Source organism: Bos javanicus, chromosome 8 (genome assembly GCF_032452875.1).
Source record: "Bos javanicus breed banteng chromosome 8, ARS-OSU_banteng_1.0, whole genome shotgun sequence".
NCBI lineage: Eukaryota > Metazoa > Chordata > Mammalia > Artiodactyla > Bovidae > Bos > Bos javanicus.
This window is the reverse complement of record NC_083875.1, coordinates 94,800,110-94,872,198: the sequence shown is the minus strand read 5'-3', so window position 1 is coordinate 94,872,198 and position 72,089 is coordinate 94,800,110. Positions and strand designations below refer to the sequence as shown.

General features: G+C 36.8%; 1 protein-coding gene and 3 pseudogenes across 1 annotated transcript; 2 read left to right on the top strand and 2 right to left on the bottom strand.

Annotated features, from left to right (window-relative positions):
• Window positions 1–3,489: 3,489 nt before the first annotated feature.
• On the bottom strand, window positions 3,490–4,347 carry LOC133253503 (olfactory receptor 13C9-like; annotated as a pseudogene).
• Window positions 4,348–20,089: 15,742 nt separating this feature from the next.
• On the top strand, window positions 20,090–21,065 carry LOC133253451 (olfactory receptor 13C2-like). Its single transcript, XM_061427063.1, has one exon. It carries the CDS (start codon window positions 20,090–20,092, stop codon window positions 21,044–21,046), a length of 957 nt encoding a protein of 318 aa, XP_061283047.1. The 3' UTR covers window positions 21,047–21,065.
• A 26,371-nt stretch (window positions 21,066–47,436) lies between these two features.
• Window positions 47,437–48,458, bottom strand: LOC133253502 (olfactory receptor 13C7-like; annotated as a pseudogene).
• Window positions 48,459–67,725: 19,267 nt separating this feature from the next.
• On the top strand, window positions 67,726–68,808 carry LOC133253450 (olfactory receptor 13C2-like; annotated as a pseudogene).
• Window positions 68,809–72,089: the final 3,281 nt, after the last annotated feature.

Below are 72,089 nucleotides of genomic sequence, written 5' to 3'. Positions count from 1 at the left end.
CCCCAGTGATCAATGCAAAGAAATAGAGGAAAACAACAGAATGGGAAAGACTAGAGATCACTTCAAGAAAATTAGAGATACCAAGGGAACATTTCATGCAAAGATGAGGTCAAAAGGACAGAAATGGTAGGGACCTAACAGAAGCAGAAGATATTAAGAAGAGGTGGCAAGAATACACAGAAGAACTGTACAAAAAAGATCTTCACGACCCAGATAATCATGATGGTGTGATCATTCACCTAGAGCCGGACATCCTGGAATGTCAAGTGAAGTGGGCCTTAGGAAGCATCACTATGAACAAAGCTAGTGGAGGTGATGGAATTCAGGTTGAGCTATTTCAAATCCTAAAAGATGATGCTGTGAAAGTGCTGCACTCAATATGCCAGCAAATTTGGAAAACTCAGCAGTGGCCACAGGACTGGAAAAGGTTGGTTTTCATTCTAATCCCAAAGAAAGGCAATGCCAAAGAATGCTCAAACTACCGCACAATTGCACTCATCTCACACGCTAGTGAAGTAATGCTTAAAATTCTCCAAGCCAGGCTTCAGCAATACGTGATTCGTCAACTTCCTGATGTTCAAGCTGGTTTTAGAATGCTGATGAACAGGGAGGCCTGGTGTGCTGTGCTTCATGGGGTCGCAAAGAGTCGGATGACTGAGTAACTGAACTGAACTGAACTGAAGTACGTTTGTCATAGCTTTTCTTCCAGGGAACAATCGTCATTTAATTTCATGGCTCCAGTCATCATCGACAGTGATTTTGGAGCCCAAAAAATAAAGTTTCTCATTGTTTCCATTTTCCCCCCGTCTATTTGCCATGAAGTGATGGGGCTGAATGCCATGATCTTAGTTTTTCGAATGTTGTGTTTTAAGCTAGTTTTGCACTCTCCTGTTTCATCCTCATCAAGAGGATCTCTAGTTCCTCTTTGCTTTCTGTCATTAGGCTGGTGTCATTTGCTTATCTGAGGTTATTCATATTTTTCCTGGCAATCTTGATTTCAGCTTGTGCTTCATCAAACTCAGCATTTCTCATGATGTACTCTGCATAGTAATTCAATAAGCAAGGTGAAAGTATCCAACCTGATGTACATCTTTCCCAATTTGGAACCAGTTCGTTGTTCCATGTCCGGTTCTAACTGTTCCTTCCTGACCTGCATACAGGTTCTCAAGAGGCAGGTAAGGCAGTCTGGTATTCCCACCTCTTTTAAGAATTTTCTACAATTTGGTGTTATCCACAAGGTCAAAGGCTTTAACGTAGTCAATAAAGCAGAAGTAGATGTTTTTTCTGGAATTCCCTTGCTTTTTCTAAGATCCAATAGATGTTGGCAAATTGATCTCTGGTTCCTCTGATGTTTCTAAATCAAGCTTTTACATCTAGAAGGTCTTGGTTCATGTACTGTTGAAGCCTAGCTTGAAGGATTTTGAGCATTATCTTGCTATTTAATATTATCTTGTTAACATGTGAAATGAGTGCAATTGTGTGGTAGTTTGAACATTTTGTGGTAGTTTGAACATTTGTGTAATCCATATTAATTTCTATATATATGCTTAGCCATATCTATATCTCTATTTTTTCTGTATGTATATTTCTCTATGTATATACTGAAAGCAGTGAGTTCACACTATCTTCTTACCCAGTATCTCATGGTTTATTCTTGTTTTTCCTCTTTCTGTATGTGTAACTCTGTCAGTGGTAAGCAGGCTCTCACTATACCTCATATGTTTACTTATCTCTTGTGTCATGTCCTGTATATAATTGAGCTCCCATTTCTTTTGATTCACTTTACCTCGATCTCCACAGTTCCCACACTAACATCCTTTTCTTCTTATAATATGATAATGATCACAAGTGGATTTTAATTTTAATACTTGTCCTCATAGCCGATAAATTTTAATATACAGAACTGCAAACAAAATGTGTGTGGTAAGTTTTCAGAAAATACATTTAAAAAAAAGTTATAGGTTATAAAAAAGAGATTAATTGTAGAAACATTGTCGTTAATTACTCCCACCTTTCAGAATACATGTACCTGAAAATTCTAATGTTATATGGATGAAGGATGCATCCTTATTGCCTTATTTTTAATTTTTACTTCTTTTCTATTGAAATAGAGTTGATTTACAATATTGTATTTGTTTCAGTTATACAGCATGGTGATTTACTATTTTTACAGATTGTACTCCATTTAAAGTATTAATAGACAATAATGGATATATTTCCTCTTCTGGAAAGGAAATCTTGTTGCTTCTTTATACATAATAGTTTGTGTCACTTCATTCCATACCTTGGCTCATCCTCCCCATTTCCCTCTCTTCACTGATGACCACTAGCTTGTTCTCTATATCTGTGACTCTGTTACTGTTTGTTAACATAAATTCATTTGTTCTATTTTTTAGAATTCATATAAAAGTAATAGCATAGAGTATTTGTCATTCTCTGACTCATTTCACTAAGTGTAATATATTCTAGGTATATCTATGTTGCTTTAGGTGGCAGAATTTCATTCTTTCTTTGTGGCTGAGTAATATTCTATTGGGGCTTCCCTGATGGTTCATTGGTAAAGATGCCCCTGCCAATTTAGGACACACAGATTCGATCTCTGGGTCAGGAAGATCCCTAGGAGAAGGAAATGGCAACCCACTCCAGTATTCTTGCCTGAGAAATCTCTTAGACAGAGAAGCCGGCAGGGGACAGTCTATGGGTTCCCAAAAGTTTTGGACATAGCAAGTAAACAACAATGATATTCACACACATATATATACACACACACATTACATCTTCTTTATCCATTCATCACCTGATGGACACTTATGTTGCTTCCATATCTTGGCAATTGTAAACAGTGCTATCACTGTGGGTAAATTTGGAAGGATTTTTCAGAAGATAAAACATTTAAACTTTCTTTAATTAGATGCCTGAGTTGTCACCATAGGAGAAATATGATAATGGGGATGAAGTAACATATACTATTGTCCTTAAGTGTGAAAGAACAGGATATATTTGGATAACTACATGGTGCATGCAGCATAGTGTAGCAAACTGTGTAGAAGAAACACAGCAAGGGAAAGAAGAAGGAATATACATATATATATATATATATATATATATATACTAGAAAAAGGAGGTTGGGGCTGATCAAGTCCTGAGTAAAACAAAAATGAGTAATAAAGAGAAAAAACATGAACTCAAGTAGTTCTCTCAAAAAGGGGAATGAAAAATACATATTTTTAATTGTCAAAAATTAAACCTGGATATTTCTGGAAAAGTTTAATTTCAATTTTTTTCTTGTTTCTGAAAGTTTGTTCTCACTTCATGGACTACATGTCCCTACATTTTTATGATATTTTCATAAATAATGAACTTAGATTATTACCCTGAAATTTCTTCCCAACTCTTAAATTCTGTGATTTTATGTATAGCCTTTATTTCCTTTGTTCTGCTTATACTGAAAACCTGCATCCAATATATGAGCTTATTTTGTGCATAAATTCAAAGATGCAAATTTCTCATTCTTTCCTCCAGAACCAGTCTAGCTGTCAATTTTCTCATAGTGCCATGCACTTCTGTATTCCTCAGGCTATAGATGATAGGATTGAGCAGCGGTGTGACGACTCCATAGAACAGGGCAATCAATTTATCAAAAGCAGCGTCTTTGGACTTTGGCTTCATATACATGAAGAGGATTGTCCCATAAAACACAGTCACCACCATTATGTGGGCTGAGCAGGTGGGAAAAGCCTTTTTTCTTCCTTCGGCTGAATTGATTCTTAGGACAGTGGAAAGGATGAAATATAGGAGATACAAACCAACAGTAATGGAACAAATAAAAATATTACATTGCCCACCATGATAGTAATCTCACTCAAGGATATATCTGTGCAAGATAGCTTGACAAAAGCCAATATTTCACAAACAAAATGATTGATGAGATTTTTTCCACAGAAGGGCAACTGTACTGCAAGAATTGTTTCTGTCAATGAGTTGAGAAAGCCCAGTCCCCAGAAGAGAGCTGCCATCTGAATACAAAGTGCCTTGCTCATGATGATAGGGCATCTCAGAGGGTTGCAGATGCCTATGGAACGGTCATATGCCATCACTGCTAGAAGTACACAGTCTGTCGACCCCTTAGTGTAAGAGACAGACATCTGAACAACACACCTAGTGAAGGAGATAGTTTTTTTTCTCTGATAGAAAGTGTATCAGCATTGAGGGGATAAAGGAGGATGTGTACCAAATGTCAAGGAAGGAAAGATGACAGAGGAAGAAGTACACAGGGGTGTGAAGGTGGGAATCCAGGAGAGTGAGGATGATCAAAGTGCTGTTCCCCAGGAGAATCACCAGGTACATGCTCCTTGGAAGAAAAGCTATTGCCAACCTAGACAGCATATTAAAGAGCAGAGATAGTACTTTGCCAACAAAGTTCTGTCTAGACAAAGCTATGGTTTTTCCAGAAGTCATGTATGGATATGAGAGTTGGACTATAAAGAAACCTGAATGCTGAAGAATTGATGCTTTTGAACTGTGGTGTTGGAAAGATTCTTGAGAGGCCCTTGGACAGCAAGGAGACCAAACCAGTGCACCCTAAAGGAAATCAGTTCTGAATATTCATTGGAAGGACTGATGCTGAAGCTGAAACTCCAATAGTTTGGCCACCTGATGCAAAGAACTGACTCATTTGAAAAGATCCTGATTCTGGGAAAGATTGAATGCAGGAGCAGAATTGATGAGATAGTTGAATGACATCATGAACTCAATAGGCATGAGTCTGAGCAAGCTCTGGGAGACGGTGAAGGACAGGGAAGCCTGGCGTGTTACCGTCTGTGGTGCTCCAAAGTGTTGGACATGATGAGAGACTGAACTGAACTGAACAAGATCAGAGTTGTGTGCTATAGAATGTAGAGAAAATGACTTTAATTTGAAAAAATCTAAAGAGCAGATATTAGTATATGATATTCTTCCCTATAACAACTAAGTAGAACTGAGTATAATTTTGAAAGCACTTCTTCATTCTCAAGATATTCTACCTAGATTAAAAAATATTCCTAGAGAAAAAAAGTTGATTGAATAGATGGGTTTTTACTTAGGGTTTTCAAAAAGTAGTTATGTTTCCAGTATAGGACTAGCTATTTCTGTGATAGTCATTTGCCAATGAGTTACACTGCTTTCTATGAAAACTCTATTTTACAATGGTGAGACAATGTATTCAAAATAATAGAATATTTATATATCTATTGATTATAGAAAGGAGATTTTTCTTGTTTAGTCTCCAAGTCTTATCTGATCTTTTGTGGCTTCAAAGACTATGGCCCAGCCAGCTCCTCTGTCCATAGAAAGGAGGATACTCACTTAATTCAGGCTGCACCCTACTTTGTATGCATACATTTCAAAAAGGGTAGCAAGTGTTGGGTAGGCCAGGCTATACCTTTACTTGGTATTAAGACTGGGGCTTAATTGACTGTAGGTACACATACCAAATGTCTTTGAGAATAAAATTCTGATAGCAGAGCTTCAGTCATCTGAGATCTGAATGTACTGCAGTTTCGGGAGGACAGATATGAATCAGGTCAAAAACCTTCTCTTTTTAGGAACATCTTATAAACCTGATTCCTATTTGGAAATTACTTATAGTAAATAAATGTAGTGTACATGAGGTATCCTAACAGCCCTTTGATAATTTCTGCAAAAAAAATTTTACTTGCAGATTTTTTAAAGAGAGAGCACCAATCTGCTTTAAGGTTTTGAAATGGAGGTGGAGAGGAAGGATAACAGATAATATAGAGGAGATGATTTTCATTACTCTTGCAATGCTAGAGTACCTTTTAAGAAATAGTTAACAAATACTCTATTGAATTGCATTGTGCATGAAAGGCTTTCCCCATTTAACTTTACTTCTCTAAAATGAATTTATAGAATCTGGGAACAAGGAAAGAAGATTTTAAAAGATTCTTGGTAATTTATAATACAATCACTTTCCATGGTATCTGTATATTGGAAGCGATCTTTTAAAACAGGTTTTCATTCTTGTCTAATGCGAGGAGAATTGTTAAATAATCATAGTACACTTATATTGGGTCATTATTCACCTTTTAATATGACATTTGTGATAAATTTCCACTAATCCCAAAATTACATTTAAATTATTTTAGAATGACTAAGTGATAATAAAAGAATTATAACATTATTTGAAAGATCAAAATCTAAACCAAGATGACCTAGACAGAATTGAAATACTGAAAAGAAATATCAAAACATTAATGGATATCTTTGATACTTTTTTCCTACTTTTCTGAATTACCCAAATTCTAATAAAAATGCAAAAGGAAAAGTATAATGAAAAAGAGAAAGACATTGAAGTAGGTGTCAAATTATATTAGGAAGATTAACTCAGAGTAAAATATGCTAAAACAATTTATACATTACAGTGGTTGTCCCATGTGTCTAGATACTAAACATTAAGGCTGAGGTGTACTGGTGCATCCTGTCTAGTTATCCATAGGAAGCTACTATTTCTGGTAGACATGGAGCATTTATGATCCCTCTTCTCTAAATCTTGCAGGTTAACAGTGTTATTTTTGGAGTGAACGAAGATAAAGAATTTGAGTTCTTAGTCATATTAATATAATCTCAAAAGAGATTTCCGATCCATGGTCCCTAGAATAGAATTGTCACTAGACGATGATATTCTTATTTGTTGAGGCTTTGACTTGACCTAAATCCTGGCTGTCCTCTAATCCTTCTCAACCAACTCCTGGTCTTTTAATCACTCTGTGGTTCCATGCTGTGAGGTTTCATTCAGGCACTGTTTTACTGTTGTAGCAAACCTAAAGAAAAGTCTGTGACTTTTTTATTCAAGACAGAAGTTAAGCTCTCTAATTTTCTAGAAAGATCCCTGACTTTCTAGAATATTTTTTCACTTTCATTGACTTGCTTACTTGAAGGTCTAATATTTAAAGTTCTAAGATTTTTCATTGAAAAGCAGATGCCATCTATACTCTAAATTCTCACTAGAGGATATAATTTTGTTATCCTCTCCAGTTCTTCTAAATATTAAGACAATTGATATTGTGAAAAAATAAGTAGAGTTACCAACTTTTATGCTGTAGATTTTATAAACTCTTATATTCAATTAACATACCACATGGAAAAGTGTATTATTTTAGCTCACAAAGAGAAGAGTAACTGACAACATGTGAGTCCTAGTCTGTATTTGGCACTTCCAATAATTTTTAACATTTATCTTTCAGAATAATTCAAGATTATTATCGATATTTTAACAGTGAAGAAATTAATTTGATATTTCAAAATTCAAGTACAATTTCAATGTCCTATAGTTGGTAAATACCAGAATTATTATTTGAACCCTTATCTTTATTTTTTAAATAGGTATTTAATTTACTTTATATGAGAAAAACTTTCAGACTACAATTTTTGTGCTGTTTTTCAAGGTAGAAAGTGTCCCAGTTATGCAGTTTTTTCCATACAAAATGAACGAGGAACCCCACATCAAAATGCAGTTTTAATTAATTTTAAATCTGTATCTTTATGGTCCCCAAAACCCTATTTTTATTGCTATGTCACAATGATTACATAAGTATGAATTTTTAAATAAAGCACAATTTAAAATGATGCACTCAAGTTTTTTCAAGGACCCATATGATAAAGACACACATAAATGTATCCTTGCCTCTGAAAACATTGAGGACATTCATCATCTTCCACTTATGAAGACATTATTCTAATAATGAAATCATATGAAAAATATTGAAAATTTCTCTCAGGTTTAGCATAGAGAATTAAGGTCTCAGTAGTGGAATTTGATTAATTATATAAATGAAAACTCAAAAACTTTTAATACTTTTTTTTTTTTCTGCTTTGGCTTTCTGAGGATCAGACTAACCCTCATGATTATTTCTTCCCTTTGTTACTTTTTTTTTTTTTTTGGTTTCTAATCCTGTTTTTATTACAAACATCTTTAATTACCTGTATCCTCAAGTTCTTATTGAACATAGTTTATGTGTGAATAATATATAAATCATGAAGCGTTCTTTCTCCAGATACTTGTTAATTAAAATTTTAGTGAACTCAATACTTCTCAATACTCAAATGCATAGCCACTGAAAGCAAAAGTGTTAGTTGCTCAGTCCTATCTGACTTTGCAGCCCCATGAACTGTAGCCCACCAAGCTCCTCTGTCCATGGGATTCTCCAGGCAAGAATACTGCAGGGATCATTTCCTTCTCTAAGAGATCTTCCCAACCTAGGGATCGAACCTGGGTCTCCTGCATTGCAGGCAGATTCTTTACCACCTGAGCCATCAGGGAAACCTAAGTCTATTATTTATGAGGCTCTTTTGCATTGCAAACTACTTTCTTTTCCTCAAAGTCTCTCCCATGGACAAATTTGAGATAAAAAAATTTAGTTGTATCCCGGTCTTGGAGATGATGCCTGGTGGGTTTTTATATATTTTTTTCCTTTCACATAAATAAATATATACATATTTTTAAAACCTCTGAGCAATGGTCACCTCCGCTCAATATTTGTATATTTATTGATGGGATGTTTTTCTTTTGAAAAATTTAAATAAAACTTCTTTCTTTATCTTACCTTCTGACTGGGTTTTAGTCATTCATACCATTCCATTGTATCAACTGAAAGAATTCTCATTTTTGAATTTCATTTGCATTTTATTAATAAGGCCAGAAGATGCTAAACTCAGTTGCTCCTTCCTAAAAAGAAATGGGAGAAAGAGCAGCCATGATTAGGCAATCTGTCTGTGCATGAATATTCTTAAGAGGCATGAAGGAAATGAAACATGTTAAAAAGATGTGATGCAACTCTAGCTTCACATGATTTGTCTTAAAGTTGACACTTACTCAAGAGACTCAGGTTCTTTTGGAAGCTAATTTAGTGCTCATTTTTATAAACTTCTTTAGTCCTTAAGGTTGTGAGTCAGAAAGTTAGAATTCTCTAGAGAAGTCCCCACTTCTGTTCATTCCCAAAACCCAATTAACCTGACTTAACAAAAACCTTCCCTAGCCATGTATTTCTTGGAATTTTCTTTGAACACATCTATTTGATGACTTCAGCAAAGTTCCCAAAACCCTTAAACTTTCCCAAAGAATTTGTTTTTCTTTTGCTTCCACAGATAATGCTAGATCAATGTTAATAAAATCCTAGTAAAAGAGGAAGTCATTCTACTTCTTTAAATTATTTTTATAATCCATATCCTTGTTAACTCAAAACTACATAGAAATAATTTTTCTTTATACCAGTATGGATAAAATTTAATTATCATATTGCATTTTAAATCAATAATTTTCTCTGACTTTGCAGTCTTTATAACCTTTCTCTCTAATATTTGAAGAATAATCTAGCCTTAATTTTAATACTGTTGGATATTTTAATTTTAATATTTTGAGATTTTGATATAATGATCATTGATATCTTTGTCATCTGCTTTCCTTCTACTAGAAATAACATAAGGTTAACGTCTAGTGATGTGGTTATAGAATGGAAAGATATCAATTGAGAGAATTCTTGATACGTTTGCAAAATTATTTTTCCAAGCTTAACATTTTACTGTGCTACTGCAGTATTAGCACAGACTATTTTTTGCATATTTTCTAGAACCAGAAATGGTATCTATTCTTTTCTATTTATATAAACCATTACGTTGTTTAACTTTTTATTCCTATGATTGCTCATGAAATTGAATATTATGTCTATGTTTATGTATTACTTATATTTACCTTTTTATTATCTTTGTCTCTTGGTATTTTGATAGTTATCCTCTTAAATTGTATGAACTCTTAATTAACACTTTTGTCTCTGTAAATACCTTTCCAATTTGTAGTTTTCCTTCTTATTTTTGACATGCAGTTTAAATTTTCATTAAGGTTTTCATTTTACCCCTGAAACATATGAATGAAATTTCACTTATGGTTTTATTTAGTTTTGTTTCATCCATATGAAAACTATGTTGTTTCCTCTAAAGTTGGGATGATGTTCATTTTACTTCTGTTCCCAGCCCAGTGATGGTTAGAGCACTGTATGAGGCTGCTCAGGTTATTTTGGGAGAATTCTTCTTATTAGAAAGCTCTTGACATTTAACTTTACATATATGCAACCCTCATTTTTCCTTGTGTAACAAGTATATATGCTCGTTTTTTCACGAGAGCTTTTCAGGTACTTCCAGATTGCTGTTTCTGATTCTTTCTTGTACCAGGCTACACTTTTGTTGTTCCTTCAGGCATTCTCCATGTGTATGTTAAAATATTTAAGAACATACATTGCCAAAGAGAATATTTTAGGATTGTGAGATTCTCTGTGATACAAAAGGACTTTGGCTCCGCAATATATTTCTGGTATTGATTTTGCTAATTCTACAGGAAGAGAGTGTTTTCTGTCATTTTGGAGGCACAAGAGTGAGATGGTTGAGAACATTAGATTCTGAAGTTAGCCCAGTTTTGTCAAGCACTACCTCTATGACCTCAGTGAGGTCACTGAAATTCTCTAAGCCTTGGTTTCCGTGTCTGTAAAATGAGGAACTTAAAAATACCTAATATTGTTCTGAGAATGAATGAGGCAATACATATGAAGAATTTAATGTAGTTATGAATGCATAGTAGTTATCAATAATGGTGTTTACTAATCTAATTACACTGGTGATTTAAGATACACAGCTTACCTTGCAGTTATAAAAAGAGATGGCTTTAGAATTGGATACTCTGAATTCCAATTTCCTGACTTGGCGGTTGGTGATCTTGGGGAAGATATTTAATTTGCAAATGAGTATTATACCTACCTTGTAGTGTTGGTATATGATATAGTACTTAACATTTCTTGGTATTTAATAGGCACTCCATAAAAGACAGTTAACGTTGTTATATTTGATTACTGGTCAGTTAGTATGAGCGGAGAAGGCGATGGCACCCCACTCCAGTATTCTTGCCTGGAAAATCCCATGGACGGAGGAGCCTGGTAGGCTGCAGTCCATGGGGTCGAGAAGAGTCAGACAGGACTGAGAGACTTCACTTTCACTTTTCACTTTCATGAATTGGAGAAGGAAATGGCAACCCACTCCAGTGTTCTTGCCTGGAGAATCCCAGGGATGGGGGAGCCTGGTGGGCTGCTGTCTATGGGGTCACACAGAGTCAGACACGACTGAAGTGACTTAGCAGCAGCAGCAGCAGCAACAGCATACCTCAATAGCACACCAAGTCATCATTTTTTGTTGCAGCATTAGGTAAGTGTAAGTTTCCTAATGGGAGGGACTGGCAATGGGAAAAACTGGGTCTTGCCCTGTTGAGCAGGGCCTTACTCAGTAAAACTTTAATCCAATTATTTGCTGATGAGTGGCATTGCATTCCCTCCCTGTTAGTTATTTGGCCTAAGGCCAACTTCAAGGCCAGATTCCCTGGAGATTCCTGAGATGGGAATGTGAGTTCTTATTTCTGGAGCTGAACTTCACGAATAGAACATGCAAACACTCACAGTTGCATGCAAGTGAATAGGATTTATTTTAAAAGAGAATAAAGTACAAAGCTCTCAGCACAGACACTTAGTCAGTTCAGTTCAGTTGCTCAGTCATGTCCAACTCTTTGCAACCCCATAGAATGCAGCATGTTGGGCTTCCCTGTCCATCACCAACTCTTGGAACTTGTTCAAACTCATGTCCTTTGAGTCAGTGATGCCATCCAACCATCTCATCCTTTGCCATCCCCTTCTCCTCCTGCCCTCAATCTTTCCCAGCATCAGGGTCTTTTCCAAGGAATCAGTTCTTTACATCAGGTGGTCAAAGTGTTGGAGTTTCAGCTTCAGCCTCAGTCCCTCCAATGAATATTCATGACTGATTTGCTTTAGGATTGACTGTGGCTTGATCTCCTTGCATAGACAGCATAAACACTGAGAGGGGGTAAATAGTCCCCCAGAAAGACAGGACTTACCTGCACTGATCTGTGCATTTTTGGTTGTCTCCTGTCCTTAAAATATGTCATTTCTAACCAATCAGTTTAAAGATCACATTTTAACTTAACATCTTTATGGCCCTTGGATAGCAAGAAGATCAAACCAATCTATCTTAAAGGAAATTAGTCCTGAATATCCATTGGAAGGATGGATGCTGAAGCTGAAGCTCCAATACTTTGGCCACCTGATGCGAAGAACTGACTCATTGGAAAATACCCTGATGCTAGGAAAGATTGAAAGCATTAGGAGAAGGGGATGACAGAGAATGGGATCGTTGGATGGCATCACCAACTCAGTGGAGTTTGAGCAAGCTCCAGGAGTTGGTGATGGACAAGGAAGCCTGGCATACTGCAGTCCATGATGTGGCAAAGAGTCACTACTGAGCAACTGAACTGAATGGTTTATATTGATCCTTAGATTAAGTTGCCACCCTTTATCGTGCCCCCTGGCCGTTTAAAAGTAGACCAGATGTAAGGGCTAAAGATGAATGGATCACCAGTTGTTTTTCCCTCAAGCTTTTGGAACAGATGTTAATTACTGATCTTTCCTGGATCTGAGTCGATGGTAATTTATCAGACAAAGGACACATTTCAGGAATTCCGGACAAAAGGTATAGTTTTAGGTTAATGGGGCGAGATGTTTATTGAAAACAGGACCAAGGTCTCAGAGTCCTACCCTGACTACCTAGCAATTTCGACCTCATTCCCAGTCCCTTTGTTGGATCCTCAGGAGGGGAAGCCTGACGTGGGTTTCAGAACTTACACAACAGTAGGAGAACTTATTGGGTATTATTGTTCTCCAGTTTGTGGGTCACCCGCCTGGCAGTATGGGATTTGATTTTATCATGCTGCTACCATCTCGTTGCAGCTTTGTCTTTGTGCAGCTTCTTCTTGTCTTTGGATGTGGTGTATCTTTTTTGGTGGGTTCCAGAGTCCTCTTTTGATGGTTGTTGAACAACTAGTTTAATGTTGGTGTTCTCTCAGGAGGAGATAAGTGCACATCCTTCTATTCTGCCATCTTGAACCAGAAGTCTCAATTTATTTTCATCTTTGTTCTTTACATCTCTGTGTGTTTATTGCCTAAGGATATACTTTCTTTCCTTGCCTTACTTTCGCTTCCTTCCTTTTTTTCTTTCTTTAATTAAAAAAATTTTTTCTTTTACAGGATGTCTCAGTTTTAGAAATTTACAATATGTTTATTCAAAAAGTCAGCATTTAAATAAGCTAAATATATAAAATGAATGCCTATACAATCTATAGTTTCTAAAAAATGTATAAAGAAATTGTGTACTGTAATAACCATTTATACTTCAAATATGGTGTAGGTGTGTTTGTGTGTTAATTTGAGTATGTGTGTAAGAGAGAGCCAGGGGAGAGATAGACGGAGACAGAGAGAGAGAGACAGAGAGAGAATTCAACTGGGGAAACTTTGATAACATTGCACAAGACTCCTCCTGATTCTGTGTGAAGCAGAGTAATATGCTTCCTGTAATTAGGTCTTCAGGGCTTTATTTCTGGAGTCTCATAAGTTTTTACATATTTCATCTATGAAGCAATTGAAAATTTTGCACAGAGGTTTAGAAACATCCTTTAGAACATTTAAATTGTGTCCCAAAGCCTGAAGCATGTTCTTTAGGTATTTGTGGGTCTCCACAATGGGGTCGTATTTCAGCCTGGGCTTCAGGGGCAAGTTGTCCTATTCCTAAAATTTATTACTAAATATTAATTTTCTTTCTATTTTGAACTAGAGGAATCTAACAATTCTTTATTTGAACTAGAGGAATTTATCCTAATTATCATACCTGCAACCTGCATACTTCTATAGATGTCAACAAATGAGTGAATTTCCATGGCAAAATGATTACTCATCAGTAGCTGCCTCTTTAGAGGTTCATGAAATGAGGAATCATGAAAACTGGCTACATGTGAAAAAGAAAGATAAAAATATCTTTTGTTGTCCAACCTAGAAAGAGGGTCAGAACCTGGTTTGAAGGTAAGTTATTGTAAAGACAAGAACCAAATCTTATCAACTACAAGCAAAAGTTAGACTGATGGGTTAAATGTGTCAAGTTTGAAATTCAGATGCTTTTCTCACTGAAGAGAGACTAAATATTGGAAATGGAATTTAAGTGTCTAGTCATTGAGAGGTAGTAGTGAAAAATAAAGACTTTTGAGATCACAAGAGCAGTTTAACATGCAAAGGCTTTGAGTAAGGAACAGAATGGAATTTGCCCAGTAGTTATGAATTCCTTTGTGTCAGTGTGTAGCTTTTTAGAGTAGCACACAGTATTTGAACACTCTGTTATAATTTTTAGCTAATTAAGGCTCACTACACAGTAGAGAAGGCAATGGCGCCCCACTCCAGTACTCTTGCCTGGAAAATCCCATAGATGGAGGAGCCTGGTAGGCTGCAGTCCATGGGGTTGCTAAGAGTTGACTGAGCGACTTCACTTTAACTTTTCACTTTCATGCATTGGAGAAGGACATGGCAACCCACTCCAGTGTTCTTGCCTGGAGAATCCCAGGGACGGGGAGCCTGATGGGCTGCCATCTATGGGGTCGCATAGAGTCGGACACAACTGAGCCAATTCACTCACTCTCTCACACAGTAGAGAGGGAACTCTGTGTTCTGTAGCATGAAATTCATAACAAAGAAGTCTTTCCTGGTCCCCTAGCAGCAACTCTGATTCCTTTGGCTCAATCAACTGAGAGCAAGATGAACTACATGCCAGATACTGTGCTAGGGACTCTTTGTGCAGAGAAAACATGTGAAGTGGAAAACTATGACCAATTTGGTTAAAGAAACATCGTATGTGAAATAGATGATTTACCGAAGCAGTGAATAGCCAGAAAGAGACCTGACTGAGCATTATACTAGTGTGTTTGCATACACTCTTGGTGACTATTTTTAATATTTGTTTTTCTCTTATTAGGTTATAACTGTAAAAATGAGTGAATTTTCTATTTATTTTTTTATGTTATAGGCTTGCTAAAAATGTTAACACAGTCTCAGTAAAAAAAAAAAAAAAAATCAGCCATGTTTTTAACAGAAGGAACATACTAATGCTTCCCTAAAATCCTATTTTTAATGGAGTGAATTGAACCTTATGAGTGATTTTTCCTATTTGCCACTCAATTTGTTGACATCCAAAGGATGTGTGATAAAGGACTGGAGTGTTATATACTGTGATAAAGTGTATTAGGATTTTATGGTAAGATGAACATAATACCCTTTGCCAGAACACTGTGTGTGACGTGATTAAACTTTTCGGCTGTATATACCTGGCCATGGAAAAGACAATGACTGGTTCAAAGATGTAAAAAGACTCTAACAAAAGGAAGAACCATGATAGAGTGGCATAAAGGAAACTACTAATAGTGGAAACCATTACTGTGGTAATCGTATAATATATACTATCTCATTTAATCTTATCAACAAATATATGGTACAGGTGCTGTCTTTATCTTCTTGCTACAGCTGGGGAAGGTGATGATCAGAAATATGCCCAGGCCACCCTGCTTAGTAAGGGGCAGAGATACCATTTAAACTAAGCCTACCTCCAAGGCCTGTGTTCCTAAAAATATCATGTAATATGTTTGGTAGAATATCATGTAGCATGGAGGCAGCTCATGGAACAAAGGTTTTTGTAGAGATGATTTTTATAGGTGTAGGTATAACCTCCATTATTAAATGAACTTCACGTGTATCTACTGCCCTTTGGGGTCTCAAGTAGTTTACACAGTAACGTAGAAAATCTGAAAAATTCTAACAAAATGCAAATTTTATAAAAAGCTACAAAATGTTAAAAGCTGGGGATAGGAGATGAGTTTAGAATGGAGAAATGAAGTTGAGTTTGGAGTGATTCTGAGGTGACTAATTATGTCCAGAAATTGGGAAGGTAGACCTGAGATTCAGAGCAAAGTACCTTTTAAAGAGAGGTGAACAAAGAATTCTGAAGAGGGACGGCTCTTTGGACTTGTGGATGAAACAAGAATAATAGCTAACATTTTTCAGCTGTAATTTTGTTCCAGGAGTCTTACTAGCTCCTAAAGATAGTGGCACATTTAATGGAAAGGAAATGACTGGGGTAGAAGTATAGATTCTAAACCAGATCAGAGGATAGCTTTCAGTTTGATGGAAGGACAGGAGATCCATATGGGCCTGAAAATCCTAATGATACTACTGGAAATATCTTGAATATTAAACTATGACTATATTTAAAGGACTTGTTAGTCTTTAGCAATTCCCATTTAAGGTGTGATACTGAATAAGAACAGTTTTTAACTGTATGTAGTTGTGTCCCATGGCAATGGATGGTTTGATGTAGTGTGTCATCAGAAAAGTGAAAGGAGAAAGGTTATACATCTCAAAGACAAGAACTCTTTAGCTTAAATGTAATTTATTTTATGGTAGGTATTATAGTCACAAGGATCAAAATGTTTAAAAGGTACTGAACAACATACAGTAAACAGCCTCCTTTCCATTTCTGTTAATGAACTATTCATTTCCTTTCCTAGAGATACCAAGCTATTCCTGTTTATTTTTCTATAGGTATTCTACATAGGAGCAAAAAAATGTTGGTATGTGTGTGTGTGCACGTGTGTGTTTGTGTGTACAGACACATATAGTGACTCAGACGGTAAAGAGTCTCCCTGTAGTGCAGGAGACCTGGGTTCAATCCCTGGGTGGAGAAGGTCCCCTGGAGAAGAGAATGGCAACCCACTCCAGTATTCTTGTCTGGAAAATCCCATGGACAGAGGAGTCTGGCAGGCTCCAATCCATGGGGTCGCAAAGAGTCAGACACAACTGAGCTACTAACACACACATATATTTAAAATATTTATACACAAATGTTACTGTGCCTTATATACTGTTCTGAACATTCCTATGTCTGTCTAGTAATTAAACCACGTCCTGCTGCTGCTGCTGCTAAGTCGCTTCAGTCCTGTCCGACTCTGTGCGACCCCATAGACGGCAGCCCACCAGGCTCCCCCATCCCTGGGATTCTCCAGGCAAGAACACTGGAGTGGGTTGCCATTTCCTTCTCCAATGCATGAAAGTGAAAAGTGAAAGTGAAGTCGCTCAGTCGTGCCCGACTCTTTGCGACCCCATGGACTGCAGCCTACCAGGCTCCTCCTTCCACGGGATTTTCCAGGCAAGAGTACTGGAGTGGGTTGCCATCGCCTCCTCCGAACCATGTCCTGCTGCTGCTGCTGCTGCTAAGTCGCTTCGGTCGTGTCTGATTCTGTGCGACCCCATAGACGGCAGCCCGCCAGGCTCCCCCGTCCCTGGGATTCTCCAGGCAAGAATACGGGACTCTTCGGCAACTCCGTGGACCATAGCCCACCAGGCTCCTCTGTCCTTGGGATTTCCCAGGCAAGAATATTGGAGTGGGGTGCCATTTCTTTCTCCAGGGGTTCTTGTCGACGAGCACTGAGCCACCGGGAAGTCAGTTCTGATATTAGTTTTCCACTTAATAGTTCTTGACAATCTTTCCATATCAATGCACAAAAAGTCTCTTAAACTTTTTAACAGCAGACCGGTATTTCATTATTTCTATGTCCCCTTCTCATAGCAATTTAATTTACTTCCACATCTGCTATTACAAATGGTACTTTAATGAATCAGTTTTTAAATAAATTACTTTACATATGCACAGGCATAATTGTGTGGTAATTACCTAGTGGTAAATTCTGTAGTCAAAGGTTATACGCATGCCTTTATGATTCTGTTTAACACTGCCAATTTGTCCTCCACAGAGGATGCACCAATTTATGTGTTCACTGAGAATGTATAAGAATGCCTGTCTCCCTACCTTTAGAAGGCAAGGTCATTAGAAATGAAACCATGGCTCGTCCCTGTAAGACATCAGTGCAGTGCTACCTAGAGAATAAGTCACAGTGAGCGATATTATTTCTCTGAGCAGAAGTTCTTTAGGAATTTGGTCACTAAGTTTCTTAAACATTCCTTTCAACATATATGGGACTTCCCTGGTGGCTCAGACAATAAAGCGCCTGCCTACAATGCGGTGTCCCTGGGTTCAATACTTGGGTCGGGAAGATCTCCTGGAGAAGGAAATGGCAACCCACTCCAGTATTCTTGCCTGTAAAATACCATGGACGGAGAAGCCTGGTGGACTACAGTCCACAGGGTTGCAGAGAGTCAGACAAGACTGAGCGACTTCACTTTCACTTTCTTTTATATAGATATATGTATGTATGTATGTGTGTGTGTGTGTATATATATATATATATATATATATATATCTCACCCAAAGAGAATTCATATTTTTTGTTGACATTTGCAACATGGATCAAATAAATAGAACCAAAAATATATAACTTTAGATATACAGGTCACATTTTTTATCATAAAAAATGAATTAGATATAATAAAATGGAATAAAAATATCTGATCACTAGATATACATATCTAGATAACATTTGGATTAAAGACAGAAGGAGAAAAAAATTATCTGGAAACCATTAACAAGAACCTTTTATAGCAAAATCTAAGTCTATAGTAAAACAAAGTTTTAAAATGTTTTTAAAAGTTTAAAAAAGTTTTAAATGACTCAGAACTAGGAAGAGGATAAAGATAAAATATTAAGAAATATTTTTTCTTATTTCATGAAATTATAAAATGCCAAATAAGCCTAAAGAAATTTACAAACACAAAAACATACATTAGTGAAACAAAATTGAAAGGACAAATCTCTCCAAAAACATTATAATTTTTTTTTTTTTGGAGAAAACTTGTAATATGGGAAGACCTCTTGTGAAACTCATGAAAAGAAAAATCAATTAAAAATAGCAGTGAAAAAGTAGATAGAACTACTCATAAAGGAAGACTACAGAATCATGAAGAATTATACACTAATAGATATATTTTTGTCACAGAATGAATAATTTCCCTTCAAAATATAAAGAATTAAAGTGCTCTCAAATCACCATATTAAACCTATTTAGGTCTGATATTTCTTTTGAAATACTAGTCTTGTCTATTAGATTACAAGATATTCTAGACTGTGAGTCAAGTTCTCTGCAAATGAACAATTAAGTTTGAACTCCACAGCCATATGGCTTGGATTCAAGTTCTGGCTCAACCACTTATTTAGCTATGACCTTGACCTTGACCTTAAGCAAATTACTTATTTTCTTCCTTTTTTATAATGAAAATGACAATGCTAATAATAGGAATAATTGCCTAATAGGGTTGCTTCTCAGACTAAATGAGGTAATGTACAAATAAAATAATTAGTAGAGTAAGAAATATTAGTCATTTGGTCCTTGGCTGTATTCATTTATTCAACAAATATTTCTGAACCTCTTATCTCTGTGTCTGTTATATTGTAGGTATTGGTATTGTAGAAGTAAACAAGAAAAAGTCCCTGCCTTAATGAATTTTTCATGCTAATGGACAAGTCAGATAATAATCATAGCAGTGTAACATGGAAAAGTGACAAGATCATTAATCTATTGTGTGGGGCTTTGTTGTTGTTTAGTCACTAAGGTATGTCCAACTCTTTGTGACTCCATGGACTGTAGCCCACCAGGCTCTTCTGTCCATGCGATTTTCCAGGCAAGAACATTGGAGTGAGTTGCCCTTTCCTTCTTAAGTGGTGGTTTGTAGCCAATAAAAATAGTTTATTTTTCAGTTACACATAATGCAATACTCGAATTTATTTTAAACTCTAGTTAACTTGTGGTAACAAACATGACCAAAAGCTCAGGCTTCAGCAAGAAAGACTTGGGTTTGAATCTTACCTCAACTCTGAATTTACATTTAATTAAGTTTACTTAATATTTTTGCTTTGATTTATTTATTGTAAAATGTGGATGATGATACCTCTATCCCAGAACCTTGATGAGATTCAATAAATTACATGGCATATTGCTTGTAGCTTGAAATACATTCTTTTCTCTTCCCTTCCCCCTCTGTATTCTATTTGGTCCACTTTATTTCTTTTCTTCTTTCTTCGATCTATTCCTTTTTATATTTTCTTTTCTTCCTATGAGTATATGGTACTTCTACATTGGTACATAGTTGAATATAACCATAGTAGAATACATATTTTATCTTAACATATTCTAATGTATTACAGGTGAAAAAGAAACCGTACGATGGAATGGGAAAACCAAACCATTCTGGTGGAATTTTTTCTGAAGGGGCTTTCTGGTTATCCAAGGCTCGAGTTACTCTTTTATGTGTTTGTCTTAATAATGTATGTGGTCATCCTTCTGGGAAATGGCACCCTTATTCTCATTAGCATCTTAGACTCCCACCTTCACTCCCCTATGTACTTCTTCCTGGGGAACCTCTCCTTCCTGGACATCTGCTACACCACTGTCTCCATTCCCCCCGTGCTCGTGAGCTTCCTTTCAGAAAAAAAGACCATCTCCTTCTCTGGCTGTGCTGTGCAGATGTTCCTTGGCTTGGCCATGGGAACAACAGAGTGTGTGCTCCTGGGCATGATGGCCTTTGACCGGTATGTGGCTATTTGCAACCCTCTGAGATATTCTGTCATCATGAGCAAGGGTTCCTATGTGCCCATGGCAGCTGGCTCCTGGATCATAGGAATTGTCAACTCTGCAGTACAAACTGGGTGTGTAGTACAATTGCCCTTCTGCAGGAATAATGTCATCAATCACTTCACCTGTGAAATTCTGGCTGTCATGAAATTGGCCTGTGCTGATATCTCAGGTAACGAGTTCATCATGCTTGTGGCCACAACCTTATTCACAATGACACCATTATTGTTAATCATTATCTCTTACACGTTAATTATTATCAGCATCCTCAGAATTCGCTCTTCTGAGGGGAGAAGCAAAGTCTTCTCTACCTGCTCAGCCCACTTGACTGTGGTGATAATATTCTATGGAACCATTCTCTTCATGTACATGAAGCCCAAGTCTAAAGAGACACTTAATTCAGATGACATGGATGCTACTGACAAACTTGTATCTGTGTTCTATGGCGTGATGACTCCTATGATTAATCCTTTAATCTACAGTCTCAGGAACAAGGATGTGAAGGAAGCAGTAAAATATTTACTGAGAAGAAAAATTTTTAACAAGTAAATGGAAAAGGGACAGGTAACTTTTGTCATCACAATGTAGAAATCAGTTAATCAATTTTGTTGGTTAGTCGCTGAGTCTTCTCCAACTTTTTTGCAACCCAGTGGACTGTAGCCCACCATGCTCCTCTGTCTATAGGATTTCCTAGGCAAGAATATGAATGGGTTGCCATTTTCTTCTCCAAGGGATCTTCCTGATCCAGAGATCAAACCCTCATCTCCTGCATTGGCAGACGGATTCTTTACCACTGAGCCACCTGAGAAGCCCCTCATATCCAACTAGGAGGCATTAAATTATTCTTTTCTACTTTCAACATTATCTGCTTTGGCAGTGTTGTTTTTTTTTTTTTTTAATATATATACCTTCTGATACATGGGATCCAACTGTTTTGGTCTTACAACCAAATACCTGATATTTAAAGCTGTAAATATAAATAACTTCTGAGTCAAATTACCCACTGATAAAAATAGAGCTATATCTTTTTCTCTGTTCCATTGGCTCTCTATCCATGAAATATTTAATGTATTGCCAATCCAAAAGGAATCTGTTATTAAGAAATGTGAATCTATCTTTTAGATGGTTTATACATTTGATTTTTATCTGGGGTTTATATTTCTTTCCTCTGTTTGTAACCTTCAATCTGTAAAAGGAGCACCTTTGTCATTTTATTTCTTCCTTTTATTTAAAATATTTATTTATTTGGCTCTGTTGGATCTTAGTTGCAGCATGTGGGATATTGCAGAACATGAACTTTCTAGTTATGGCATGTGGACTGCAGAGCTCACGGTCTCAATAGTTGTAGCACTCAGGCTTACTGGGCTTGGTTGTCCCAGGTATGTGGGATTTTAGTTCCCCAACCAGAGATTGAACCCATGTCCCTTTTGCTGCAAGTCAGATTCCCACCCATTGGACCATAAAGGAAGTCCATATTTCTTCTTGATCTGAGTTGCACACTTCAGATTTTCATATTAGACTTTAATGTTTATTTTAATATTACATCTCTTTTCTCTGTAACTGCTATCATATTAGCCTCTGAATTTTAAATTTTATTTAGTTTTGATTATGTTTATTTTAGAATTAAAGAAAACTTTGAGGTACTAAATTACTTGGTTTTATTTCTCTTTGATTGCTTTAGCTTTCTAATGCTAACAAAAATCCCATAATACTTAATTGTTCATTTTTATTTAGATTTTAAAACATTCTTATTTTTCTATCTTATCCTTTAATTGTTTTTTAATCTTGTATTTATTTTCACTATAAGGAAGGCATACATGTCTCCCCTTATATTTCAAAAATGAGGCAGTGAGGAACATTATACAGACTGCTGCTGCTGTTGCTGCTAAGTCGCTTCAGTCATGTCCGACTCTGTGTGACCACATAGATGGCAGCCCACCAGGCTCCTCTGTCCATGGGATTCTCCAGGCGAGAACACTGGAGTGGGTTACCATTTCCTCCTCCAATGCGTGAAAGTGAAAAGTCAAAGTGAAGTCGCTCAATCGTGTCCAACTCTTAGCGACCCCATGGACTGCAGCCTACCAGGCTCCTCCGTCCTTGGGATTTTCTAGGCAAGAGTACTGGAGTGGGGTGCCATTGACTTCTCCAATTATACAGACTACCATAATACAAAGAGAGAAATTGACTCTATTTCTCTTGAGTCCTTTTTATTTCTATCTCTATCTCCTTGAAACATTGTTTTAACTCTATTAGTAATTTTTTGAGAATGTTCTTTAAGAAATGTGAGATAACCAATAGTTAATCACTCCCAGATCCTACATATAACTAAAAAAAGGGAAAAAAAAGACCTAACTGACTTCCTCTTGGAATGGTATGCTTTCTGAAACTGTACAGGGAATAAAATGAACTCCTGGGAGTTTCTTTTCTGAAAAGTTTATATATATATTATTTTTTGTGTTATTCTTTTACATTTACTTCTTTCATCATGATGGTCAATGAGAAGCTGCCCGCAAAGATTTTTTTTTGAAAAACGAGATCACAGTTTTTTCACTGATTTTCAGGTTTTCTCAATAGTTGAATTCAATGTTGGTCATTATGCACCCTCCCAGAAAGTGGAAACACCATATGGAAGATTGGTCTTTCTTTGGGGACAGAGACTAGCAATTTTTGAATTTTATTCGACTTTATTAGGACAGAAAAATGTGCCATTCAGAGGGAGATAGAATACAGAAGTGTGAGGGAATAGTTGTTTTTAGAAACTTCTGGTTGTGGCTAATCATTTCTTATTCCTGATCACTATCTAGGCTTCATTGCTAGTCATTTGAGCCTGTTCTTCAGTGTCATCAATGTTGATGTGGTTCTTTTTCCAGTTTGTTTTATGCCATGTGTGGATTATTTTACCTTTGTTCCCTGAGCTATAGCTGGCTCTGGACTTCTTTCTACTAAGTGAAAATTTGAGGAAGAGTTGACTCTGGAAACGACTCTGATGCTGGGAGGGATTGGGGGCAGGAGGAAAAGGGGATGACAGAGGATGAGATGGCTGGATGGCATCACTGACTCGATGGACATGAGTTTGAGTGAACTCCGGGAGTGGTGATGGACAGGGAGGCCTGGAGTGCTGAGATTCATGGGGTCGCAAAGAGTCGGACATGACTGAGCGACTGAACTGAACTAATAAGGAAATATCAGTGCAGAAAAGGAAACAAGAAAACCTTAATTAGACATCTCTTTCTTCCTAACCTCCACCATAAGGAAGATTTTTTATCATCTAACTCTCTTCTTTTCCCTGGTCTCCTATTATATTAATAGGATTCACTGTGCTTCAGATTAAATATCTTAAGTGTATTATCACCCCGAGTTCCAAGGGTATAAGATATTGTCAGAGATTGATTGTTTTCCTAGCTTGACTCCATGGACTTAGATCTGGTCCTTGGAAGTGATCAGGTGTAACCCAAAGTAGTTTCCATCAGCCATGGCACAAACTGTACTGTTTTAGGGTGCTGGTAGTGAAATATGATGCCAATATTTTGTGTGTGAAACATCCTGTGGTCTTGAAACATGATGACCCTAATGGAAACAACCTTGGAATGGTGGCCATATATTATGATTTGCTCAGAACTTATCTAATTAATACCAGCTGCTACAGTGTAATTAGTTATTACTCATTTCATGTCAAAAGTGTCCTAGTTAGGATCATCTAATTTATGGGACACTAAACAGTAGGGCCTATATGAGACAATGTAAGAATCAGTGTCAGACTTTATTTTTGGGGGCTCCAAAATCACTGCAGATGGTGACTGCAGGCATGATATTAAAGGATTCTTACTCCTTGGAACAAAAGTTATAACTAACCTAGATAGCATATTGAAAAGCAGAGACATACTTTGTCAAAAGGGTCCATCTAGTCAAGGCTATGGTTTTTCCAGTGGTCATGTATGGATGTGAGAGTTGGACTATGAAGAAAGCTGAGCACCCAAGAATTGATGCTTTTGCACTGTGGTGTTGGAGAAGACTCTTGAGAGTCCCTTGGACTGCAAGGAGATCCGGCCAGTTCATTCTGAAGGAGATCAGCTCTGGGATTTCTTTGGAAGGAATGATGCTGAAGCTGAAACTCCAGTACTTTGCCTACCTCATGCGAAGAGTTGATTCATTGGAAAAGACTCTGATGCTGGGAGGGATTGGGGGCAGGAGGAGAAGGGGACGACAGAGGATGAGGTGGCTGGATGGCATCACTGACTCGATGGATGTGAGTCTGAGTGAACTCCAGGAGTTGGCAATGGACAGGGAGGCCTGGCGTGCTGCGATTCATGGGGTTTCAAAGAGTTGGACACGACTGAGTGACTGATCTGATCTGATAGGGCTAAATATAATTATTTTTGTTGGCTTAGTGATATTTTTATTTCTTTCTAAAATTTTTAAAAATTGAAATATATTGATTAATATTGTTTCAAGTCTATAACAAAATAATTCAGTTATGTGTGTGTGTGTATTCTTTTTCAGATTCTTTTCCAAAGTAGGTTATGATAAGATATTGAATATATTTCCCCATGTTTATAGTAAGTCCTTGTTATTTATCTGTTTTGTATGTAGTATCAGCTAACTGGGTATCTATTAACCTCAGGCTTCTCTGGTGGCTCAGTGGTGAAGAATATGCCTGACAACGTAGGAGGCACAGCTTTTATCACTGGGTCAAGAAGATCCCCTAGAAAAGGAAATGGCAACTCACTTCAGTATTATTGCCAGGGAAATCCTACAGACAGAGGAGCCTGGGGGCGCTATATAGTCTATGGGGTTGCAAAAGAGTCAGACACAACTTAGTAACTAAACAACAGCAGCAATCAATTAGTCTCAAATTCTTAATTTATCCATCATCCTCCTTTCTTTTTTGTTAACGATAAGCTTGTTTTCTGTATCTGTGAGTTTATTTTGTAAATAAATTCATTTTTATCATTTTTTGTAGACTCCACAAATTGATGGTATCATCTATTTGTCTTTCTCTAATTTACTTGACTTAGTATAATTAAGTCTAGGTCCAGCCTAGCAATAATTGCCTAGAAATAAATAAGCTGCAAATGACATTGTTTTATCCTTTTTATACTTGAGTAACATTACACTGTATATGTATTCCACATCTTCTTTATTCATTCATCTGTCCGTGGACACTTAGGTTGCTTCCATGTCTTGCCTATTTTAAATATTGCTGTTATGAACATTGGGGTGCATGTATCTTTTTGAATTAGCATTTTCTCTGTATATATGCCCAGGAGTAGATTTCAGTATTCTATGGCAACTCTATTATTAGTTTTTTAAAGAACTTCCATACTGGTTTCCATTGTGGTTGTACCAATCTGCATCTTCACAAACAATGTAGGAGAGTTCACTTTTCTCCACACCTTCTCCAGCATTTATTATTTGTAGACATATTGATGATAGCCATTCTGATCAGTGTGAGGTGCTACTTCAGTGTAAATATAACTTAAACATTAAATTAGCATATTGGTAAGTATTCAAAATTATGTACATGTAATATACAAATGGATGTGAAGAGTTGGATATAAAGAAGGCTGAGCACTGAAGACTTGATGCTTTTGAACTATGGTATTAGATAAGACTCTTGAGAGTCCTTGGACTGCAAGGAGATCAAACCAATCAATCCTAAAGGAAATTAATCCTGAATATTCATTGGAAGGACTGATGCTGAGGCTGAAGCTCCAATACTTTGGCCACCCGATGCAAAGAGCCAACTTATTAGGAAAGACCCTGATGCGGGGAAAGATTGAAGGCAGAAGGAGAAGGGGATGACAATGGATGAGATGGTTGGTGGCAACACTGACTCAGTGGATGGCATTACTCAATCCTGTGCTGCAGTCCATGGGGTCGCAAAAGTTGAACACGACTGAGCAACTGAACAACAACTGATATAACAACAACAATAGGTGAATGTAATTACTTTACTAGATTTTTAGCTAGTTTATTATTAGCCTCTGTGTAATGCTGAGTTGTGTTCCCTCAAAACTCTAATGTTGAAGGCCTAGCCCCCCACCCCTACTCCCACACATACCTAGTACCTCAGAGTGCATCTATATTTGAAGATATGACCTTTTAAAAGGTGGTTAAATTGAAACAAGACTGTTATTGTAGGCTCTTGATTTGTGTCATTATAAGAAAAGAAAATTTGAATGCACATAGTGAGAAGGTGACGCTCTAGAAGCCAAGCAGAGACCTCAGAAGACTTTAAACCTGTTAACATCCTAATCTTGGTGCTAGCTTCCAAAACTATGACCTGATAAATTTCTGTTGTTTAAGCCACCCAGTCCCTGATGTTTTGTTATGGCAGTGTTAGCAAACTACTATGAACTCTTTTTTAACATAACTAAATGGAATAGAAATAATTACATATTCTCTAAATGTGTGGCTGTGTTTTAAATGTGTGGATATGTTTCTGTATGCATTTATGTATGTGTGTGTAATGTGAACATCTAAATACAGATATAAAATATCTGCAGAAATATATCCTGACTAGAGTAGAGTGGATGAGTTCCAGTCAAGAAAAAAATACCAGAGACTTTAGTGGCATGTTATTAGTCTTCAGATGCTGACATCTTTTTTTTTTTTTTTAAGTAAATTCACAAGAAGATAAAAGGTGTTTCAGTGAAACTACTAGTTGTTGCTGTTGTTGTTCAGTTGCCCACTAGTGTCTGACTCTTGTGACCCCATGGACTGCTGCACACCAGGCTCCCCAGCCCTTCACTATCCCTTGAGCTTGCTCAAACTCATGTCCATTGAGTTAGTGATGCCATCCAACCACCTCATCCTCTGTCATTCCCTCCTCCTCCTGCCTTCAATCTTTCCCAGCATCAGGGTCTTTTCTAATGAGTCTACTCTTCGCATCAGGTGGCCAAAGTATTGGAGCTTCAGCTTCAGCATCAGCCCTTCCAATGAATATTCAAAAACTATTAGTACTCTGTTTAATCCTGTTATTCCAGATACCTGGTTTAAATCCAATGGTATAAATGAACTCATTAGCACTTAGAAAAAAAAAAAAAAGGACATGAAATCTGTGCTATAGATGTTACAATAATGAAAGCCTATTAAATGGGTGTAAAATATTGAAATATGTGAAATATCTTATTATATAAACCACAATATACAAAGAATTAAAATGTATACTTAGAAATTTTCATAGCATTTGTAATCCCTCTCTGGACCAGATAGCTAAACATACAACACATATTTGGTTTTTGTCATGGAATCATTAATGATATCTGTAGATTTTTTTTAATGGCTTGGACTCAAGTTGAGGACTGGCCATTGGTAAAGAAGAAAGAGACAGAAGATGTACTGGGATTAATTTTAGGACATGTTAGCAAATTATAACAAAGATTTATCTAGTTTGTCCAAAGAGCAACAACCTCAGGTCATTAGATTGGAGTCAATGAACTGATCAATAATTATCTGATAATAATACTTGAAAGCAATGGTTTATGACTATTGGAGAAATAATAGAAAGGTGAAAGAATGGAGGTATCAGAAGTATATATAAATAAAAGCTAACCCAGTAATGAGGCTTAAGATAGTTATTAATTCCAACTTTTCATATTCACTCATCTGCCTTCCTTCAAAGATTAGACTTTCACTGTCTTCACAAGGTCAGAGAGATTCTGATCTATGGATGAGGAAATAGAACTTAACCAAGCCCCTAAAACTCTATTTCTATATGGAGCCTTTCTAAAGTAAAGTTTGCATTCCTTTAAAAATTTTCTGTTATCTGGCCTTGGGTTTATTATCTCCAGTAAGTACTTTTCTGAAACTGGCTTCACCAGATATCTTTAATCCTATGATTTTAACTTCACTTTGTGAAGACCTCTTAAGTCTTCTGATACCATTATAGGTATCCCTATAATGTATAGGTATCACTATAGGTATCGCTATAAAATCACCTGATTTTAATAAACTTCCATAGTATACATACTAGATAATGGTGGATGCTCATTATTTTATTGCCTATGACTTGTCGTTCACTTGCTAAGTCATATCCTACTTTTTGAGACCCCATGGGCTGCAGTACACCATGCTTCCCTGTCCTCCACTATATCCTGAAATTTGCTCAAACTAGTCCATTGAGTTGGTGATGCCATCCAACCATCTCATCCTCTGACGTCCCCTTCTCCTCCTGCCCCCAATCTTTCCCAGCATTAGGGTTTTTCCAGTGAGCTGGCTTTTCACATCTAGTGGTGAAACTATTAGAGCTTCAGCTTCAGCATCAGTTCTTCCAATGAATATTCAGTATTAATTTCCTTTAGGGTTGACTGGTTTGATCTCCTTGCAGTCCAAGGGACTCTCAAGAATCTTCTCCAGCATCACAATTTGAAAGCATCAAATTTTTGATGCTTACCCTTCTTTATTGTCCAACTCTTACACCTGTACATGACTACTGAGAAAAAAAAAAAAAAAAACCCATAACGTTGATCATATGGACCATGGTCAGCAAAATAATTTCTCTTTTTTTATATACTGTCTAGATTTGTCATAACTTTTCTTCCAAGAAGCAAGAATCTTTTAAATTTCATGGCTTCAGTCACTATCCATTGTGATTTGGAGCCCAAGAAAATAAAATCTGTCAGTTTCCAGTGTTTCTCCATCTACTTGACATGAATTGACAGGACCAAATGCCCAATTTTAGTTTTTGGATATTGAGTTTTAAGACAAATTTTTCCTATGACTAGTATTTTATAGTTGATTATTTTAATACATTATTTTAATACATTTAATACATATTTAATACATTTAATATTAGGATGGTGTTACCATTATTTATTTCTTTTTAAATACAAAAAAGAAGAAATTGGAAGTCAAGGCTAATGGTTTCTTCCATATAAGAACGTGACCTCTCTGTGCTTTGGAAGATGGACACTGCAATGTCTACATTATGAAGCTGTGACAATCAGATGAGAAAATAAAAACCAGCAACCAATTGCTAGTAATTTTTATTATCAAAGGCAAGGGAAGAGAGAGATCCTCTCAGGACTTTAATGAGCATTTGTTTAAGAGATGAAGGTAAAATGGTTTGATGAAGCTTGTTTGTCAAAAATCTTACCATACTGGGCTTTTTTCCGTAGAAAGAGCAGGTCAGTGAATGTTTTCTCATACTCTTGCGATGTGATCAGGCTAAGATATTAGGTTTAGAAAGACTGGTCTTTCGACAGTATAGAGGATCAACTGAGAATGGGACAAATGAGTTAGAGGACCATGGAGACAGTGTACATAGAGGCAGTGAAAAGATAGGATGAATATGGGAATTTCATGGTTACAGTATTGGATTTGAGGATCTTTCATGTATGGATAGTCATCAACAATGATTCTAGTAGTATAAGTAAAGAACTCTAATGCAAGCATTGATTGAATAAGAGGAGAAGCTTAAGGATGATGACTTCATAAAGGTAATGATGTAAGTTGGATGACTGGTTGACTGTGTTCATGATTAGACTTCCAGGGGAAGACAGATTAGTGAAGTCCAGGAGAGAAATCAGGAGTCAAGCTGTATATGAAAAAGTCCTTTGCTCAGAGATGGCAACTGAGCCCTAGGTGTGGATGATATGGTCTATGCAGAAGTTTGGGACAGATATCTATAAAATGATTGGCTTCATTTTTCTACACTTGGTCAGAGTTGAAGTAAAGGGAAAAGAACAGAACACTTGTGATTTGGAGTATAGAATTCCAATTTGATTTTTGTCTGCACAAGCTGAGTGAACTTAGGCTATTTTTTAAACATGCTAGTTTGATTTTCTCTTCTATGAAATACAGATAACTTATTTACTATACTTATAATAAAATTCTTTCTTGCTACTTCTGAAAGACCACCTGTCAGTCAACTTATTTTATTTTAGAGTGTAATTGATAAAAAATGTTGTGTTAGTTTTAAGTTTACAGCAAAGTGATTCAATAATATGTTTATGTATCTATTAATCTTCAAATTCTTCTCCCATATAAGTTGTTAGTAATACTGAGCAGAGTTCCCTTGCTATACAGTGTATCTTTGCTAGTTATTCATTTCATATACAGCAGTGTGTACATGTCCATCACAAACCCCCTATCTATTCCTCCCCCTCCTTCCTTCTCCCTTGGTAATAGTAAGTTCATTCTCTAAGCCAGTAAGTCTGTTTCTATTTTATAAGTTCATGTCTACTTTTCAGTTCAATTCAGTCGCTCAGTTGTGTCTGACTCTTTGCAACCCCATGACCCATAGCACGCCAAGCCTTCCTGTCCATCACCAACTCCCAGAGTCCACCCAAACCCATGTCCATTGTGTCTGTGATGCCATCCAATGATTTCATCCTCCGTCATTCCCTTCTCTGCCTACCTTCAATCTTTCCCATCATGAGAGTCTTTTCAAATGAGTCAACTCTCTGCAACAGGTGGCCAAAGTATTGGAGTTTCAGCTTCAACATCAGTACCTCCAATGATCACCCAGGACTGACCACCTTTAGGATGGACTGGTTGGATCTCCTTGCAGTCCAGGGGACTCTCAAGAGTCTTCTCCAACACCACAGTTCAAAAGCATCAATTCTTCTAGATTCTGAATAAAAGTGATATCATACAGTATTTGTCCTTCTCTGTCTGACTTACTTTACTCTGTATGACAATCTATATGTCCATCCATGTTGCTGCACATGTCGTTATTCCATTCTTTTTAATAGCTGAGTAATATTCCTTTCTGTATGTACATCACCTCTTTATCCACTCACCTGTCAATGAACACTTAGGTTGCTTCCATTTCTTGGCTACATAGTCAGTTTTTGATCTTTATTCTGGCTAGATTCTAAATTCAGCTCCTTTGAATTTAATTGTGATTTCAATTAGATTGAGCAACACCTGTTACTTTATTTCATGTCTAGTCCTTTCACTCTGGCAGCTCTTAGGAATATTAGCATAAAATAGCCCCAAATCTTTCCTCCTCTCTTTGCTGTCTGTCTCTCTCCACTCTATCTCTCTCCTCTTTGTCTCTCTCTATTTACCTTTCTTTCTCAGCTTTACTCCACTGCCACCCATTCTAGAATATATTGAAATATTTGTTTAATATTTCATTAATTAAGTCGGCATCACCAACTTGATGGACATGAGTTTGAGCAAGCTCTGGGAGTTGGTACTGGACAGGGAAGCCCAGTGTGCTGCAGACCATGGGGTTGCAAAGAGTTGGACACGACTGAGTGACTGAACTGAATGGATTTGTTTTCTGATGGGGAAAAGAGAAAGGAGGGGAGGATTAGATTTCTTCTTCTGACCAAGAAGAAACAGGGACCATGTTTTGCCCTTCTACCTGAAGCAATAAAAATAAAACAGAAATACATGTGAAAAATAAATTTTAAGATATTGAACATGAAACAACATAGGACAGTGATCCCTGAGAGATGAGGAACAAATGAAGTGAACCCTTTAATTTTCCCAACTTACTTCCCTGAATGATGAATTTCCGGGTAATAAGATAGGGAGAGGGAACCCATCGGGAAAGGATTTGAGGATGGAATTGAGAGGCCAGGGAGAACAAGGCAGCTAGTTTTCAAGTCCAAATCCAGAGAGGAGGAAGCTACAGAAAAAAGAGCTAGAGCTCTAAAGGGACACCGCTCTGCTTTCAGCTGAGTGCTGATCGGTGAAGGTGTATGAAGAAACTAAGCGGGACCTGGGAAAGGATCATCTAGGAGAACTGGAGGGAATGATTTTCAGAGCTCACACAAGGCTGAGAATAAAATCAACACATTGCACACCTATAAAATTCACCTTGTATAGCCTAAATGGACACATCTTTTAGTTGTTAATAATATTTTAATAAAACAACATAAAAGAAAGAAAGTAGATTTTTAAAGTGGCAAACAGGACACTGATAGAATTACTAGACATGACATTAAGAAGTTATTCTGACTGTATTTAATATTGTCAAGAAGGTAGAGAAAAAATCATGTCATTTGAGATACAGAAAATTATATTTATAGATATATATTTATAAATAAATATATTTATTTATATTTATAAATATAAAATTATATTTAGAGATATTTTTAAAATACAAATTCTAAGACCTAGTAATGAAGTGTATCTAATATGAATCTATCCAGTATACTTTGGGTGGAATTAAAGTAATTGGACCATGCAGAAGGAAAGACTAGTGAACAAGGAATCAGAGAAATAGTTACACTTTTTAAAATAAAACAAAGAGAAAAGACAATGAAAAAAACGTGAACAGACCATTAACTGTGTGAGACAGCTTTAAGTGATATGGTATACATATAACTGGAGTCCAGAAAAGAAAAAGGAGTAGTAAATACAAAATGCATTGAAATAAAATGTATTTTAAGTAAATACAAAATGCAAAACAAAAATAATATTTAAATAATGGATAGAAACTTTCTAAACTTGATGAAAACAATAAATACACAGACAAAAAAAATCTCAGTAGCCAAAATAATGAGAAACAGAAAGAAAACCACACCAAGGTTCAGCAACAAACTGCTTAAAAATCAGAAAAGAGGTAGCTTATGTTCATAAGAGAGAAGTTTGTTCTCACTGAAAGCCTGAGATAATGAAGAAACCACAACATTAAAGTACTGAAAGAAAGAGAGTCACTATAATATTCTGTAATCCTGTAGAAAGAGAAGCAATGCCAAAGAATGTTCAAATACCACAGAACTGCACTCATTTCACAAGCTAGCAAAATAATACTCAAAATTCGCCAAGCTAGGCCTCAACAGTCCATGAACTGAGAACTTCCAGATGATCAAGTTGGATTTAGAAAAGGTAGAGGAACCAGAGATCAAATTGCCAACAATCTGTTGGGTCATAGAAAAAGCAAGAAAATTCCAGAAAAACAAACAAACAAACAAAAAAACTATCTACTTCTGCTTTATTGACTATGCCAAAGCCTTTGACTGTGTGGATCACAACAAACTATGGAAGAAAATTCTTAACAAGTTGGGAATACCAGACCACCTTACCTGCCTCCTGAAAAATCTGTATGCAGGTCAAGAAGGAACAGTTAGAACCAGATATGGAACTACAGACTGGTTCCAAATTGGGAAAGGAATACATCAAGGCTGTATATTGTCATCCTGCTTATTAAACTTAAATGAAGAGTACATCATGAGAAACGCTGGCTGGAGGAAGCACAAGCTGGAATCAAGATTGCCAAGAGAAATATCAATAACCTCAGATATGCAGGTGACACCACCCTTATGGCATAAAATGAAGAGGAGCTAAAGAACCTCTTGATGAAAGTGAAAGAAGAGAGTGAAAGGCAGGCTTAAAACTCAACATTCAAAAAACTAAAATCATGGCAGGTAATCCCTTCACTTCATGACAAATAGATAGGGAAACAATGGAAACAGTGACAGACTTTACATTCTTGGGCTCCAGAATCACTGCAGATGGTGACTGTAGCCATGAAATCAAATACATTTGCTCCTTGGAAGAAAAGCAATGACCAATCTAGATAGCATATTAAAAAGCAGAAACATTACTTTCCCAACAATGGTCTGTCTAGTCAAAGCTTATGAATTTTCCTGTAGTCATGTATGGATGTGAAAGTTGGACCATAAGGAAAGCTGAGCACTGAAGAACTGATGCTTTTGAACTGTGGTGTTGGAGAAGACTCTTGAGAGTTCCTTGGACAGCAGGGAGAACCAACCAGTCAATCCTAAATGAGATCAGTCCTGAATATTCACTGGATGGACTGATTCTGTAGCTGAAACTCCAATACATTGGCAACTTGATTTGGCACCTTTTTCTTGGAAAAGAGCATGATGCTGGGAAAGATTGAAGGCAGGAGGAGAAGGGGACAATAGAGGATGATACGGTTGGAAGGCATCCCTGACTCAATGGACATGGGTTTGGGTGGACTCTGGGAGTTGGTAATGGACAGGGAAACCTGGTGTGCTGCAGTCCATGGGCTTGCAAAGATCGGACATGCACTGACTAAACTGAACAGATAGAATTCTATACCCAATGTACATAGATTTCAAAGTTAACATTTTTTCATTTATCATTCTTAGAATCAGCACTGGTTCCATTTTAGTGGAAAATTGAATTTAGTAATCAAGGTCTGGCAATAGATTTACAATTGCTATTAACATATCACTGCTCCCAGGTGTTCTCAGCGGTCACAAGTGTGGAATAAGTGTGCTTTTATATGCACCTATGTACATGTAAATATACACACTTTTACAATATTTGCATCTATATTTTGCTGTTGTTCAGTCGCTCAGTCACGTCTGACTCTTTGCAACCCAATGGACTGTGGCCCACCAGGCTTTCCTGTTTTTTACTAACTCCAGGAGTTTGCTCAAACTCATGTCCATTGAGTTGAGGATGCCATCCAATCATCTCATTCTCTGCCACCCTCTTCTCTTTCTGCTCTGAATATTTCCCAGCATCAGAGTCTTTTCCAGTGAGTTGGTTCTTTGCATCAGGTGACCATAGTATTGGAGCTTCAGCTTCAGCATCAGTCCTTCCAATGAATAGGCAGGGTTGGTTTCCTTTAGGATTGACTGATTTGATCTCCTTTCTGTCCAAGGAACTCTCAAGAGTCTTCTTCAGCACCACAATTTGAAAGCATCAGTTCTTTGGTGCTCAGCCTTTTTTATGGTTCAACTTCACATCTGTATGTGACTACTGGAAAACCACAGCTTTGACTCTCTGGCCTTTCTTGGCAAAGTGATGTCTCTGCTTTTCAATATGCTGTCTAGGAGCTGACTGTGGCTTGGATCATGAACTCCTTATTGCCAAATTCAGACTGAAATTGAAGAAAATGGAGAAAGCCACTAGACCATTCAGGTATTACCTAAATCAAATCCCTTACGACTATACAGTGGAAGTGAGAAATAAATTTAAGGGACTAGATCTGATAGACAGAGTGCCTGATGAACTATGGATGGAGGTTTGTGACATTGTACAGGAGACAGGAATCAAGACCATCCCCAAGAAAAAGATATGCAAAAAAGCAAAATGGCTGTCTGAGGAGGCCTTACAAATAACTGTGAAAGAAGGGACGCAAAAAGCAAAGGAGACTCTCTGGTTTCTTGGACTTGGGTGATTATTTCCTTCCCCATTTTAGGGAAGTTTTCAACAATTATCTCTTCAAGTATTTTCTCATGGTCTTTCTTTTTGTCTTCTTCTTCTGGAACCCCTATGATTCGAATGTTGTAGCATTTAATATTGTCCTGGAGGTCTCTGAGATTGTCCTCCTTTCTTTTAATTCGTTTTTCTTTTATCCTCTCTGATTCATTTATTTCTACCATTCTATCTTCTAATTCACTAATCCTATCTTCTGCCTCTGTTATTCTACTACTTGTTGCCTCCAGGGTGTTTTTAATTTCATTTATTGCATTATTCATTATATATTGACTCTCTTTTATTTCTTCTAGGTCCTTGTTAAACCTTTCTTGCATCTTCTCAATCTTTGTCTCCAGGCTATTTATCTGTGATTCCATTTTGATTTCAAGATTTTGGATCAATTTCACTATCATTATTCGGAATTCTTTATCAGGTAGATTCCCTATCTCTTCCTCTTTTGTTTGGTTTGGTGGGCATTTATCCTGTTCCTTTATCTACTGGGTATTCCTCTGTCTCTTAATCTTGTTTAAATTGCTGAGTTTGGGGTGTCCTTTCTGTATTCTGGCTGTTTGTGGAGTTCTCTTTATTGTGGCATTTCCTCACTGTGTGTGGGTTTGTACAGGTGGCTTGTCAAGGTTTCTTGGTTAGGGAAGCTTGTGTCGGTGTTCTGGTGGATGAAGCTGTATTTCTTCTCTCTGGAGTGCAATGAAATGTCCAGTAATGAGTTATGGGATGTCTATGGTTTGGGGGTGACTTTGAGCTGCCTGTATCTTGGAGCTCAGTGCTGTGTTCCTTGTTGCTGGAGAATTTTCTTGGCATGTCTTGCCCTGAAACTTGTTGGCCATTGTGTGGTGCTTGGTTTCAGTGCAGGTATGGAGGCATTTGATGAGCTCCTGTCAATTAATGGTCCTTGGAGTCAGGAGCTCCCTGGAGTCAGGGTTTGGACTTAAGCCTCCTGCTTCCGGTTATCAGTCTTATTTTTACAGTAGTTTCATAGCTTCTCCTTCTATACAGCACCACTGATAAAACATCTACGTTAAAGATGAAAAGTTTCTCTACCGTAAGGGTCACCCAGAGAGGTTCACAGCATTATATGGAGAAGAGAAAAGGGAGGAGGGAGTTAGAGGTGACCCGAATGAGATGAGGTGGAATCAATAGAGGAGAGAGTGGGCTATCCAGTAATCTCTTCCTTATGTGCACTCCACAACTGGACTGCTCAGAGTTGTTCATGGAGTTATACAGAGAAGAAAAGAAGGAGGAAGGTGACAGAGGTGGCCAGGAGGTTAAAAGGGGGGAATGAAAAGGAGGGAGACAGATCCAGCCAGTAATAAGTTTCCTAAGTGTTCTCCACCATCTGGAACACACAGAAATTCACAGAGTTGGGTAGAGTAGAGAGGGATTAGGGAGGAGACACAGGCGACCTGGTGGAGAAAAAGGAGAGTCCAAAGGGAGAGACAGCAGTTAAGCCAGTAATCTTGCTCCCTAGTGATAAATGGGTACTGAAGATTGGGTTCTTAAAGGTACAAAATTGATAACAAATACATAAAAGTAAAAATTAAAAATCTAGAGTAGAGTTTAGAATTTCAAAAATACGATGTTAAAGAAAAGAAGAAGGGAAAGAAAGAAAAAATGAACAAACAAAAACAAACAAGGTCGTGAAAATTATAAAGAAAATATAGGTACAAAACTGATAACTAATACCAAAAAGCAAAAGTTAAAAATCTATAGTAGAGTTTGGAATTTCAAAAATACAATGTTACAAAAAGAAGAAGAAAAAGAAAGAGTGAGAAAAAAAAAAAAACAAACAAGAACAAACAAAGTCGCATAAATTATAAAGAAAGTACAGGTACAAAATTTATAACAAATACCAAAAAGTATAAATTAAAAATCTAGAGTAGAGTTTGGAATTTCAGATATACAATGTTATTTAAAAGAAGAAGAGAAAGAAACAGAGAAAAAGAAAAAGAGAAAATAAAAAAGCGTCACAGAAATTATGAAAAAAAAAACTATAGGTACAAAATTGATAACAAATAACAAAAAGCTAAAATTAAAAATCTAGAGTAGAACCCCAAGACACATATCAATCAAATTAACAAAGATCAAACACAAAGAACAAATATTAAAAGCAGTAAGGGAAAAACTACAAATAACACACAAGGGAATTCCCATAAGGATAACAGCTGATCTTTCAATAGAAACTCTTCAAGCCAGGAGGGAATGGCAAGACATACTTAAAGTGATGAAAGAAAATAACCTACAGCCCAGATTATTGTAGCCAGCAAGGATCTCATTCAAATACGAAGGAGAAATCAAAAGCTTTTCAGACAAGCAAAAGCTGAGAGAATTCAACACCATCAAACCAGCTCTCCAACAAATACTAAAGGATATTCTCTAGATAGGAAACACAAAAATGGTGTATAAATTCGAACCCAAAACAATAAAGTAAATGGCAATGGGATCATACTTATCAGTAATTACCTCAAACATAAATGGGTTGAATGCCCCAACCAAAAGACAAAGACTGGCTGAATGGATACAAAAACAAGACCCTACATATGTTGTCTACAAGAGACCCACCTCAAAACAGGGGACACATACAGACTGAAAATGAAGGGCTGGAAAAAGATTTTCCATGCAAATAGGGACCAAAAGAAAGCAGGAGTAGCAATACTCATATCAGATAAAATAGACTTTAAAACAAAGGCTGTGAAAAGAGACAAAGAAGGTCACTACATAATGATCAAAGGATCAATCCAAGAAGAAGATATAACAATTATAAATATATATGCACCCAACACGGGAGCGCCACAGTACGTAAGACAAATGCTAACAAGTATGAAAGGAGAAATTAAAAATAACACAATAATAGTGGGAGACTTTAATACCCCACTCACACCTATGGATAGATCAACTAAACAGAAAATTAACAAGGAAACACAAACGTTAAACGATACAATAGACCAGTTAGACCTAATTGATATCTATAGGACATTTCATCCCAAAACAATGAATTTCAACTTTTTCTCAAGCGCACATGGAACGTTCTCCAGGATAGATCACATCCTAGGCCATAAATCTAGCCTTGGTAAATTCAAAAAAATAGAAATCATTCCAAGCATCTTTTCTGACCACAATGCAATAAGATTAGATCTCAATTACAGGAGAAAAACTATTAAAAATTCCAACATATGGAGGCTGAACAACACGCTGCTGGATAACCAACAAATCACAGAAGAAGTCAAAAAAGAAATCCAAATTTGCATAGAAACGAATGAAAATGAAAACACAACAACCCCAAACCTATGGGACACTTTAAAAGCAGTCCTAAGGGGAAAATTCATAGCAATACAGGCATACCTCAAGAAACAAGAAAAAAGTCAAATAAATAACCTAACCCTACACCTAAAGCAACTAGAAAAGGAAGAAATGAAGAACCCCAGGGTTAGTAGAAGGAAAGAAATCTTAAAAATTAGGGCAGAAATAAATGCAAAAGAAACAAAAGAGACGATAGCAAAAATCAACAAAGCCAAAAGCTGGTTCTTTGAAAGGATATATAAAATTGACAAACCATTAGCCAGACTCATCAAGAAACAAAGGGAGAAAAATCAAATCAATAAAATTAGAAATGAAAATGGAGAGATCACAACAGACAACACAGAAAGACAAAGGATCATAAGAGACTACTATCAACAATTATATGCCAATAAAATGGACAAATTCTTAGAAAAGTACAACTTTCCAAAACTGGACCAGAAAGAAATAGAAAATCTTAACAGACCCATCACAAGCACGGAAATTGGAACTGTAATAAAAAATCCCCCAGCAAACAAAAGCCCAGGTCCAGACGGCTTCACGCTGAATTCTACCAAAAATTTAGAGAAGAGCTAACACCTATCCTGCTCAAACTCTTCCAGAAAATTGCAGAGGAAGGTAAACTTCCAAACTCATTCTATGAGGCCACCATCACCCTAATACCAAAACCTGACAAAGATCCCACAAAAAAAGAAAACTACAGGCCAATATCACTGATGAACATAGATGCAAAAATCCTTAACAAAATTCTAGCAATCAGAATCCAACAACACATTAAAAAGATCATACACCATGACCAAATGGGCTTTACCCCAGGGATGCAAGGATTCTTCAATATCTGCAAATCAATCAATGTAATATACCACATTAACAAATTGAAAAATATAAACCATATGATTATCTCAATAGATGCAGAGAAAGCCTGTGACAAAATTCAACATCCATTTCTGATAAAAACTCTCCAGAAAGCAGGAATAGAAGGAACATACCTCAACATAATGAAAGTTATATATGACAAACCCACAGCAAACATTATCCTCAATGGTGAAAAATTGAAAGCATTTCCTCTAAAGTCAGGAACAAGACAAGGGTGCCCACTTTCACCATTACTATTCAACATAGTTTTGGAAGTTTTGGCCACAGAAATCAGAGCAGAAAAAGAAATAAAAGGAATCCAAATTGGAAAAGAAGAAGTAAATCTCTCACTGTTTGCAGATGACATGATCCTCTACATAGAAAACCCTAAAGACTCTACCAGAAAATTACTAGAACTAATCAATGATTATAGTAAAGTTGCAGGATATAAAATCAACACACAGAAATCCCTTGTATTCCTATACACTAACAATGAGAAAACAGAAAGAGAAATTAAGGAAACAATTCCATTCACCATTGCAACGGAAAGAATAAAATACTTAGGAATATATCTACCTAAAGAAACTAAAGACCTATATATAGAAAACTATAAAACACTGGTGAAAGAAATCAAAGAGGACACTAATAGTTGGAGAAATATACCATGTTCATGGATTGGAAGAATCAATATAGTGAAAATGAGTACACTACCCAAAGCAATTTATAGATTCAATGCAATCCCCATCAAGCTACCAACGGTATTCTCCATAGAGCTAGAACAAATAATTTCACAATTTGTATGGAAATACAAAAAACCTCGAATAGCCAAAGCTATCTTGAGAAAGAAGAAGGGAACTGTAGGAATCAACCTACCTGACTTCAGGATCTATTACAGAGCCATAGTTATCAAGACAGTATGGTACTGGCACAAAGACAGAAATATTGATCAATGGAACAAAATAGAAAGCCCAGAGATAAATCCACACACATATGGACACCTTATCTTTGACAAAGGAGGCAAGAATATACAATGGATTAAAGACAATCTCTTTAACAAGTGGTGCTGGGAAATCTGGTCAACCACTTGTAAAAGAATGAAACTAGAACACTTTCTAACACCATACACAAAAATAAACTCAAAATGGATTAAAGATCTCAACGTAAGGCCAGAAACTATAAAACTCCTAGAGGAGAACATAGGCAAAACACTCTCCGACATACATCACAGCAGGATCCTCTATGACCCACCTCCCAGAATATTGGAAATACAAGCAAAAATAAACAAATGGGACCTAATTAAACTTAAAAGCTTCTGCACAACAAAGGAAACTATTAGCAAGGTGAAAAGGCAGCCTTCAGAATGGGAGAAAATAATAGCAAATGAAGCAACGGACAAACAACTAATCTCAAAAATATACAAGCAGCTCCTACAGCTCAATTCCAGAAAAATAAATGACCCAATCAGAAAATGGGCCAAAGAACTAAATAGACATTTCTCCAAAGAAGACATACAGATGGCTAACAAACACATGAAAAGATGCTCACCATCACTCATTATCAGAGAAATGCAAATCAAAACCACTATGAGGTACCATTTCACGCCAGTCAGAATGGCTGCGATCCAAAAGTCTACAAGCAATAAATGCTGGAGAGGGTGTGGAGAAAAGGGAACCCTCTTACACTGTTGGTGGGAATGCAAACTAGTACAGCCACTATGGAGAACAGTGTGGAGATTCCTTAAAAAACTGGAAATAGAACTGCCTTATGATCCAGCAATCCCACTGCTGGGCATACACACTGAGGAAACCAGAAGGGAAAGGGACACGTGTACCCCAATGTTCATTGCAGCACTGTTTATAATAGCCAGGACATGGAAGCAACCTAGATGCCCATCAGCAGATGAATGAATAAGAAAGCTGTGGTATATATACACAATGGAGTATTACTCAGCCATTAAAAAGAATACATTTGAATCAGTTCTAATGAGATGGATGAAACTGGAACCTATTATACAGAGTGAAGTAAGCCAGAAAGAAAAACACCAATACAGTATACTAACACATATATATGGAATTTAGAAAGATAGTAACAATAACCCTGTATATGAGACAGCAAAAGAGACACTGATGTATAGATCAGTCCTATGGACTCTGTGGGAGAGGGGGAGGGAGAGGGTGAGGAGATTTGGGAGAATGGCATTGAAACATGTGTAATATCATGTATGAAACGAGTCACCAGTCCAGGTTCGATGCACGATACTGGATGCTTGGGGCTGCTGCACTGGGATGACCCAGAGGGAGGGTATGGGGAAGGAGGAGGGAGGAGGGTTCAGGATGGGGAACACAGGTATACCTGTGGTGGATTCATTTCGATGTTGGGCAAAACTAATACAATATTGTAAAGTTTAAAAATAAAATAAAAAAAGAAAAAAAAAAAGCAAAGGAGAAAAGGAAAGATATACCCATTTGAATGCAGAGTTCTATTCTGCATTCAAGGAGAGATAAGAAAGCCTTCTCCAGTGATCAATGCAAAGAAATAGAGGAAAACAACAGAATGGGAAAGACTAGAGATCTCTTCAAGAAAATTAGAGATACCAAGGGAACATTTCATGCAAAGATGGGCTCAATAAGGCCAGAAATGGTAGGGACCTAGCAGAAGCAGAAGATATTAAGAAGAGGTGGCAAGAATTCACAGAAGAATTGTACAAAAAAGATCTTCATGATAAAGATAGTCACAATGGTGTGATCACTCACCTAGAGCCAGACATCCTGGAATGTGAAGTGAAGTGGGCATTAGGAAGCATCACTACAAACAAAGCTAGTGGAGGTGATGGAATTCAGGTTGAGCTATTTCAAATCCTGAAAGATGATGCTGTAAAAGTGCGGCATTCAATACGACAGTAAATTCAGAAAACTCAGCAGTGGCCACAGGACTGGAAAAGGTCAGTTTTCATTCTAATCCCAAAGAAAGGCAATGCCAAAGAATGCTCAAACTACCACACAATTGCACTCATCTCACATGCTAGTGAAGTAATGATTAAAATTCTCCAAGCCAGGCTTCAGCAGTACATGAACCGTGAACTTCCAGATGTTCAAGCTGGTTTTAGAAAAGGCAGAGGAACCAGAGATCAAATTGCCAACATACGTTGGATCATGGAAAAAGCAAGAGAGTTCCAGAGAAACATCTATCTGCTTTATTGAATATGCCAAAGCCTTTGACTATGTGGATCACAATAAACTGTGGAAAATTCTCAAAGAGATGGGAATACCAGACCACCTGACCTGCCTCTTGAGAAACCTATATGCAGGTAGGAAGCACAGATAGAATTGGACATGGAACAACAGACTGGTTCCAAATAGGAAAAGGAGTATGTCAAGGCTGTATATTGTCACCCTGCTTATTTAGCTTATATGCAGAGTACATCATGAGAAACGCTGGGCTGGAGGAAACGCAAGCTGGAATCAAGATTGCCGGGAGAAATATCAATAACCTCTGATATGCAGATGACAAGATCCTTATGTCAGAAAGTGAAGAACTAAAGAGCCTCTTGATGAAAGTGAAAAAGGAGAGTGAAAAAGTTGGCTTAAAGCTCAACATTCAGAAAACTAAGATCATGGCATCCAGTCCCATCACTTCATGCAGACAGATGGAGAAACAGTGGCTGACTTTATTTTTCTGGGCTCCAAAGTCACTGCAGATGGTGATTGCAGCCATGAAATTAAAAGACGCTTACTCCTTGGAAGGAAAGTTATGACCAAACTAGACAGCATATTCAAAATCAGAGACATTATTTTGCCAACAAACATCTGTCTAGTCAAGGCTATGGTTTTTCCAGTGGTCATATATGGATGAGAGAGTTGGACTATAAAGAAAGTGGAGCATTAAAGAATTGATGTTTTTGCACTGTGGTGTTGGAGAAGACTCTTGAGAGTCCCTTGGACTGCAAGGAGATCCAACCAGTCCATCCTAAAGGATATCAGTTCTGGGTGTTCATTAGAAGGACTGATGTTGAAGCTGAAACTCCAGTACTTTGGCCACCTGATGCAAAGAGCTGACTCATTTGAAAAGAGCCTAATGCTGGGAGGGATTGGGGGCAAGAGAGAAGGGGATGACAGAGGATGATGGCTGGATGGCATCACTGACTCGATGGAAGTGGGTTTTGGTGGACTCCAGGAGTTGCTGATGAACAGGGAGGCCTGGTTTCCTGTGATTCATGGGGTTGCAAAGAGTTGGATGACTGAGCAACTGAACTGAACTGAACTGAAGTACGTTTGTCATAGCTTTTCTTCCAAGGAACAATCATCATTTAATTTCATGGCTCCAGTCATCACCCACAGTGATTTTGGAGCCCAAGAAAACAAAGTGTCTCATTGTTTCCATTTTTCCCCCCATGTCTATTTGCCATGAAGTGATGGGGCTGAATGCCATGATCTTATTTTTTTGAATGTTGTGTTTTAAGCTATTTTTGCACTCTCCTGTTTAATCCTCATCAAGAGGATCTCTAGTTCCTCTTTGCTTTCTGTCATTAGGCTGGTGTGATTTGCTTACCTGAGGTTATTGATATTTTTCCCAGCAATCTGGATTCCAGCCTGTGCTTCATCCAGCTCAGCATTTCTCATGATGTACTCTGCATAGTAATTCAATAAGCAAGGTGAAAGAATCCAATCTAATGTACATCTTTCCCAATTTGGAACCAGTTTGTTGTTCCATGTCCAGTTCTAACTGTTCCTTCTTGACCTGCATACAAGTTCTCAAGAGGCAGGTAAGGCAGTCTGGTATTCCCACCTCTTTTAAGAATTTTCTACAGTTTGGTGTTATCCACAAGGTCAAAGACTTTAGCATAGTCAATAAAGCAGAAGTAGGTGTTTTTTCTGGAATTCCCTTGCTTTTTCTATGATCCAATAGATGTTGGCAAATTGATCTCTGTTTCCTATGATGTTTCTAAATCAAGCTTTTACATCTAGAAGATCTTGGTTCATGTACAGTTGAAGCCTAGCTTGAAGGATTTTGAGCATTATCTTGCTCTTTGATATTATCTTGTTAACACGTGAAATGAGTGCAATTGTGTGGTAGTTTGAATATTTTGTGGTAGTTTGAACATTTGTGCAATCCATATGAATTTCTATGTATATGTATCAGTTCAGTTCAGTTCAGTTGCTCAGTCTTGTTTGACTCTTTGCAACCCCATGAATTTCAGCACCCAGGTCTCCCTGTCCATCACCAACTCCAGGATTTCACTCAGACTCACGTCCATTGAGTCGGTGATGCCATCCAAACATCTCATCCTCTGTCATCCCCTTCTCCTCCTGGCCCCAATCCCTCCCAGCATCAGAGTCTTTTCCAATGAGTCAACCCTTCGAATGAGGAGTTTCACCTTCAGCATCATTCCCTCCAAAGAAATCCCAGGGCTGATCTCCTTCAGAATGGACTGCTTGGATCTCCTTGCAGTCCAAGGGACCCTCAAGAGTCTTCTCCAACACCACAGTGCAAAAGCATCAATTCTTCGGCACTCAGCTTTCTTCACAGTCCAACTCTCACATCCATACATGACCACTGGAAAAACCATAGCCTTGACTAGACGGTCTTTGTTGGCAAAGTAATGTCTCTGCTTTTCAATATGCTATCTAGGTTGGTCATAACTTTCCTTCCAAGGAGTAAGCGTCTTTTAATTTCATGGCTGCAGTCACCATCTGCAGTGATTGTGGAGCCCAGAAAAATAAAGTCTGACACTGTTCCCATATCTATATCTCTATTTTTCTGTATGCATATTGCTCTATGTATATACTGAAAGCAGTGAGTTCACACTATCTTCTTACCCAGTATCTCATGGTTTATTCTAGTTTTTCTCTTTCTGTGTGTGTAACTCTTCTGTCAGTGGTAAGCAGGCTCTCACTATACCTCATATGTTTACTTATCTCTTATGTCATGTCCTGTATATAATTGAGCTCCCATTTCTTTTGATTCACTTTACCTCTATCTCTCCACAGTTACCACACTTACATCCTTTTCTTCTTATAATATGATAATGATCACAAGTGGAATTTTAATTTTAATACTTGTCCTCACAGCTGATAAATTTTAATATACAGAACTACAAACAAAACGTATGTGGTAAGTTTTCTGAAAATACATTTTTTAAAAAAGTTATAGGTTATAAAAAAGAGATTAATGGTAGAAACATTGTCCTTAATTACTCCCACCTTTCAGAATACATGCACCTGAAAATTCTTATGTTACATGGATGAAGGATGCATCCTTATTTCCTTATTTTTAATTTTTACTTCTTTTCTCTTGAAATAGAGTTGATTTACAATATTGTATTTGTTTCAGTTATACAGCATGGTGATTTACTACTTTTATGGATTGTACTCCATTTAAAGTATTAATAGACAATAATGGATATATTTCCTCTTCTGGAAAGGAAATCTTGTTGCTTATTTATACATAATAGTTTGTGTTTCTTCATTCCATACCTTGGCTCATCCTCCCCATTTCCCTCTCCTGACTGATGACCACTAGCTTGTTCTCTATATCTGTGACTCTGTTACTGTTTGTTAACATAAATTTATTAGTTCTATTTTTTAGATTTCACATAAAAGTAGTAACAGAGTATTTGTCATTCTCTGACTCATTTCACTAAGTGTAATATATTCTAGGTATATCTATGTTGCTTTAGGTGGCAGAATTTCATTCTTCCTTTGTGGCTGAGTAATATATTATTGGGGCTTCCCTGATGGTTGAATGGTAAAGATGCCCCTGCCAATTCAGGACACATAGATTTGATCTCTGGGTCAGGAAGATCCCCAGGAGAAGGAAATGGCAACCCACTCCAGTATTATTGCCTGAGAAATCTCTTCGACAGAGAAGCTGGCAGGAGACAGTCTATGGGTTCCCAAAAGTTTTGGACATAGCAAGTAAACAACGATATTCACACACATATATATATACACACACATTACATCTTCTTTATCCATTCATCAGCTGATGGACACTTATGTTGCTTCCATATCTTGGCAATTGTAAACAGTGCTATCACTGTGGGTAAATTTGGAAGGATTTTTCAGAATTAAAACATTTAAATTTTCTTTAATTAGATGCCTGAGTTGTCACCATAGGAGAAATATGATAATGGGGATGAAGTGACATATACTATTGTCCTTAAGTGTGAAAGAATAGGATATATTTGGATAACTACATGGTGCCTGCAGCATAGTGTAGCAGACTGGGTAGAAGAAACACAGCAAGGGAAAGAAGAAGGAATATTTTATATATATATATATATATACACACACACACTAGAAAAAGGAGGTTGGGGCTGATCAAGTCCTGAGTAAAACAAAAATGAGTAATAAAGAGAAAAAACATGAACTCAAGTAGTTCTCTCAAAAAGGGGAATGAAAAATACATATTTTTAATTGTCAAAAATTAAACTTGGATATTTCTGGAAAAGTTTAATTTCAATTTTTTTCTTGTTTCTGAAAGTTTGTTCTCACTTCATGGACTACATGTCCCTACATTTTTATGATATTTTCATAAATATTGAAGTTAGATTATTACCTGTAATTTCTTCCCAACTCTTAAATTCTGTGATTTTACGTATAGCCTTTATTTCCTTTGTTCTGCTTATACTGAAAACCTTGCATCCAATATATGAGCTTATTTTGTGCATAAATTCAAAGATGCAAATTTCTCATTCTTTCCTCCAGAACCAGTCTAGCTGTCAATTTTCTCATAGCGCCATGCACTTCTGTATTCCTCAGGCTATAGATGATAGGATTGAGCATCGGTGTGACGACTCCATAGAACAGGGCAATCAATTTATCAAAAGCAGCGTCTTTGGACTTTGGCTTCATATACATGAAGAGGATTGTCCCATAAAACACAGTCACCACCATTATGTGGGCTGAGCAGCTGGAAAAAGCCTTTTGTCTTCCTTCAGCTGAATTGGTTCTTAGGACAGTGGTAAGGATGAAAATATAGGAGATACAAACCAACAGTAATGGAACAAATAAAAATATTACATTGCCCACCATGATAGTAATCTCATTCAAGGATATATCTGTGCAAGCTAGCTTGACAAAAGCCAATATTTCACAAACAAAATGATTGATGAGGTTTTTTCCACAGAAGGGCAACTGTACTGCAAGAATTGTTTCTGTCAATGAGTTGAGAAAGCCCAGTCCCCAGGAGAGAGCTGCCATCTGAATACAAAGTGCCTTGCTCATGATGATAGGGCATCTCAGAGGGTTATAGATGCCTATGGAACGGTCATATGCCATCACTGCTAGAAGTACACAGTCTGTCGACCCCATAGTGTAAGAGACAGACATCTGAACAACACACCTAGTGAAGGAGATAGTTTTTTTCTCTGATAGAAAGTGTATCAGCACTGAGGGGATAAAGGAGGATGTGTATCAATTGTCAAGGAAGGAAAGATGACAGAGGAAGAAGTACACAGGGGTGTGAAGGTGGGAATCCAGGAGAGTGAGGATGATCAGAGTGCTGTTCCCTAGGAGAATCACCAGGTACATCAACAAACACATCGCCAAAAGGAGTTTTTCTGCTCTTGGATACTCAGAAAGTCCCTGTAGAATGAACTCAATGTCTGTCCAATTGGTCCTTTCCATTTCACATTTTCATACCTGGAGTAATCCAGAAGAGATGCGGGTTTAAGGACTCTATACAGTATTATAATATGAAGTAAGAGAATATTGGAGGAAGGGCAACAGGTCAGTATTAGCTGGCTGGGTTTACAGTTGTGAGTTTAGATTTTCAAACTTTTCTTTTAGCTCATGTGTCAGGGAATAAAAGAAAGACAATAATTATGTTTGTAATTTATTAAAAATACAAACTTAATATTCCATTTCTGACTTTATGTGCACAAATTCTGAGTCAGGGAAGAATTATTTAATAAATATTTGTTATTCCTGATTCAGATTTACTTTGAATATCATCATTTTGTAAATAACATGCTTAACATCATTAAAATATTGATTTATGATTTTATATCATGCCAGTCACTAACAGTAACATTGGTTAGGGTTTTACAAATTATGAAAATTTTCATCATACTTATTTTATCATCACTATAATACTCTGAGGGAGATAAAGTTCATAACGGTAAGAAGTATTTTAAAACACAGTAGGTAAACAACCTACTATTAAGTTCTATGTTTTCTGACTTTACATCCCCCTTTTGAAATTACTTGGTTATTGCTCTCAAAATTATAGAAGTTGTCTGAGTGGGAGTGTCTAAGGCATCTTTTAGAATAACGCTCTCCAGATGATTCTATTGTGTAGCTGAGGAAGAAAACACCCATCCAGATCTTAGTATACAGATGAATCACATGGGAAATTTTTGTAAAAGACTCTCAATCAGTGGATCTGAAGTAGGTTTTAAGATCTGTATTCATTAACATATTTTCAGATGTTGTTGATGTTGCTTGTGTATAAGCACATGAGTAGCAAGGCCTTTTAAATCATCTCTCCCTGATATCTTTGGAACTTGCCATTGGGGTTTCAGTTCTATGTAGGATTGAAATTGAACAGCAGACAATACAAAACTAAACATTTTGGTGAGACTTCTGTGTAAGTGTATTGCAATTTGTTTTGGATTCCTTAGTTTTTAGAAGTACAACCTACAAAATCACACATAGAACAGTTTGCCCTTTATTTCTGTCCATATGAAAGGCATTCCTTTTCCATTTGCTGAATTTGCAATTAAGCTCAATATTTTCCAAGAAAGGAAATTGAGATTCTACCAGACCACCTTACCTGCCTCCGGAGAAATCTGTATGCAGGTTAAGAAGCAACAATTAGAAGCAGACATGGAACAACAGACTGGTTTCAAATTGGGAAAGGAGTACGTCAAGGCTGTATATTGTCACCCTGCTTATTTAACTTCTATGCAGAGTACATGATGCAAAATGCAAGACTGGATGAAGCACAAGCTGGAATCAAGATTGCCAGGAGAAATATCAATAACCTCAGATATGCAGATGACACCACCCTTATGGCAGAAAGCAAAGAAGAACTAAAGAGCCTCTTGATGAAAATGAAAGAGGAGAGTGAAAAAGTTGACTTAAAGCTCAACATTCAGAAAACTAAGCTCATGACATCCGAACCCATCACCTCATGGCAAACAATGGAAACAATGGCAACAGTGACAGACTTTATTTTCTTGATCTCTAAAATCACTGCACATGGTGACTGCAGCCATGAAATTAAAAGATGCTTGCTCCCTGGAAGAAAAGCTATTACCAACCTAGACAGCATATTAAAGATCAGTGATAGTACTTTGCCAACAAAGTTCTGTCTAGACAAAGCTATGGTTTTTCCAGTAGTCATGTATGGATATGAGAGTTGGACTATAAAGAAAGCTGAGTGCTGAAGAATTGATGCTTTTGAACTGTGGTGTTGGAAAGATTCTTGAGAAGCCCTTGGACAGGAAGGAGACCAAACCAGTCCATCCTAAAGGAAATCCGTTTTGAATATTCATTGGAAGGACTGATGCTGAAGCTGAAACTCCAATAGTTTGGCCACCTGATGCAAAGAACTGACTTATTTGAAAAGACCCTGATTCTGCGAAATATTGAAGGCACGAACAGAATGGGATGAGATAGTTGAATGGCATCATGAACTCAATAGGCATGAGTTTGAGCAAGCTCTGGGAGATGGTGAAGTACAGGGAAGCCTGGTGTGTTACCGTCCGTGGTGCTCCAAAGAGTCGGACATGACTGAGAGACTGAACTGAACAAGATCAGAGTAGTGTGCTATAGAATGTAGAGAAAATGACTTTAATTTGAAAAAATCTAAAGAGTAGATATTAGTATATGATATTCTTCCCTGTAACAACTAAGTAGAACTGAGTATAATTTTGAAAGCACTTCTTCATTCTCAAGATATTCTACCTAGATTAAAAAATATTCCTAGAGAAAAAAAGTTGATTGACTAGATGGGTTTTTACTTAGGGTTTTCAAAAAGTAGTTATGTTTCCAGTATAGGACTAGCTATTTCTGTGATAGTCATTTGCCAATGAGTTACACTGCATTCTATGAAAACTCTATTTTACAATGGTGAGACAATGCATTCAAAATAATAGAATATTTATATATCTATTGATTATAGAAAGGAGATTTTTCTTGTTTAGTCTCCAAGTCTTATCTGACTCTTTTGTGGCCTCAAGGACTATGGCCCAGCTAGCTCCTCTGTCCATAGAAAGGAAGACACTCACTTAATTCTGGCTGCAACCTACTTTGTAGGCATACATTTCAAAAAGGGTAGCAAGTGTTGGGTAGGCCAGGATATACCTTTAATTGGTATTAAGATTGGAGCTTGATTGACTGTAGGTACACATACCAAATGACTTTGAGAATAAAATTCTGATAGCAGAACTTCAGTCATCTGAGATCTGAATGTACTGCAGTTTCGGGAGGACGGATGTGAATCAGGTCAAAAACCTTCTCTTTTTAGGAACATCTTATAAACCTGATTCCTATTTGGAAATTACTTGTAGTAAATAAATGTAGTGTACATAAAGTATCCTAACAGCCCTTTAATGATTTCTGCAAAAAAAACAAAAATTTATTTGCAGATTTTTTAAAGAGAGACCACCAATCTGCTTTAAGGTTTTCAAATGGAGGTGGAGCGGAAGCATAACAGATAATATAGAGGAGACGATTTTCATTACTCTTGCAATGCTAGAGTTCCTTTTAAGAAACAGTTAACAAATACTCTATTGAATTGCATTGTGCCTGAAATGCTTTCCCCATTTAACTTTACTTCTCTAAAATGAATTTATAGAATCTGGGAACAAGGAAATGAAGATTTTAAAAGATTCTTGGTAATTTATAATACAATCACTTTCCATGGTATCTGTATATTGGAAGTGATCTTTTAAAACAGTTTTTCATTCTTGTTTAATGCAAGGAGAATTGTTAAATAATCATAGTACACTTATATTGGGTCATTATTCACCTTTTAATATGACATTTGTGATAAATTTCCACTAACCCCCAAATTACATTTAAAGTATTTTAGAATGACTAAGTGATAACAAAACAATTATAATATTATTTGAAAGATCAAAATCTAAACCAAGATAACCTAGACAGAATTGAAAGACTGAAAAGAAATATCAAAACATTAATGGATATCTTAGATACTTTTTTCCTACATTTCTGAATTACCCAAATTCTAAAATAAAAATGCAAAAGGAAAAGTATAATGAAAAAGAGAAAGACACTGAAGTAGGTGTCAAATTATATTAGAAAGATTAACTCAGAGTAAAATATGCTAAAACAATTTAAACATTACAGTGGTTGTCTCATGTGTCTAGATACTAAACATTAAGGCTGAGTTGTACTGGTGCATCTTGTCTAGTTATCCATAGGAAGCTACTATTTCTGGTAGGCCTGGAGCATTTATGATCCCTACTCTCTAAATCTTGCAGGTTAACAGTGTTATATTTGGAGTGAACCAAGATAAAGAATTTGAGTTCTTAGTCATATTAATATAATCTCAAAAGAGATTTCCGATCCATGGTCCCTAGAATAGAATTGTCACTAGATGATAATATTCTTATTTGTTGAGGCTTTGAACTGACCTAAATCCTGGCTGTCCTCTAATCCTTCTCAACCAACACCCAGTCTTTTAGAGTAATCAGTCTGTGGTTCGATGCTGTGAGGTTTCTTTCAGGCACTCTTTTACTGTTGTAACATACCTAAAGAAAAGTCTGTGACTTTTTTATTCAAAACAGAAGTTAAGCTCTCTAATTATCTAGAAAGATCCCTAACTTTCTAGAATTTTTTTTCACTTTTATTGACTTGCTTACTTGAAGGTCTAATATTTAAAGTTCTAAGATTTTTCATTGAAAAGCAGATGCCATCTATACTCTAAATTCTCACTAGAGGATATAATTCTGTTATCCTCTCCAGTTCTTCTAAATAGATCAATTAAGGCAATTGATATTGTGAAAAAATAAGTAGAGTTACCAACTTTTATGCTGTAGGTTTTATAAACTCTGATCTTCAATTAACATACCACATGGAAAGGTGTATTATTTTAGCTCACAAAGAGAAGAGTAATTGACAACATGTGAGGTCCTATTCTGTATTTGGCACTTCAAATAATTTTTAATATTTATTTTTCAGAATAATTCAAAGTTATCCATATTTTAACATTGAAGAAATTAATTTGATATTTCAAAATTCAAGTACAATTTCAATGTCTTATAGTTGGTAAATACCAGAATTATTTTTTGAACCCTTATCTTTATTTTTTATATAGGTATTTAATTTACTTTATATGAAAAAAATTTTTCAGACTACTATTTTTGTGCTGTTTTTCAAGGTAGAAAGTGTTCCATTTATGCAGTTTTTTCCATACAAAATGAACCAGGAACCCAACATCAAAATGCAGTTTTAATTAATTTTAAATCTGTATCTTTATGGTCCCCAAACCCCTATTTTTATTGCTATGTCAAAATGCTTACATAAGTATGAATTTTTTTTAAAAAAGCACAATTTAAAATGATGCACTCAAGTTTTTTCAAGGACCCATATGATAAATACACACATAAAATGTATATTTGCCTCTGAAAACATTGAAGACATTCATCATCTTCCACTTATGAAGACATTATTCTAATAATGAATTCATATGAAAAAATATTGAAAATTTCTCTCAGGTTTAGTGTAGAGAATTAAGGTCTCAGTAGCAGAATTTGATTAATTATATAAATGAAAACTCAAAAACTTTTAAACTTTTTTTTTGTTTGGTTTGGCCTTCTGAGGATCAGACTAACTCTCATGATTATTTCTTCTCTTTGTTACTTTTTTTTTTTTTTGGTTTCTAATCCTGTTTTTATTACAAACATCTTTAATTACCTGTATCCTCAAGCTCTTATTGAACATAGTTTATGTGTGAATAATATATAAATCACGAGGCGTTCTTTTTCCAGATACTTTTTACTTAAAATTTTAGTGAACTCAATACTTCTCAGTACTCAAATGACATAGCCCCTGAAAGCAAAAGTGTTAATTGCTCAGTCCTATCTGATTTTGCAGCCCCACGAACTGTAGCCCACCAAGCGCCTCTGTCCATGGGATTCTCCAAGCAAGAATACTGCAGGGACCATTTCCTTCTCTAAGAGATCTTCCCAACCTAGGGATTGAACCTGGGTCTCCTGCATTGCAGGCAGATTCTTTACCACCTGAGCCATCAGGGAAGCCTAAGTCTATTATTTATGAGGCTCTTTTGCATTGCAAACTACTTTCTTTTCCTCACAGTCTCTCCCATGGAAAAATTTGAGATTAAAAAAATTTAGTTGTATCCCGGTCTTGGAGATGATGCCTGGTGGGTTTTTATATTTTTTTCCTTTCACATAAATAAATATATACATATTTTCTAAACCTCTGAGCAATGGTCACCTCAGCTCAATATTTGTATATTTATTGATGGGATGTTTCTCTTTTGAAAAATTTAAATAAAACTTCTGTCTTTGTCTTACCTTCTGACTGGGTTTTAGTCATTCATACCATTCCATTGTATGAACTGAAAGAATTCTCATTTTTGAATTTCATTTGCATTTTATTAATAAGGCCAGAAGATGCTAAACTTCAGTTGCTCCTTCCTAAAAAGAAATGGGAAAAAGAGCAGCCATGATTAGGCAACCTGTCTGTGCATGAATAATCTTAAGAGGCATGAAGGAAATGAAACAAGTTAAAAAGAAGATGTGATGCAACTCTAGTTTCCCATGATTTGTCTTAAAGTTGACACTTACTCAAGAGACTCAGCTTCTTTTGAAAGCTAATTTAGCGCTCATTTTTATAAACTTCTTTAGTTCCCTTTTCTCCACACCCTCTCCAGCATTTATTGCTTGTAGACTTTTGGATCGCAGCCATTCTGACTGGCGTGAAATGGTACCTCATAGTGGTTTTGATTTGCATTTCTCTGATAATGAGTGATGGTGAGCATCTTTTCATGTGTTTGTTAGCCATCTGTATGTCTTCTTTGGAGAAATGTCTATTTAGTTCTTTGGCCCATTTTTTGATTGGGTCATTTATTTTTCTGGAGTTGAGCTGTAGGAGTTGCTTGTATATTTTTGAGATTAGTTGTTTGTCAGTTGCTTCATTTGCTATTATTTTCTCCCATTCTGAAGGCTGCCTTTTCACGTTGCTAATAGTTTCCTTTGTTGTGCAGAAGCTTTTAAGTTTAATTAGGTCCCATTTGTTTATTTTTGCTTGTATTTCCAATATTCTGGGAGGTGGGTCATAGAGGATCCTGCTGTGATGTATGTCGGAGAGTGTTTTGCCTATATTCTCCTCTAGGAGTTTTATAGTTTCTGGTCTTACTTTGAGATCTTTAATCCATTTTGAGTTTATTTTTGTGTATGGTGTTAGAAAGTGTTCTAGTTTCATTCTTTTATAAGTGGTTGATCAGTTTTCCCAGCACCACTTGTTAAAGAGATTGTCTTTAATCCATTGTATATTCTTGCCTCCTTTGTCAAAGATAAGGTGTCCATATGTGTGTGGATTTATCTTTGGGCTTTCTATTTTGTTCCATTGATCAATATTTCTGTCTTTGTGTCAGTACCATACTGTCTTGATAACTGTGGCTTTGTAGTTGAGCCTGAAGTCAGGTAGGTTGATTCCTCCAGTTCCATTCTTCTTTCTCAAGATAGCTTTGGCTATTCGAGGTTTTTTTGTATTTCCATACAAATTGTGAGATTATTTGTTCTAGCTCTGTGAAGAATACCGTTGGTAGCTTGATAGGGATTGCATTGAATCTATAAATTGCTTTGGGTAGTATACAAACAAAAGCCCAGGTCCAGACGGCTTCACAGCTGAATTCTACCAAAAATTTAGAGAAGAGCTAACACCTATCCTGCTCAAACTCTTCCAGAAAATTGCAGAGGAAGGTAAACTTCCAAACTCATTCTATGAGGCCACCATCACCCTAATACCAAAACCTGACAAAGATCCCACAAAAAAAGAAAACTACAGGCCAATATCACTGATGAACATAGATGCAAAAATCCTTAACAAAATTCTAGCAATCAGAATCCAATAACACATTAAAAAGATCATACACCATGACCAAGTGGGCTTTATCCCAGGGATGCAAGGATTCTTCAATATCCGCAAATCAATCAATGTAATACACCACATTAACAAATTGAAAAACAAAAAACATATGATTATCTCAATAGATGCAGAGAAAGCCTTTGACAAAATTCAACATCCATTTATGATAAGAACTCTTCGGAAAGCAGGAATAGAAGGAACATACCTCAACATAATAAAAGCTATATATGACAAACCCACAGCAAACATTATCCTCAATGGTGAAAAGTTGAAAGCATTTCCTCTAAAGTCAGGAACAAGACAAGGGTGCCCACTTTCACCATTACTATTCAACATAGTTTTGGAAGTTTTGGTCACAGCAATCAGAGCAGAAAAAGAAATAAAAGGAATCCAAATTGGAAAAGAAGAAGTAAAACTCTCACTATTTGCAGATGACACGATCCTTTACATAGAAAACCCTAAAGACTCCACCAGAAAATTACTAGAACTAATCAATGATTATAGTAAAGTTTCAGGATATAAAATCAACACATAGAAATCCCTTGCATTCCTATACACTAATAATGAGAAAAGGGAAAGAGAAATTAAGGAAACAATTCCATTCACCATTGCAACAGAAAGAATAAAATACTTAGGAATATATCTAACTAAAGAAACTAAAGACCTATATATAGAAAACTATAAAACACTGGTGAAAGAAATCAAAGAGGACACTAATAGATGGAGAAATATACCAGGCTACACTTTTGTTGTTCCTTCAGCCATTCCCCATGTGTTTTGTTAAAATATTTAAGAACATACATTGCCAAAGAGAATATTTTAGGATTGTCAGATTCTTTGTGATACAAAAAGACTTTGGCTCCGCAAGATATTTCTGGTATTGATTTTGCTAATTCTACAGGAACAAAGTGTTCTCTGTCATTTGGAGGCAGAAGAGTGTGATGGTTGAGAACATTAGATTCTGAAGTTAGCCCAGTTTTGTCAAGCACTACCTCTATGACCTCAGTGGGGTCCTGAAACTCTCTAAGCCTTGGTTTCCGTGTCTGTAAAATGAGGAACTTAAGAATACCCAATATTGTTTTGAGAATTAATGAGGCAATACATATGAAGAATTTAATGTAGTTTTGAATGCATAGTAATTATCAATAATGGTGCTTACTAATCTAATTACACTGATGATTTAAGATACACACCTTACCTTGCAGTTATAAAAAGAGATGGCTTTAGAATTGGATACTCTGAATTCCAATTTCCTGACTTTGTTGGTTGGTGATCTTGGGGAAGATCAACTGAGTATTATATCTACCTTGTAGTGTTGGTATATGATACAGTACTTATGTTTCTTGGTATTTAATAGGCACTCCATAAAAGACAGTTAACATTATTATATTTGATTACAGGTCAGTTAGTTTGAGCAGAGAAGGCGATGGCACCCCACTCCAGTATTCTTGCCTGGAAAATCCCATGGACGGAGAAGCCTGGTAGGCTGCAGTCCATGGGGTCGCAAAGAGTCAGACAGGACTGAGAGACTTCACTTTCACTTTCATGCATTGGAGAAGGAAATGGCAACCCACTCCAGTGTTCTTGCCTGGAGAATCCCAGGGATGGGGGAGTCTGGTGGGCTGCTGTCTATGGGGTCGCACAGAGTCAGACACGACTGAATCGACTTAGCAGCAGCAGCAGCAGCAGCAACAGCATACCTTAATAGCACACCAAGTTATCATTTTTTGTTGCAGCATTAGGTAAGTGTAAGCTTCCTAATGGGAGGGACTGGCAATCGGAAAAACTGGGTCTTGCCCTGATGAGCAGGGCCTTACTCAATAAAACTTTAATCCAATTATTTGCTGATGAGTGGCATTGCATTCCCTCCCTGGTAGTTATTTGGCCTAAGGCCAACTTCAAGGCCAGATTCCCTGGAGATTCCTGAGATGGGAATGTGAGTTCTAATTTCTGGAGCTGAAAATCACGAATAGAACATGCAAACACTCACAATTGCATGCAAGTGAATAGGATTTATTTTAAAAGAGGAAAAAGTACAAAGCTCTCAGCACAGACACTCAGTCAGTTCAGTTCAGTTGCTCAGTCATGTCCAACTCTTTGCAACCCCATAGAATGCAGCATGTTGGGCTTCCCTGTCCATCACCAAGTCTTGGAGCTTGTTCAGACTCACGTCCTTTGAGTCAGTGATGCCATCCAACCATCTCATCCTCTGCTGTCCCCTTCTCCTCCTGCCCTCAATCTTTCCCAGCATCAGGGTCTTTTCCAAGGAATCAGTTCTTTACATCAGGTGGTCAAAGTGTTGGAGTTTCAGCTTCAGCCTCAGTCCTTCCAATGAATATTCATGACTGATTTGCTTTAGGATTGACTGTGGCTTGATCTCTTTGCATAGACAGCATAAACACTGAGAGGGGTACATAGTCCCCCAGAAAGACAGGACTTACTGGCACTGATCTGTGCATTTTTGGTTGTCTCCTGTCCTTAAAATATGTCATTTCTAACCAATCAGTTTAAAGATCACATTTTAACTTAACATCTTTATGGCCCTTGGATAGCAAGAAGATCAAACCAATCTATCTAAAAGGAAATCAGTCCTGAATACTCATTGGAAGGATGGATGCTGAAGCTGAAGCTCCAATACTTTGGCCACCTGATGCGAAGAACTGACTCATTGGAAAATACCCTGATGCTAGGGAAGATTGAAAGCAGTAGGAGAAGGGGATGACAGAGAATGAGATGGTTGGATGGCATCACCAACTCAATGGAGTTTGAGCAAGCTCCAGGAGTTGGTGATGGACAAGGAAGCCTGGCATACTGCAGTCCATGATGTGGCAAAGAGTCACTACTGAGCAACTGAACTGAATGGTTTATATTGATCCTTAGATTAAGTTGCCACCCTTTATCGTGCCCCCTGGCCGTTTAAAAGTAGACCAGATGTAAGGGCTAAAGATGAATGGATCACCAGTTGTTTTTCCCTCAAGCTTTTGGAACAGATGTTAATTACTGATCTTTCCTGGATCTGAGTCGATGGTAATTTATCAGACAAAGGACACATTTCAGGAATTCGGGACAAAAGGTATAGTTTTAGGTTAATGGGGCGAGATGTTTATTGAAAACAGGACCAAGGTCTCAGAGTCCTACCCTGACTACCTAGGAATTTCTCCCTCATTCCCAGGCCCTTTGTTGGATCCTCAGGAGGGGAAGCCTGACGTGGGTTTCAGAACTTTCACAACAGTAGGAGAACTTATTGGGTATTATTGTTCTCCAGTTTGTGGGTCAGCCACCTGGCAGGAATGGGATTTGATTTTATCATGCTGCTACCATCTCGCTGCAGCTTTGTCTTTGTGCAGCTTCTTCTTGTCTTTGGATGTGGTGTACCTTTTTTGGTGGGTTCCAGAATCCTCCTCTGATGGTTGTTGAACAACTAGTTTAATGTTGGTGTTCTCTCAGGAGGAGATGAGTGCATGTCCTTCTATTCTGCCATCTTGAACCAGAAGTCTCAATTTATTTTCATCTTTGTTCTTTACATCTCTATGTGTGTATTGCCTAAGGATATACTTTCTTTCCTTGCCTTACTTTCTCTTCCTTCCTTTTTTTCTTTCTTTACTTTTTTTAAATTTTTCTTTTAAAGTATGTCTCAGTTTTAGAAATTTATAATATGTTTATTCAAAAAGTCAGCATTTATATAAGCTAAATATATAAAGTGAATGCCTATAAAATCTATAGTTTCTAAAAAATGTATAAAGAAATTGTGTACTGTAATAACCATTTATACTTCAAAAATGGTGTAGGTGTGTTTGTGTGTTAATATGAGTATGTGTGTAAGAGAGAGCCGGGGGAGAGATAGACAGAGATAGAGAGAGAGAGAGACAGAGAGAGAATTCAACTGGGGAAACTTTGATAACATTGCACAAGACTCCTCCTGATGCTGTGTGAAGAAGAGTAATAGGCTTCCTGTAATTAGGTCTTCAGGGCTTTATTTCTGGAGTCTCATAAGTTTTTACATATTTCATCTATGAAGCAATTGAAAATTTTGCACAGAGGTTTAGAAACATCCTTTAGAACATTTAAATTGTGTCCCAAAGCCTGAAGCATGTTCTTTAGGTATTTGTGGGTCTCCACAATGGGGTCGTATTTCAGCCTGGGCTTCAGGGGCAAGTTGTCCTATTCCTAAAATTTATTACTAAATATTAATTTTCTTTCTATTTTGAACTAGAGGAATCTAACAATTCTTTATTTGACCTAGAGGAATTTATCCTAATTATCATACCTGCAACCTGCATACTTCTATAGATGTCAACAAATGAGTGAATTTCCATGGCAAAATGATTACTCATCAGCAGCTGCCTATTTAGAGGTTCATGAAATGAGGAGTCATGAAAACTGGCTACATGTAAAAAAGAAAGATAAAAATATTTATTGTTGCTCCAACCTAGAAAGAGGGTCAGAACCTGGTTTGAAGGTAAGTTATTGTAAAGACAAGAACCAAATCTTATCAACCACAAGCAAGAGTTAGACTGATGGGTTAAATGTGTCAAGTTTGAAATTCAGATGCTTTTCTCACTGAAGAGAGACTAAATATTGGAAATGGAATTTAAGGGTCTAGTCACTGAGAGGTAGTAGGGAAAAATAAAGACTTTTGAGATCACAAGAGCAGTTTAACATGTAAAGGCTTTGAGCAAGGAACAGAATGGAATTTCAGTAGTTATGAATTCCTTTGTGTCAGTGTGTAGCTTTTTAGAGTAGCACACAGTATTTGAACACTCTGTTATCATTTTTAGCTCATTAAGTCTCACTACACAGTAGAGAGGGAACTCTGTGTTCTGTAGCATGAAATTCATAACAAACAAGACTTTCCTGGTCCCCTAGCAGCAACTCTGCTTCATTTGGCTCAATCAACTGAGAGCAAGATGAACTACATGCCACATATTGTGCTAGGGACTCTTTGTGCAGGGAAAACATGTGAAGAGGAGAACTATGACCAATTTGCCTTAAAGACACCTCATATGTGAAACAGATGATTTACCAAAGCAGTGAATAGCCAGAAAGAGACCTGACTGAGCATTATCCTAGTGTGTTTGCATACACTATTGGTGACTGTTTTGAATATTTGTTTTTCTATTATAATTGTAAAAATGAATGACTTTTCTATTTTTTTTTAATGTTATAGGCTTGCTAAAAATGTTAACACAGTCTCAGTAAAGAAAAAAAAAATCAGCCATCTTTTTAAGACAAGGAACATACTAATGCCTCCCTAAAATCCTATTTTTTTATGGAGTGAATTGAACCTTATGAGTGATTTTTCCTATTTGCCACTCAATTTGCTGACATCCAAAGGATCAGAGTGTGATAAAGGACTGGAGTGTTATATACTGTGATGAAGTGTATTAGGATTTTATGGTAAGATGAACAGAATACCATTTGCCAGAACACTGTGTGCGACGTGATTAAACTCTTCAGCTGTATATACCTGGCCATGGAAAAGACAATGACTGGTTCAAAGATGTAAAAAGTTTCTAACAAAAGGAAGAACCGTGATAGAGTGGCTTAAGGAAACTACTAATAGTGGAAACCATTACTGTGGTAATTGTATAATATATTCTATCTCATTTAATCTTATCAACAAATATATGGTACAGGTGCTGTCTTTATCTTCATGCTATAGCTGGGGAAGGTGATGATCAGAAATATGCCCAGGCTACCCTGCTTAGTAAGGGGCAGAGATACCATTTAAACTAAGCCTACCTCCAAGGCCTGTGTTCCTAACAATATTATGGAATAAGTTTGGTAGAATATCATGTAGCATGGAGGCAGCTCATGGAACAAGGGTTTTTGTAGAGATGACTTTTACAGGTGTAGGTATAAACTCCATTATTCAATGAACTTCACATGTTATCTAATGCCCTTTGGTGTCTCAAGTAGTTTACACAGTAACCCAGAAAATCTGAAAAATTCTAACAAATTCAAATTTTATAAAAAGCTACAAAATGTTAAAAGCTGGGGATAGGAGATGTGTTTAGAATGGAGAAATGAAGTTGAGTTTGGAGTGATGTTTAGGTGACTAATTATGTCCGGAAATTGGGAAGATAGACCTAAGATTCAGAGCAAGTATCTTTTAATGATAGGTGGACAAATAATTCCCAAAGAGGGATGGCTCTTTGGACTTGTGAATGAAACAAGAATAATAGCTAACATTTATTGAGCTGTAATTTTGTTCCAGGAATCTTACTAGCTCCTAAACGTAGTAGCACATTTAATGGAAAGGAAATGACTGGGGTAGAAGTATAGATTCTAAACCAGATCAGAGGATAGCTTGCAGTTTGATGGAGGGTCAGGAGATCCATATGGGCCTGAAATCCTAATGATACTTCTGAAAGTATCTTGGATATTAAATTATGACTATATTTAAAGGACTTGTTAGTGTGTGTTAGTCGCTCAGTCGTCCCCGACTAGCTATCCATGGACTGCAGCCCACCAGGCTCCTCTGTCTGTGAGATTTTCCAGGCAAGGATACTGGAGTGGGTTGCCATTTCCCTCTCCAGGGGACCTTCCCAACCCAGGGATCGAACCCGGATCTCCTGTACTACAGGCAGTCTTTACCGACTGAGCTACAAGGGAAGCAAAGGACTTATTAGTCTTTAGCAATTCCCATTTAAGGTGTGATACTGAATAACAACAATTTTTAACTGTATGTAGTTGTGTCCCATGGCAGTGAATAGTTTGATGTAGTGTGCCATCAGAAAAGTGAAAGGAGAAAGGTTATACATCTTAAAGACAAGAACTCTTTAGCTTAAACGTAATTTATTTTATGGTAGGTATTATAGTCACAAGATTCAAAATGTTTAAAAGGTACTGAATAACATACAGTAAACAGCCTCCCTTCCATTTCTGTTAGTGAACTATTCATTTCCTTTCCTAAAGATAACAAGTTATTCCTGTTTATTTTTCTATAGGTATTCTACATAGGAGCAAAAAATTGTTGGGGTGTGTGTGTGCATGCACGCACGTGCGTGTGTGTGTGTGTACAGACACATATAGTGACTCAGACGGTAAAGATTCTGCCTGCAGTGCGGGAGACCCGGGCTCAATCCTTGGGTCAAGAACATCCCCTGGAGAAGGGAATGGTAACCCACTCCAGTATTCTTGTCTGGAAAATCCCATGGACAGAGGAGTCTGGCAGGCCCCAATCCATGGGGTCACAAAGAGTCAGATACAACTGAGCTACTAACACACACACACACACGTGTGTGCGCGCATGTGTGTGTGTGTGTACACAGGCATATATGTAAAATATTTATACACAAAGGTTACTGTGCCTTATATACTGTTCTGAACATTCGTATTGCTGTCTAGTCATTAAACCCTGTCCTACTCTTCGGCAACTCCGTGGACCAGAGCCCACCAGGCTCCTCTGTCCTTGGGATTTCCCAGGCAAGAATACTGGAGTGGGTTGCCATTTCCTTCTCCAGGGGTTCTTGTTGACTACCATTGAGCCACCAGGGAAGTCAATTCTGAATATTACCTTTACACTTAATAGTTCTTGACGATCTTTCCATGTCAATGCACAAAGAGTCTCTTAATCTTTTTGACAGCAGATCGGTATTTCATTATTTCTATGTCCCCTTCTCATAGAAATTTAAATTGCTTCCACATCTGCTATTACAAATGGTACTTTAATGAATCAGTTTTTAAATAAATTACTTTACACATGCACAGGCATAATTGTGTGGGAATTACCTAGTGGTAAATTCTGTGGTCAAAGGTTATACGCATGACTTTATGATTCTGTTTAACACTGCCAATTTGTCCTCCACAGAGGATGCACCAATTTATGTGTTCACTGAGAATGTATAAGAGTGCCTGTCTCCTTACCTTTAGAAGGCAAGGTCATTAGAAATGAAACCATGGCTCATCCCGTAAGACATCAGTGCAGTGCTACCTAGAGGATAAGTCACAATGAGTGATATTAGGAAATTTCTCTGAGCAGAAGTTCCTTAGTAATTTGGTCACTAAGCTTCTTAAACATTCCTTTCAATATATATATGTATGTGTGTGTATATTTTATATATATATATAAACATATAAAGTACCAAATAGAGTAGCAACATGTCAATTAGCAATAATAGCCTCAATTCATGTATCCATTTGTGTGTTTCTAGCTAATATATATTTTGATCTTCAAATTAATCTAAATTTGATTCTCCTAATTTATCTTCGTCAGAGAAGGCAATGGCACCCCACTCCAGTACTCTTGCCTAGAAAATCCCATGGATGGAGGAGCCTGGTAGGCTGCAGTCCATGGGGTCACTAGGTCGAACACGACTGAGAGACTTCCCTTTCACTTTTCGCTTTCATGTTTTGGAGAAGGAAATGGCAACCCACTCCAGTGTTCTTGCCTGGAGAATCCCAGGGATGGGGGAGTCTGGTGGGCTGCTGTCTATGGGGTCACACAGAGTTGGACACGACTGAAGTGACTTAGCAATTTATCTTGGTAGCATCTTGGAATTGTGGAGTAGGGATAGAAATGGAGGGATAAAACTATTGTAGTTCTATTTTCATTTTGTGTTTGAGGGATAGTTTAGGAGCTTGGGAGCATTCTAGTTGAAAAAGTTCATTTGGATTTATCTGTAAGGTGGTGCAGAAATACCTGCATGAACCTTTTGGCTAATGCAATAGTTAGTTTTTACAAACAAATGTTTGCTCTGTATGTCAGATTGTGAAAGTAGAGAAAGAACGTAACTCACCACTCATGGAACGGAAAAAATGAACAAAGTGTTCAAGTTAAGGCAAACAATTAGTGAATGACAATTTAATCAGCCAGCAGAAATAGAAAGTGGGAAATATAAGTAATGCAAAATAAGTATGTAATAAAAATAAAGTATATGGAAGGAAAGAAATGAAGTACATTTAAATTGTGTTCTAAAGGGAATTGAGTGAATATGGTCATAAAAAAGCAATGACTGTAAAAAGAATTAACAACTTACATCCAGATATATGTTGCACATATCTAGTGATCAGATATTTTTATACAATTATTATTATATTTAATTTATTTTATTATAATAAAAAATGTGACCTGTAAGTCTAAAGTTATATATTTTTGACAGCAAGTTACTTGATCTATGTTGAAAATGTCAACAAAAAATATGAATTCTCTATGGGAGAGATATTATGATTTATATATATATGCATAATACATGTATACACATAATCAGGACATTTATTGAATGCCCTATTCAAATCTTTGAGATAATTTTCTGTTATCTATATATAATCAGTTCTACATAAATAGTTATAATCAAGTTTTACTTGTGTATCTAGGATTATTTTTATATGCTTAGTTTCTGTGTTGTTTAGTGTACACCTGTTTATGGCTGATAACCTTCTTCATAAATTGTGAACGTTGTAATTAATTAATCTATTTTATCACATTTTATCCCTGGGTCAGGAAGATCCCCTGGAGTAGGAAATGGCAACCCACTCCAGTATTCTTGCCTAGAAAATCCCATGGACAGAGGAGCCTGGCAGTGCATAGGGTCGCAAAGGACTGGACACGACTGAGTACACACAACAAAGAGAGCTAAAGTTGGGCTTCCCAGGTGGTACCGGTGGTAAAGATCCTGCCTGCCAAGCACAGGAGATGTAAGAGATGCAGGTTTAATCCCTGGGCCAGAAAGAACCCCTGGAGAAAGAAATAGCAACCCACTCCAGTATTCTTGCTTGGATATCAATATCATAAACGTAGAATTTAAATTTAAAATACAAAATGTGATAAAAATTAATTGTAACATTCACAATGTATGAAGTTTATCAGCCATAAATAGGTATACACTAAACAACACAGTAACTAAGCATATAAAAATAATTCTAGATGTACAAGTAAAACTTGATTCAGTTCAGTTCAGTTCAGTAACTCAGTTATGTCTGACTCTTGGCTACCCAATGGACTGTAGCACGCCAGGATTCCCTGTCCATCACCAACTCCTGGAGCTTGCTCAAACTCATGTCCATCAAGTCAGTGAAATCATCCAACCATCATTATATAGAGTTAATTAAATATAGATAACAGAAAATAATCTCAAGGATTTGAATAGGGCATTTAATAAACCTGATTATGTGTATACATGTATTGTTGTGTGTGTATATACATATATATAAATAATATATCTTCCCCAAAGAGAATTCATATATTTTGTTGACATTTACAACATGGATCAAGTCAATGGAACCAAAAATATATACCTTTAGAATTAAAGGTCACATTTTTTATCATAATAAAATGAATTAGATAAAATAAAATGGAATAAAAGTATCTGATCACTAGGTATGCATATCTAGATTAAAGATTAAAGACAGAAGGAGAAAAAAATTATCTGGAAACCAGTAACAAGGAAATTTCAGATAGAAATCTAAGTCTATAGGAAAACAAAGTATTTTAAATGACTCAGAGCTAGAAAGAGGATAAAAATAAAATATTAAGAAATAGTTTTTCTTATTTCATGAAATTATAAAATGCCAAATAAGTGTAAATAAATTTACAAACACAAAAACCTACATTAATGAAACAAAGTGGAAAGGACAAATCTTTCCAAAAGCATTAAAAATTATTTTTGGAGAAAACTTGTAATAGGGGAAAACTATTGTGAAACTCATGAAAAGAGAAATCAGTTAAGAATAGCAATGAAAAAGTAGACAGAACTACTCATAAGGGGAGACTATAGAATTATACACTAATAGATATATTTTGTTCACAGAAATGAATAATTTCCCTCAAAATATAAAGAATTAAAGTGCTCTAAAATCACCATAATGAACTCTTCTTTCTGACTAATCCCCTATTTTGGTCTGACGTTTCTTTTGAAATATTAGTATTGTCTATTAGATTACAAGATATTCTAGACTGTGAGTCAAGTTCTCTGCAAAATGAGCAGTTAAGTTTGAACTCCACAGCCATATGGCTCGGATTCAAGTTCTGCCTCAACCACTTATTTAGCTATGACCTTGACCTTTTTTCTTCCTTTTTTATAATGAAAATGACAATGCTAATAATAGCAATAATTGCCTAATAGGGTTGCTTCTGAGACTAAATTAGGTAAAGTACAAATAAAATAATTAGTAGTCATCTGGTCCTTGACTGTATTCATTTATTCAACAAATATTTCTGAACCTCTTATCTCTGTGTCTGTTATATTGTAGATACAGGTACTGTAGAAGTAAACAAGAAAAAGTCCCTGCCTTAATAAATTTTTCATGCTAATAGACAAGTCAGATAATAAGCATAGCAGTATAACATGGAACAGTGACAAGATCATTAATCTATTGTGTGGGGGTTTGTTGTCGTTTAGCCACTAAGTTATGTCCAACTCTTTGTGACTCCATGGACTGTAGCCCACCAGGCTCTTCTGTCCATGCGATTTTCCAGGCGAGAACATTGGAGTGAATGGCCCTTTCCTTCTCTAGTGGTGGTTTGTAGCCAATAAAAACAGTTTACTTTTCAGTTACACATAATGCAATACTCATATTTGTTTTAAACCTTAGTTAACTTGTGGTGACAAATACGACCAAAAGCTCAGGCTTCAGCAAGGAAGAATTGGGTTTGAATCTTACCTCTGCTCTAAATTTACCTTTAATTAAGTTTACTTAATATTTTTGCTTTGATTTATTTATTGTAAAATGTGGATGATGACACCTCACTCCCAGAACCTTGATGAGATTCAATAAATTGCATGGCATATTGCTTGTAGCTTGAAAATATGTTCATTTCTCTTCCCTTCCCCCTCTCTATTCTATTTGGTCCACTTTATTTCTTTTCTTCTTTCTGTGGTCTATTCCATTTTATATTTTCTTTTCTTTCTATGAGTATATGGTACATTGGTACATAGATGAATATAATCATAGTAGAATACATATTTTAACATATTCTAATATATTACAGGTGAAAAAGAAACCATACAATGGAATGGGAAAACCAAACCATTCTGGTGGAATTTTTTCTGAAGGGGCTTTCTGGTTATCCAAGGCTTGAGCTACTCTTTTATGTGCTTGTCTTAATAATGTATGTGGTCATCCTTCTGGGGAATGGTACCCTTATTCTCATCAGCATCTTAGACTCCCACCTTCACACCCCTATGTACTTCTTCCTGGGGAACCTCTCCTTCCTGGACATCTGCTACACCACTGTCTCCATTCCCCCCATGCTGGTGAGCTTCCTCTCAGAAAAAAAGACCATCTCCTTCTCTGGCTGTGCTGTGCAAATGTTCCTTGGCTTGGCCATGGGGACAACAGAGTGTGTGCTCCTGGGCATGATGGCCTTTGACCGGTATGTGGCTATTTGCAACCCTCTGAGATATTCTGTCATCATGAGCAAGGGTTCCTATGTGCCTATGGCAGCTGGCTCCTGGATCATAGGAATTGTCAACTCTACAGTACAAACTGGGTGTGTAGTACAATTGCCCTTCTGCAGGAATAATGTCATCAATCATTTCACCTGTGAAATTCTGGCTGTCATGAAATTGGCCTGTGCTGATATCTCAGGTAACGAGTTCATCATGCTTGTGGCCACAACCTTATTCATAATGACACCATTATTGTTAATCATTATCTCTTACACATTAATTATTATCAGCATCCTCAGAATTCGCTCTTCTCAGGGGAGGAGCAAGTCTTCTCTACCTGCTCAGCCCACTTGACTGTGGTGATAATATTCTACGGAACCATTCTCTTCATGTACATGAAGCCCAAGTCTAAAGAGACACTTAATTCAGATGACATGGATGCTACTGACAAACTTGTATCTGTGTTCTATGGAGTGATGACTCCGATGATTAATCCTTTAATCTACAGTCTCAGGAACAAGGATGTGAAGGAAGCAGTAAAACACTTACTGAGAAGAAAAGTTTTTAATAAGTAAATGGAAAAGGGACAGGTAACTTTTATACTCACAATGTAGAAATCAATTAATCAATTTTGTTGGTTAGTTGCTGAGTCTTCTCCAACTTTTTTGCAACCCAGTGGACTGTAGCCCACCATGCTCCTCTGTCTATGGGATTTCCTAGGCAAGAATATGAATGGGTTGCCATTTTCTTCTCCAGGGGATCTTCCTGATCCGGGGATCAAACCCTCATATCCTGCATTGGCAGACGGATTCTTTACCACTGAGCCACCTGGAAGCCCCTCATATCCAACTGCTGCTGCTGCTGCTAAGTCGCTTCAGTCGTGTCCAACTCTGTGCGACCCCATAGATGGCAGCCCACCAGGCTCCACCGCCCCTGGGATTCTCCAGGGAAGAACACTGGAGTGGGTTGCCATTTCCTTCTCCAATGTATGAAAGTGAAAAGGGAAAGTGAAGTTGCTCAGTGATGTCCGACTCTTCGTGACCCCATGGACTGCAGCCTACCAGGCTCCTCTGTCCATAGGATTTTCCAGGCAAGAGTACTGGAATGGGTTGCCATTGCCTCCTCCAACTAGGAGGCATTAAATTATTCTTTCAACATATATAGTATACTTTCATATATTTTCAACATATAAATTATACTTTCAACATATCTACTTTGGCAGTTTTTTTTTTTTTTAATATATATACCTTCTGATACATGGGATCTAACTGCTTTAGTCTTACAACCAAATAACTGATATTTAAAGCTGTAAATATAAATAACTTCTGAGTCAAATTACCCACTGTTAAAAATAGAGCTATATATTTTTCTCTGTTCTATAGGCTCTCTATCCATGAAATATTTAATGTGCTGCCAATCCAAGAGGAATCTGTTATTAAGAAATGTGAATCTATCTTTTAGATGGTTTTTACATTTGATTTTTATCTGGGGTTTATATTTCTTTCCTCTGTTTGTAACCTTCAATCTTGAAAAAAATCCCCTTTGTCATTTTATTTCTTCCTTTTATTTAAAATATTTATTTATTTGGCTCTGTTGGATCTTAGTTGCAGCATGTGGGATATTGCAGCACATGAACTTTCTAGTTATGGCATGTGGACTCCAGAGCTCACGGTCTCAATAGTTGTAGCACTCAGGCTTACTGGGCTTGGTTGTCCCAGGTATGTGGGATTTTAGTTCCCCAACCAGAGATCGAACCCATGTCCCTTTCACTGCAAGTCAGATTCCCACCCATTGGACCAGAAAGGAAGTCCCTATTTCTTCTTGATCTGAGTTGCACACTTCAGATTTTCATCTTAGACTTTAATGTTTATTTTAAAATTATATCTCTTTTCTCTGTAACTGCTATCATATTAGCCTCTGAATTTTAAATTTTATTTAGTTTGATTATGTTTATTTTAGAATTAAAAAAAATTTGAGGACTAAGTAACTTGGTTTTATTTCTCTTTGATTGCTTTAGCTTTCTAATGCTGCTAACAAAAATCCCATAATACTTAATTGTTCATTTTTATTTAGATTTTAAAATCTTCTTGTTTTTCTATCTTATCCTTTAATTTTTTTTAATCTTGTATTTATTTTCACTATAAGGAAGGCATAAATTTCTCCCCTTATATTTCACAAATGAGGCAGTGAGGAACATTATACACACTACCATAACACAAAGAGAGAAATTGAGTCTATTTCTCTTGAGTCCTTTCTATTTCTATCTCTATCTCCTTGAAACGTTGTTTTAACTCTATTAGTAATTTTTTGAGTATGTTCTTTAAGAAATTTGAGATAACCATCAGTTAATCATTCCCAGATTCTACATATAACTAAAAAAAAAGGAAAAAAAAAAAAGACCTAACTGACTTCCTCTTGGAATGGTGTGCTTTCTGAATCTGTACAGGGAATAAAATGAGTTCTTGTGAGTTTCTTTTCTGAAAAGTTTATATATATATTATTTTTTGTTATTCTTTTACATTTACTTCTTTCATCATGATGGTCAATGAGAAGCTGCCCCCAAAGATGTTTTTTTTTTTTTTTTGAAAAATGAGATCACAGTTTTTTCCCTGGTTTTCAGGTTTTCTCCATAGTTGGATTCAATGTTGGTCATTATGCACCCTCCCAGAAAGTGGAAACACCATATGGAAGATTGGTCTTTCTTTGGGAACAGAGACTAGCAATTTTTGAATTTTATTCGACTTTATTAGGACAAAAAATGTGCCATTCAGAGGGAGATAGAATACAGAAGTGTGAGGGAATAGTTGTTTTTAGAAACTTCTGGTTGTGGCTAATCATTTCTTATTCCTGATCACTATTTAGGCTGCATTGCTAGTCATTTGAGCCTGTTCTTCAGTGTCATCAATGTTGATGTGGTTCTTTTTCCAGTTTGTTTTATGCCATGTGTGGATTATTTTGCCTTTGTTCCCTGAGCTATAGCTGGCTCTGGACTTCTTTCTAAGTGAAAATTTGAGGAAGAGTTGACTCATTGGAAAAGACTCTGATGCTAGGAGGGATTGGGGGCAGGAGGAAAAGGGGACGACAGAGGATGAGATGGCTGATGGCATCACTGACTCGATGGACGTGAGTCTGAGTGAACTCCGGGAGTTGGTGATGGACAGGGAGGCCTGGCGTGCTGCGATTCATGGGGTCACAAAGAGTCGGACACACTGAGCAACTGAACTGAAATGAATTGAACTGAAGAATCAGATTCCAGGGGAGTGATAGAATTAGCAGATCATAACAGTGTGATAGCAGTATTCTGAGGGGGAAGAGGTGGACATATATTCACCACATGTGAGATACTCCCAGGGACTCTTCAAGTTAATTGGGAAGGTCGTTCATCAAATTTGGAGATAGTCCACTAGGAAAACATGCTACAAGTTAGATTTTGAGTTGTCACTGAAAATTATGTAATGCCTATCCATAATAGTAACTTTGTATGGATCTATGAACATTCAGGCAGTAATTCACTAGAATAGACATTATTTCTGGAAGCTCCTCATTAGGATACTAATACTGTATCATCTGTTTATTTAAAAAGTGTTATTTTCTTCATTATAGAGGGATTGATAACCAACTCATCTAAAATGATATGTAAGCATTAAATAACAAGTAAAAAATATGAGTCCAAAACAAAGAAACTTTGTTTTCCCACTGAAAATGTTAGTTTTTCATCAGAAAATCACTTTAAAAAATAATTAAAATATTTAAAAATACAATTCAAAAGGTTATATAATATTTAGTTATTACTAAATATTGGCTATATTTTCCATGTTGTAAATACATATTTCTAGCCTATGTTATACTCAGTAGTTTCTATCTCCCACTTCCCTGCCCATATATCCTACCCCACTTAATACCACTGGT

What these genes read in the sequence shown, in the direction of transcription:
- LOC133253451 (XM_061427063.1), top strand. Translation starts at nt 20,090, where the DNA reads ATGGAATGGGAAAACCAAACCATTCTGGTGGAATTTTTTCTGAAGGGG.